Below are 72,089 nucleotides of genomic sequence, written 5' to 3'. Positions count from 1 at the left end.
AAAATCTGGGAAATATCCCTTTTTTTCAAACCTCAAAGTTGACAGGTATGCCCTGCAGAGAAAACTCATTTTGACTGCTTGTATCTGCAATCTCATTTGAATTACATCAGGCGCTATTGTCAGTGAAAAGATGTTTACTTGTAAATATTTCCAAAGACAGAGAAGAGATGGTAAACTGAACTGGTCAGTGCTCCAGCCCGCCGAGTGGCGGTAATGCACAAAAAGTTGTTTGCCAACTGCTGTTAAAACCCATGAGGAAGGAAACGAAGGATGACACCAAACTTCTGTTTTACACCACTGATCTTCATGTAAAATATCTGGAGAACTCATAGCCGCCACTTTTAAGTGCCTTGTTTGTTTGTACCTATATGTTCTAAATAAAGTTTTGGGGTAAAAAAAAAACAACCCCACAACCTCAGAGCCGCCATAGTAACACACCCATCGCGTGTACTTGGCATCCTATCCAATTAAATTTGCCCCAAGAAAAGTATTTCCTGACGTTTTAGTCCTTTCATTACCTCCTCTTATTTTCTCAACTTTAACCCATTCCTTACATATCTTTATTGTGCTCACCTTCATTGTTTTTGTTTTTTTCCTTTTCCAGTTCAGTCTCTGATCATTTTGTGAACAGCTCTTTTATGACTATAATTATTTTTACAGAGATTATTTCTTTTTTTCACTTATACAGTGTCTCTCTTTCGTATATTTCTTGTTCCTTTCTATTTTGGACAGTTGTTGAAACAGGATTATTTTCTCATGTTATTTGCCATTTTCACTTCATTCTCACAGTCGTGTCTTTACACTATTTATTGGTCACATAATTCACATCACACATGAATCGATCCTGATAGAGTCCAATAACTTATAGATTATTCCTCAGAGCTCACACTAATATCTCACATTGGCTTTTTATACTACTGAATTGTTTTATTGATCTTAATTTTGTTTAATATACGGTAGTTATAAATAGATGCTGGCTGATGTTATTTCAGTTTTCTTGAAATTTGCCTCAAAAATGTTAATGTTGTGGAAATATTAATTTGTATGGAAATATTTTCTAATAAATGGAGTATGAGAATTGATTTATACATCATTTGTAACTATAGCTATGGATTAGACATCAGTCTGTTTCTAAATAGTTCATCTGTAAGATCTCCATGTAACTCTCTGTTCCATCCATTATCTGTATGATTAGTTTCATTTCGTTTTTCATTCTGTGCAATAGACTGTATTTCTCATCTCATCTCATTATCTCTAGCTGCTTTATCCTGTTCTACAGGGTCACAGGCAAGCTGGAGCCTATCCCAGCTGACTACGGGCGAAAGGCGGGGTACACCCTGGACAAGTCGCCAGGTCATCACAGGGCTGACACATAGACACAGACAACCATTCACACTCACATTCACACCTACGGTCAATTTAGAGTCACCAGTTAACCTAACCTGCATGTCTTTGGATTGTGGGGGAAACCGGAGCACCCGGAGGAAACCCACGCGGACACGGGGAGAACATGCAAACTCCGCACAGAAAGGCCCTCGCCGGCCACGAGGCTCGAACCCAGACCTTCTTGCTGTGAGGTGACAGCGCTAACCACTACACCACCGTGCCGCCCACTAGACTGTATTTGTTTATTTTTATTTTTTATTTTTATTGCTGATCTAGAACAGCGTATGATGGGTCACATGCCTCAGAGTAACAGGAAATTACTTTACTTTTGTGGACTCTGACCCACATGCTCTCTCCATCTCTGTGTATGACAGAATTGTTCTGTCATGTTGTATTGTCCACTTTGTTTTATTCACTGTTCTGCATGTATTGTCCATGTATTTTCTATTTGGTTGAATACAAAAATAAATAAATACATAGAATAATAATAATAATAATATCTACAGGAAGTTATGCCACAGATTCTCAATTGGACTGAGGTCTGGGCTTTGATTAGGCCATTCCAAGACTGTGGCAGCGGGGGCGTGGTCAAGCACTGGTCTGTGACAGGAGGGCGGAGTCAGGGAAGATAAGTGGCAGAATCACTACACCTGATGTCAATTAACCTGTGTTTGTGTGTGTCTTCCCAGTGACCGCGCCCTACTTAAGGAGGGAGAGCGAAAGCAGAGGAGCTCATCCACGAACCAGACGCCGGTTGTGTGTGTGTGTGTGTCTGTTTAGTTTGTGAGTTGTTCACTGAAAAGTGTGGCAATAAAACCACGGGTTCCAAACCTGATCTCTGTCCTGCCGTCCTCTGTGCTCCACCCACTCATACAAACTGCTACAGTGGTACTGAAACCCAGGATCTGGAGCACAGCAGCCGAACAGCCCCATGGAGTCCTCCCCGTTCGCCGAACTGGTCCACGCCCTCGCCACGGCCCAGCAAAGCCAGCACCAGGCACTAGTCACCCTCTGAAAGGAGCAGGAGCAGTTGTTCGAGGCCCTGGTGCTGGCCCAGCAAGAAGATCGTCAGGCATTCCGGCACCTCCTCGCGTCGGCGGGGTCCACCAGCCCTCCCAACGCGGGCCCGTCCCCCCTCACCCTAACCAAGATGGGCCCGCAGGACGACCCCGAGGCATTCATCATGCTCTTCGAGCAAGTCACAGAGACCTCGGGGTGGCCGATGGAGCAGCGCGTGGCGCGCCTTCTCCCCTTGCTAAGGGGAGAGGCACAGCTGGCTCCGACCGCCGGCTGGCCTACGCAGACCTCCACCGGGCCGTCCTCCAGCGTGTGGGGCGCACCCCTGAGCAGCAGCGTCAGCGCTTCCATGCTTTGCGCTTGGAGGAAGTCAACCGGCTGTTCGCGTTTGGCCAGCAACTCCGGGATGCCTGCTGGCGGTGGTTGAGGGCCGACAATTGCGACGCCGAGGGGATCATCGACCAGGTGGTACTGGAGCAATTCGTCACACGCTTGCCAGCAGGAACTGCGGAGTGGGTCCAATGCCACCGCCCAGCGTCGCTGGATCAGGCAGTCGAGCTGGTGGAGGACCATATGGCGGCTGTCCCGGCGGCAGGACAGCAGACAGCCTCTTCTCTCCTCTCCTCTTCTCTCACTCCCTCTCCTCCTGTGTCTCGTCCTCGCCCCATTCCCCCACCGTGGAGGTGGGGGTTGGCACCACCGGTGCCGGCCTGCCGCACCCGCGGTGCCCTCCCGTTTCTCCCTTCTGTGTCTGTCTCTCCCCCCTCAGGTGAGTGAGCCCCAGAACACCGGTGCGGAGAGGAAGCCCGGGCCGGTTTGCTGGCGCTGCGGGGAGCCGGGCCACCTCCAACAACAGTGCACGGTAATGGAGGTGGGCGCGGTGGTTCGGATCCTTGACGCGCCAGGAGCTGCCCTCGATCGGGCCGGAGCTTATCGCATACCGATGAGTATACAAGGGGATACATATCAGGCGTTGGTGGATTCTGGTTGTAATCAGACCTCAATTCACCAAAGCCTGGTGCAAAACGAGGCATTGGGGGGAGCACAGGGGGTGAAGGTGTTGTGTGTGCATGGGGACGTTCACAGCTACCCTTTGGTGTCGGTCCACATTTTTTTCCGAGGGGAAAAATTTATAGTGAAGGCGGCGGTTAATCCTTGCCTTACCCACTCTCTAATTTTGGGGACTGATTGGCCGGGATTTCGGGATTTAATGACACACTTAGTGAAGAGTGGGTCCTGCCATTCAATGGGGGAGGTCCCAGTGTCGCTTTGGCGGGAGCAGCTGTCACAGAACCGTCTACGTCATCTCCGTGTCAGAGTGAGGAGCCGCTGGCCCCTCCTCTCTCTGTTGGGGAATCCCTCACGGATTTCCCATTAGAGCAGTTGTGAGACGAAACTCTGCGGCATGCGTTTGACCAAGTGAGAGTAATCGATGGTCAAACGCTCCAGCCGAACGCCACCCCATCCTTCCCCTACTTCACGATTATGAAGGATAGATTATACAGAGTGACGCAGGACACTCAGACTAAAGAGTGAGTCACGCAGCTTTTAATTCCGAAGAGCCGCCGGGAATTGGTATTTCAAGCAGCTCACTTTAATCCCATGGCTGGACACTTAGGGCAGGATAAGACACTAGCCCGAATAATGGCCCGATTCTATTTGCTGGGAATTCGCGGTGATGTCCGTAGGTGGTGTATGGCGTGCCGCGAATGCCAGTTAGTAAATCCAGCGGCCATTCCAAAAGCGCCTTTGCACCCTCTACCATTAATCGAGACCCCGTTTGAAAGAATTGGGATGGATCTCATCGGGCCATTAGATCGGTCAACACAAGGGTACCGCTTTATATTAGTTCTGGTGGACTATGCAATGCGATACCTGGAAGCTGTGCCTCTTCACAATATCTCAGCACGCAGTATTGCGGAGGCACTCTTCCGCGTCATCTCCCGAGTTGGAATCCCGAAAGAGATTCTGACTGATCAAGGCACCTCGTTTATGTCACGAACACTGAACGAACTGTATGGGTTATTAGGGATTAAGCCGATCCGCACCAGCGTGTATCACCCACAAACGGACGGTTTAGTTGAACGGTTTAATCGCACCCTCAAGAACATAATTAAAAAATTCGTAAGTGAGGACACACGTAACTGGGATAAATGGCTCGAACCCTTGTTATTTGCAGTGCGAGAAGTCCCCCAAGCCTCCACGGGGTTCTCCCCGTTTGAATTATTATATGGGCGTAAGCCGCGTGGCATTCTAGATGTGCTGCGAGAAAATTGGGAGGAGGGACCTTCACCAAGTAAAAACAAAATTCAATACGTTATTGACCTGCACGCAAAACTCCACACCCTCATGCACTTAACCCAGGAGAATTTGCGGCAGGCCCAAGAACGGCAAGCCCGCCTGTACGACAAGGGCACGCACCTTAGAGAGTTCGCACCGGGAGATAAAGTACTCATACTGTTGCCTACATCGAGCTCTAAATTAGTCGCCAAGTGGCAAGGACCCTTTGAGGTCACACAGCGAGTCGGGGACATCAACTATGAGGTGAGGCGAACAGGCAGGGGTGGGTTGCTACAGATTTACCACCTCAATCTACTCAAACTCTGGAATGAGGAGGTCCCCGTTGCGTTGGTGTCGGTGGTTCCGGAGAAGGCGGAGCTGGGACCAGAGGTTCAAAAAGGCGCATTGACATCGCATACCTCTCTGGTCCCCTGTGGAGACCCCCTCTCCCCGACCCAACTCGCGGAGGTTGCCAAGTTGCAGACCGAGTTTTCGGACGTGTTCTCGCCCCTGCCCGGCTGCACCAACCTCATAGAGCACCACATTGAGACGCCCCCAGGGGTGGTAGTGCGTAGCTGCCCTTACAGGCTACCCGAACACAAAAAAAAGGTGGTTCGGGAGGAACTCGAGGCCATGCTCGAAATGGGCATCGTCGAGGAGTCCCACAGTGACTGGAGCAGCCCGGTGGTCTTGGTACCCAAGGCCGACAGGTCGGTCCGGTTCTGTGTGGACTATAGAAAAGTCAACGCGGTGTCTAAATTCGACGCGTACCCAATGCCTCGTATTGATGAGCTGCTCGACTGACTAGACACTGCTCGCTTTTATTCGACACTGGATTTAATGAAGGGATATTGGCAGATCCCCTTGACTCCACTATCCCGAGAAAAAACGGCCTTTTCCACACCGTTTGATTTACACCAATTCGTCACACTTCCATTTGGGCTGTTTGGGGCGCCCGCTACATTTCAGCGGCTGATGGACAGGGTCCTCTGCCCCCACGCCACCTATGCGGCCGCCTACCTCGACGACATTATCGTTTATAGTAATGACTGGCCGAGGCATCTCGAACATCTGAGGGCCATCCTTAGGTCGCTGAGGCAAGCGGGTCTCACAGCCAACCCGAAGAAGTGTGTGATTGGGCGGGTGGAAGTACGGTATCTGGGCTTCCACTTGGGCAACGGGGAGGTGCGTCCCCAAATTAACAAGACCGCAGCAGTTGCGGCCTGCCCGAGACCCAAGACCAAAAAGGGGGTGAGACAGTTCCTGGGGCTGGCTGGCTATTATCATAGATTTATACCTAATTATTCGGACGTCACCAGCCCGCTGACTGATCTCACTAAAAAGGGGGCACCAGATCCGGTCCAGTGGACGGAGCAATGCCAGCGGACTTTTTCTGAGATAAAGGCCGCACTGTGTGGGGGGCCACTTTTACACTCCCCTGACTTTTCTCTCCCCTTTATGTTACAGACGGATGCATCGGACAGAGGGCTGGGGGCTGTTTTGTCCCAGGAGGTGGAGGGAGAGGACCGCCCAGTCTTATACATCAGTAGGAAGCTGTCAATGCAGGAGGGGCGCTACAGCACTATCGAAAAAGAGTGTCTGGCAATCAAGTGGGTGGTCCTCGCCCTCCGTTACTACCTGCTGGGACACCCTTTCACCCTCTGTTCAGACCACGCGCCCCTCCAGTGGCTCCACCGCATGAAGGATGCCAACGTGCGGATCACCCGTTGGTATCTGGCGCTCCAACCCTTTAATTTCAAGGTGGTCCACAGGCCAGGGGCACAGATGGTCGTGGCAGACTTCCTCTCCCGTCAAGGGGGGGGAGTCGGCTGCAGAGTCAGGCAGTGGGGGTATGTGGCAGCGGGGGCGTGGTCAAGTGCCGGTCTGTGACAGGAGGGCGGAGTCAGGGAAGGTAAGTGGCAGAATCACTACACCTGATGTCAATTAACCTGTGTTTGTGTGTGTCTTCCCAGTGACCGCGCCCTACTTAAGGAGGGAGAGCGAAAGCAGAGTTGCTCATCCCCGAACCAGACACCGGTTGTGTGTGTGTGTCTGTTTAGTTTGTGAGTTGTTCACTGAAAAGTGTGGCAATAAAACCACGGGTTCCAAACCTGATCTCTGTCCTGCCGTCCTCTGTGCTCCACCCACTCATACAAACTGCTACAAAGACATTTAAATGTTTCCCTTTAAACCACTCCAGTGTCGCTTTCACAGTATGTTGAGGGTCATTGTCCTGCTGGAACGTGAACCTTCATCCCAGTCTCAAACCTCTGGCCGACTCAAACAGGTTTTCCTCCAGAATTGCCCTGTATTTAGTGCCATCCATGTTTCCTTCAGTCCTGACCAGCTTTCCTGTTCCTGCAGATGAAAAATGTCCCCACAGCATGATGCTGCCACCACCATGCTTCACTGTAGGAATGGTGTTCTCAGGGTGTTGGGTTTGTGCCACACACTCAGGAATAAAAACACTTACGCCTTCACTAAATAGGACTGTACTGATTATGCCTAAGACTTGAATAGTTGGATTATGGTCTTCAGTTACTCATAAGTGATTCTGTTCTGTGATCACATTTTACACTGGAAGGGGAATCTGGCTGTAAATCTCTGGGTCAGACAAATAAATTAGAAAATCATAGAAATACTGAGAATCCGTGAAGGGCTGTTAGGAGTGGAGCTTCTTTACAGATTGTGGTGGTAATGATGATGATGATGATGATATGTTATTGCTAGGACACGCTGGGGTCATGGCAGCACTGTGTGTCAGCATGTGAACTAGCTCTGAAGGAAGGCCGAAGTGTAGCTGCGGACAACATTTCTGCATTTAATTTATTAATTCATTTTATCCCAGAGGTCTGTTCCCACTTCAGTAGTGGTTCTGTGAGGAAAATGTGATTTCATTTGTTCATAGTGGTGTAGCTGAATTGCTACTGGTGAAAACAACTCATGTCCTTGGCGCAGGTTAGTGAGACGCATTGTGAGAGATGTACAGAGCGATAGCAGGAGGAAAGCAGAAACATGGGAATTGGAGTGAAAAACTCGTTAAAACACTTGATATTGTGCATACTGTTAAAAAAAAGAGGAAGGAACTGTTCGAGCTCATACGTGAGTGTCCAGTGAACCACAGAGAAGCGACCCTGGGAATCTTACCTTTGTTTATTCTTTTCTCGGTGAGGACTGTGAAGCATAAGTAGTTAGCCCCGCGAGTTAGCATAACCTCGTGGTGTGTTAGCCTCTGAGCTGGAGCATAAACTCACTTTTGGTGCTTTTCCACTACCAATGCGGCTGAGTTGGACTGAGCTGTGCGGTGCTGAGTTGGGCTGAGTCGAGCTGAGTGGGGCTGTTGGGGTTGCATTTCGACTACAACCGCGCTGAACCGTGCTGGCTGGAAGTGGGTGGACACATTGGGTGGAGTTAGCAAAAGTGGGTGGATGTCACGTGATGTCGTTAGGCGGTGCAAACAGTGACATCAGTGACCTTTTAAGTGGTAGTCTCATGACCCGGTTAGTAAACAATAAACATGGAGGACATGGAGTTGTTAGTGTTGCTGGTCTTGGTGCTGTGGCTTGTCACCGACAACGCCAACAGATACTGGCAAGAGCGTATAGATGAGGCGAGGCGCATAATTTGTCGTAATTCTTCTTCTTCTGGGTTTACGGTGTTTACAGATGGTGGTTCCCATCGTGCTCGCGGGGCATGTGTGGGCATGTGAGGACACTCCTCCTCACCAATCAGTGCATAGGGGAGTGTCTGCTCACGCCCCTAGCCCCACTCAGCTCAGTTTGGCTCAGTTCAGCCCCACTGCAAAATGGTGCAAGTTTTGGGTGCTGAGTAAGGCTGAAGTGAGCTGAGTCATGCTCCTCTGAGGTAGTCGAAACGCGAGCCGTGTTGTGCTGAAGTGAGCTGAAGTGAGCTGAAAAAGGGTAGTGGAAAAAGGCCAAGTGTTGTGTTAATTTTCTTGTGATAGAAGAAAAAAAAACGTGTGTGTGTGTGTGTGTGTGTGTGTGTGTGTGTGTTAAAAAAGAGTATGTGTGTATGTTATTTACATTGTGTGAATAGACAGCGACATCATTAAGATGAGTATCATGGGTGATGAGATTGCTTCATTCTTCTGTGTAGCACTGTGCTGTTGCACACAGGCACGAGATATCAGGGTTGTGAAACAAACTTACAACAAATTCATATTACATTATTTTACTTACCTTAATCCAGTGTGGTAATAACTGTTGAACTGAGTGGTTTTATAATCATTTACATATAGGTTTCTTGATTGTTTATCAGTCAATTAATGATTTTATTTTCATTATAAAAAACTGTGAGGCTGCTATTTCATATGCTGTCACTAATGCAGCAGTTATTTTTTTCTAAGTTAGCAGTTAAATGTTGTATTATACATTGATGTAGATCATAGTTCGAAACTGTACAGTGAAAAAAAAGAAGTGAGTGGATTTATTTAAGCCTGTTATATTGTACAGGCTGGGTTTTTTGGATACCCTGGATTTTGGATGGAACTGGATTCTCTCCCTGACGACGGGAATGGCAAGCCCACCATGTGAACATCTGGACTGAAGAGGACCCTCTCCTCTTTCATCTGTCATCCTGTCAGTGTGGTAGGACCGAGAAAGACTCACAGAAATTGAGAGGAACGATTCTTTTTTTATTATTTTCAGAAAAGAGACATTTTATTTTTTTAAAGGGTGCACCCAATTTAAAGGACACTTTAAAAGAAAAACTGAAAGCCGGCTGTATTTGTAAAAGTTCTTTTTTTTTTATGTGTGTGTTCCCAGAGGAAAATTTTGTTTCTCATTTGTATCCCTTCTGTTGCTCAGGAGACAAAATGGTGATTCTCTTTTAAGGATCATTTAAGTATTCCTTTTGTCACAGTTCTTTCTCCTAATTTTGCCTGAGGAGAAATAAAAGAAGCAAAAGATGAGACATAGCAATGAGACAAGTAGGAGTCACAAAAGAGGTATTAGTTTGAGAAGCAGGAGAAATAGGGGAGGTCTCTTGTACGTTTGAGTGTAGTCTCATTTACAACTTGTTTCTCCTTAGGAGAAATAATACAGCAAATGAGGAGACATTGCAATGAGAAACTGTTGAGAAGGAGGAGTTACACTTGAGATTACAGCCCTGCACTCCCGCGGGACCCGACGCAAAGCAGTGCGGCGCGGGACAAATTTTGAAAGCTCATTGCGGGCGGGCGCGGGCGGGCACGGGCGGGAGGGGGAGTGCACAATGCGGGAGCGGGCGGGAGAGGTGATAAGCTGCAGTCCCGCTAACTAAAAATGTGTTTAAAATAAAATTTATAAATTATTAATTTATGTGTATGTGGCAGCGGGGGCGTGGCCAAGCAGCAGTCTGTGAATGGAGGGCGGGGTCGGGGAAGGTAGTGGCTAGGTCATTACACCTGGGCCCTGTACTACGAACGGAGGTTAACCTACCCAGAAGTAACCCAGGGTTCCCCCGCTAAACCGGGGTTGACAAAACCTGGTTATCTTGTTTGGGGTTAAACGGTACTACGACGCCAGTTATGAAGTTGATTTGTTGAACCTGGTTTAACCTAATCAGGGTTAATGCGCGTTCACGTTAAAGGGGAAGTTATCAGCGCAAATCACCACTGTTCACAATGGCACGGTCGCCGTACTTCACGGAGGAAGAATGCACTGTCATAATGCAAAGCTACGAGGAATTCAAAACAACATTAAGAGCAAAATCTAACACAGCGGCTGCCAATAAGGAGCGGCAAGCATGTTGGCAACGAATTGCCGATCGGGTAAATGCGCAAGTACATTCTCCCTTCTACATGTTCCAGAACAGAAGTATAGGATGAGAGAAAGCTTCATGATCAATCACAAGTCACAGAAAATGGTCCTTCGACGTGGCCCCAGTCATATATAGCTTGTTTAATGTCCGAAAAATCCTGAATAAAATTTGGTATGGTAAATTCATGGAGTAGCCTACTTAAGCTGATATGTGCACAGAGTCACATGAATTAGGATGACTGACTGTTCAGTCCCTTTGACTAAGTTGGTGTATGTCCTGTGAACATTTCAGAGGCAACAGCAGTGCCAAACGCACCTGGCAACAGGTGAAAATGAAATATAAAAACATCATTCATAATGGTAAGTGTGTGTGAGTGTCGTTCTTTTTCTGTACTGTGTTTCAGATGAAAAAGCTTTTGCCCAAGGACAAGAAGTAGGCTAAACAGCATTTGCCTTTTATTTATTCAAGTTTTATCTGTTTGCCTAATAGTTCAAATTGTTTTGTATATAGTTTATAATGTAGTTGTGTGATATTAATGATAATATTGTGGGAAAACTACTTTGCACGGACGTTCATTTAATTTATTCTATCGTCATTTTGTTTGTTCTATTTTTGTGTATTTTATTTATTTATCTTTTTGTCTAGTTGTAGCTATTTTTCTAATATATTTTTGCATTAATTGTTTTTTTCCTATTAAAATAATCGTGTGTTCTTGTTATAACTTTATCTATTTATCTGACTGTTTAGTTGTATCTATTTTTGTTACAATTTCAATATTTTTAATATAAGTTTTTTTCTATTAAAATGTTCTTGTTATATTTATTGTAGTTGTATCTATTTTATATCTCAGACTTAAATATTTTTGTAAAACAAGTGTTTTTCTATAAAATATTCTTGCGTTCTTGATAACTATTTTCTTGAGTGGGTTCTTTTTTTTTTTTTACAGAAAAGCCGTTCTGCATGGACATTCATTGAAGCCCTCATTGTTTTTTAATGGTTATTTATGAGCGTTTAGGGGTTACAATAATGTAAGTCTAGGTTGCTTTATATAAAAGGTATGTCCAGAAATATTGATGTCACTGTCTAAGCAGAGGGATCTGGCTTCTTTAGACGCTGTCTTCTTAAAACTGAATAAATATTTAAAAAGAGCCGAATGAGCCAGTCTTTTGAACGGCTCTTTTCAAAGAACGGATCACAAAGATGCGGATCCCATCAAAGAGCCATAAATGCCATCTCTAATCTGCGCTCCGATATCGCACGGGTCATCCAGGTACGCTGGCATTGTCTCTAGAGGAAATGTCGGTGGAGAGGTGGTGTTTAAAAAGGGTGTGGTTAATCGGAAACCTCGGGTTAACCAAGAACATAACCTGAGACAAGCAGGTTTGAGATGCAGCGTAAGTTGCCATGGCAGCACACCTCGGTTTGAACATAGCCAACTTTCGTAGTATGGGTTAATCGGGAAGTTACGCTACACGTGATCAAGTTACTCTCGAAGTTACCCTGGTAAGCCAGAAAACCCGCTTCGTAGTACAGGGCCCTGATGTCAATTTGTGTGTGTGTTTGTTGCAGGGATGGAGTATAAAGGGAGGGGGAGAGGAGAGAAGAAGCTCTCCCCGACCACAACACTTGTGTGAGTGAGTGAGAGAGAAAGAAAGCTGAAAAGCCGAATAGAGTGCGTGTATGTAAACACAAACTCTCGCCTGCTGTGCTTCTGTGCTCCACCCACACCGGGGTTTACTACAGTCCCCGGTTTCAGCACCACTGTAGTAAACCCCGGTGTGGGTGGAGTACAGAAGCACAGCAGGCGAGAGTTTGTGTTTACGCACATTATTCGGCTTTTCAGCTTTCTTTCTTTCTTTCTTACTCACTCACTCACACAAGTGTTGTGGTCGGGGAGAGCTTCTTCTCTCCTCTCCCCCTCCCTTTATACTCCATCCCTGCAACAAACACACACACAAATTGACATCAGGTGTAATGACCTAGCCACTTACCTTCCCCGACCCCGCCCTCCATTCACAGACTGCTGCTCGGCCACACCCCCGCTGCCACAGTCTATCATATATAATTTGTGCTGGATATTTTATTTGGCATTAATAAAAACATTTTAAGATGCCTAAATTTGCGGATGTGGTCTAATCTCGCGTACGTTTCCGATTCCTTTCCGCTCTTCCGTGTTTGAGATCTCCGATCATGGCAGAAGAGCAGAGCTCCTCTAGTGAAGCTCACAGTGCTTCAGAAGTAAGTGCTGCTTTAAAAAGAAAGTAGGGGGCGGGGCACCATCACGCTATGTCTTTAAATTATATTAATTTCTTATAGGCCTACTTGTATTTCCTAGAATGTAAATGTGAGGAGTGACATATAAGCTATGTGCAATGTACAATATTCTTAATATCCACTGTAGATTTTGGTAGGTATGTTGGGTATCTCTGTAAAGCCTCAGCTGCGCATGCCGCCTGGCAACGCGCACCCTCGCTACGTGCGCTAGGTGAAGGATCGGTCAGTGGAGAGCTCAGCTAAGCTCAGCATGTTTAATTCCCCAAGCCAATGACAAGAACTTTCGTGAGAAATAACGCGAACGTCTGCATCATGCGGGATTTGCGGGCCGGAGCAGGACAAAATATGGCAGGCGCGGGCGGGACTGAAAATCATAATTCTTTGCGGGAGCGGGACTGCACAATGTGGGAGCGGGCGGGAGCGGGACTGAAAATTCTGTCCCGCGCAGACCTCTAATCTGAGTATTGTTTAAGCCTTTGTTGAGATCTCTTTGGTAAATCAAAAAAGGACTAAACTGAGATGACTAGAATGAGAATGGTTCAAGATTGTGTAGAGACCTCTTTTACAAAACTGACGGAGCCTAATCTGAGGCCCACTTTACACGGGGACGGTCTGAAACAAAAACGCAAAAGTCCGTTTTCGTTCTCACTTTTTTCCGCGTCTACACGACCGTCTTCAAGGAGGAAATCTGCGTCTATACGGTGACGCATAAATGTGTGGAATTCAATTGGATGTGCATGCCAGGCGGCTAGGTGGTGCTGTGAAAGACCTCCGCTATGTCTGCACGCATGCGCAACGTCTTCCATCTTGTCTGATCTGCACATCTGCGCCGCGAAAACTTTGACTACTCTGGCTATGGTAAGTAAGAAAGTAAGTAAAAAAGTAAGAGCATACTATACCCGCCTCTGTTCATTAACGGTATATGTGCAGATTCGGTATAGATGTTCGAAGGACTCCTGGACGTTTATTAAAGCTGCCAGAGCAGCTTGAAGGTCCGTTGGATCGATGTAATCAGACATGCTCTTACTTTTTTACTTACTTTCTTACTTCCCGGGCTGGCATGTACAGTATATGACATATATATGACGTAAACGCGTACCCGACGTGAGCAGATCTGAGCAGAGTTTCGCGTATTGGGTAGTTTAGACGGATATGCAACAGGGGCTGTTTTTAACTTATCCACTCTGGAAGGCGTTTTCAAATTTTTCCTTTTTTCAGCCTCAGAAACGCCATCCCCATGTAGACGAAAGGCACTTCCGATAAAATATTTAGTCGTTTTTACCCGACAGCGTCCTCGTGTAAACGGGCCCTGAGACTCACCAAATAGATCTGAAATGAGAATTGTGTGAGTTTACAGAGAGAGCTCTCTGGTGGATCAGCCTGAGTAAAGTATGAGATGTATAAATTGATCAACACTGAGCATTATTTAAAACATTGTTGAGAACTCATTTGTAGATTAAAGGGAGTCTACAATGAGATAACTTAACTCTTTTGCTCCAGAGACAAACCTGAGAAGCAGGAGACAAAAGCAATAATCTCATTTTAATATCACTATGATCTCATTATTGTCGAGGAGAAACAATTGAGAAAGAGAAGGGATCTCATTTTAAAATTTCCTTTCCTCTGGGTTAATACATTGATCTTGTTCAAATTTACCTCTGCGTGTTTCCTCTTACTCAATTGGTGTCAAATCCTATCCTCCATCATCACTTCTCCCTGTGAATCTAGAGAATTCTGGTCCAGTGGTCACTTACCTGCCAGGTGGGTTACAATGCAGCCATCAGCATTCTGATTTGGATTCTATGATGATCCATGAGAGGATAAATACTGGATACTCCCTATTAGTCAGACAGAACTGAGGATGCCTTTAGGATGAGAGACGAAACGTTTTCAAGAATCTTCAAGCAAGTCCAGTTGCTCTCTTCAACCAACCACAGATTACTATGTACCTGGATGACTGAGATTCGTCACAGACAGGTGGGTTACAATTAGATTTTGGAAATGATGCAGACAGGACTGATTAGACTTGTTGAGGCTGAGGCTTCCTCAGTGACATTGTCATCGAGTTCTGCTTGTTAAATGTCACTTTCACAAACATCTATCGAATTGTGATGAAGAGCTCACAGTTCAACCACAAAACTTGAGAACAATAATAAAAAGTTATGCTGGACAATACAATACAGGAAAGAAATGCTATAGTGATCAAAGATCAAATCTGCCCATACGAAAAAGAACAGTAAAGAACTTATAAGAATTTACCACTGTCTTAGTAGTAAATCCTTATAAATATAAGGATAAATCCTTATAAGGATTTATAAATAAATATATATATGCCATGTATGATTTACTCCTGAAAGTGGCCCATTTTGCATTTTCCTCATACAATTTTTTTATGAAAATCTAGTATGTATGAAGTGAACATTGTGCATGGTTTTTACAGATAATGTGTATGATGAATTACACTGTCTTTGTATGCTTCATGTAATGTTTGTAGTTTTAAATTATATTTTACAGTTTAAAATGTATATGCCTTTTATATGTAAATCCAACACAAACATATGTGGATTTACATATAAAAGGCATATACATTTTAAACTGTAAAATATAATTTAAAACTACAAACATTACATGAAGCATACAAAGACTGTCTAATTCATCATACACATTATCTGTAAAAACCATGCACAATGTTCACTTCATACATACTAGATTTTCATAAAAAATTTGTATGAGGAAAATGCAAAATGGGCCACTTTCAGGAGTAAATCATACATGGCATATATATTTATTTATAAATCCTTATAAGGATTTATCCTTATATTTATAAGGATTTACTACTAAGACAGTGGTAAACTCTTATAAGTTCTTTACTGTTCTTTTTCGTATGGGTGTGCAGCAGGAAATTACAGGAAGTAAAAAGGATCATGAATGAATCCAGATTCTTCGCCTCATTTGGCTGCATAATTAAGTCCAGGACCTTGACTGTGTGTAATATATGCACTCATTTCCCCCTTTCTCAGTTCCGAGAGATGGTTCCTTCAGCTCCCAAGCACGCTTCTATCAATGACATGGTCTTCCACAGCTACAAGTGAGTCAACACTTCTGCTCTCGTCTGTGTAGGAAATACAGTTCTTCCATGAACACGTTATCATTATGATACTACAATCTGGGATGTTTTGCTTCAGCCCAAAAAATTAATTTTGAATCTGTTTTGTTAATTAAAATTGTTTTGTTGGCTCTTATCAAACTGAAGAACTGGAAAAAAAAGAGAGAGAGAGAGCTGCTCACGTAGTTAGTCCGTGTTATTCCATTATGGAACAATGTAGAGGTATAAAATTCATGTCAGGCTAAAAATCCAAAATTTTGAAATGATTAACAGTGATAAGGGCCAATGCTTTTGCAATCACATGTAATGCAACTTAGATTTTTATTTGGGAATAATTTTACAAACTTCTTACCAGAGTCCCCGCTGGCGCTCATCACAATTGTCATTGATGATAATAATCCATCAGTGACAGAAAAAATTACTAGTGGTTGTCACAGTGACAAATGTATTTGTCATTTTTATCATGTCATTTTTTATAGAAATCCCTTTGTTTGCTGAAATCTGACCCCAGTGAAGAGACGGTGGGAAGTCAGAGTGTAACAATGAGCACGTGCTTGTGGCCAATAAAAATCAACAACACATAATGGCCAAATAAGTACCAAGCTTCTGACCACTCACAGTGCGTCTTAATTGGCCTGGTGTGGGGGTGTAATTAAGTCTGCGTGAAACAAACAGTGGTGCAGTGTAAACTGAGGAAGTTTTTGGGCGGGCTTCTTCAAGCACTGAAAATGATTTAAGGGCCGAAAGAGCCATGGGGAGGCACACTCAGAGCCCCGACTGTCCCCGAGCACATCAGACAGCGTCAGTAACACAGGGGTCAATTTAAAAAAAAAATGCCAACGTGAAAGTGCTGTCAGCCGGCAAGTGACTGAAGGGAGCAATGTTTTGGGCGGCATGGCATGTTGAGTTCTTGTGGCAAATGTTGTGGCGTTGTTGGGCCCCGTCACTCGGGGCTATAGCCCCCGGGTATTTTTGTAAGAGAAAGAGACTTATAGAAACAACTGACTGAGACATCATCTGGGATTTTGAATGTTGTAAAATAATAATGTAGCTTAGAAGCTGTGTCTTTGTGGTCCTAAAGGAGAGATATGTGAGTGAGAAATGGTATATTTTTATTAAACTGATGATAAATTTTACTAGTGATATTTAATAGGCAATTGACCATGCGTCAGTTTCCTGAGACATTCTGGGTTTTGATGATAATAATATGGAGACAGAAACTGAAGTAGATGACATAAATTTTAAAAGAGCAGTGCAGAAATCACCAATAAAGATGTCATAACCTTTGAATGTGTGTGGGTGATATTACCTTGTAAAGTTAGATAAAATCTCCCCAGCCTATCGATGCCAATCTCCCTTAAAAAAAAAAAAAAACAAGCCGCAGGAGCACCTGACTGAGCTCCTGGTCTGTTCAATAGCTAGAATAGAGACGGCCTTGGGTGAACTAACATATGATGAAAAACAGGGTGTCATTCTGTGTTCGGTTTGTAATTCAGTGGGAAAATTGAATTCCTTCACTGTTGGTTGTTCCAAGATCCTTTTCGACTCTGTTCAATTGTAAATGAAGTTTTGTGTTGAAGTAAAGGCTAAAGGGAGTCCTAATACCGCTTCTGAATAATTCCGTGTTAAAATAACCTGAAGTAAGATCAAACTAAAGAGGTTTATTTTAGCTTGATGGTGCACATGGCGTCCAAAATCAGGTCTTTCTTTCTTTGAGGCTGGACTGAAGCCCAAATTTTATATGTAATGGAGAGGCCTAGCTGTATCTGGACAAATATTTGAATTGTGCCCATTTGGTTGGTATAAATCTGTATTAAGTCCACTTTGATAAGTTGTTAACTAAGAAAAAATACAGACTCAGAAAAAGTGAAAAATACTTATTGAGCTTTTATTTTTCAAGGAAAAACGAGAATATTTTCAAAACCCAGTGAGAACCCTCTCCCAACATTTAAATAAATCTATAACATAATTCCAGCTCAAGAGGAGTGGAAAAGTTTGAAGAATTAACCCAAATTAGTGTTTTTGAACATCACATAACTTTTTCAGTCTTTTCTTGCCCCTGTCCCAACTTTTCTGAAACATGTTGCTGACTTCAAATTTAAAAATGAGCATATATTTTTCAAAAAACAATAAAATTTCTCTGTTTCAACATTTGATATGTTGTCTTTGTACTATTTTCAATGAAATATAGGGTTTCTATGATTTGCACATCTTCACGTTCTGTTTATGTTTTACACAGTGTCCCAAATTTTTGGAATGGGAGGTATCTCATCTCATCTCATCTCATTATCTCTAGCCGCTTTATCCTGTTCTACAGGGTTGCAGGCAAGCTGGAGCCTATCCCAGCTGACTATAGGCGAAAGGCGGGGTACACCCTGGACAAGTCGCCAGGTCATCACAGGGCTGACACATAGACACAGACAACCATTCACACTCACATTCACACCTACGGCCAATTTAGAGTCACCAGTTAACCTAACCTGCATGTCTTTGGACTGTGGGGGAAACCGGAGCACCCGGAGGAAACCCACGCAGACACAGGGAGAACATGCAAACTCCGCACAGAAAGGCCCTCGCCGGCCACGGGGCTCGAACCCGGACCTTCTTGCTGTGAGGCGACAGCGCTCACTACACCACCGTGCCGCCCGGAATGGAAGTTGTAATAAAAAATTAAATTCAAAGGAAAAAATAATAAATCGTATGTGAAGAACAAATCAGAATAGAATGTTTGAGCTTGTAGTCTTGGTGTAGACCTTGTTCTATTAAACTAAGGACTAACTAATATATATATTTTTTTCATTGTCCATGTGATGACCACAGCTCAAACACATGGTCGCCAGATGGTCACTACACAATCTGAGGCAATGATCGCAGTCACATTGAGACTTGGATTAAAGTTAGGGTTAGGAGTAGGGGCAGGGGTAGGACTAAGGTTAATGGTGGGGGTCTGGGACTTTGAGCATCATTTTTTGCTTGAGCAATATTTGATATCTCTGACCTTGCTGACTGGTGGTCCAGTGACTGAACAGCAATGAAAACCGTGGTGCCATTTTGAATTGTAATATTAGGCTTGAAAGAGTGATGTTCAGGTGATCCTGACACTTGAGGCACAAGTGCTGAAGTGTTCACCAGATTCGTGCTGTTGAAGTTATTCTGAAGCATCTTCAAATCTTCACTCCATCTGATTTCATAGGATTGGGCTAAAAAGAAAAAAAAAAAGCAATGAGAGTCTGAGAGATTTTATTTATACAAAGGAAGTTCTGAAGTTATGATTGATTGTGCATGGGATAACTCTCCTGTGTGTATAGGGTATGAATGAATATGAATGAATGAAATCACAATATAATAACTATACAAATCTGGTACCACAATTTTCAGTATATAATTGCATTTATTTACAACCACTTAGAAACCACAAAATTCCACTGTGCATTTGTGCAAAATATACAGTGTCTTGAAAAAGTATTCATCCCCCTGTGTGTTTGTCCTGTGTTGTCACATTACAAGTTGGAATTAAAATAGATTTTTGGAGAGTGAGCACCATGTAATTTACGCAACATGCCTACCATTTTAAAGGTGGAAATTGTTGTTTTATTGTGACACAAACAATAATTAAGAGGAAAAAACAGAAATCTGGGTTGTGCATAGATATTCATCCCCTTTCATATGAAACCCCTAAATAAGAGCTGGTCCAACCAATCCACTTCATAAGTCACCTAATTAGTTGATTTAAATCCACCTGTGTGCACTGAAAGTGTCATATGATCTGTCTCATGATGTCTGTATAAAATCAACCTGTTCTGGAAGGACCCTGACTCTGCAACACTACTAAGCAAGCAACATGAAAACCAAGGAGCCTCCAAACAGGTCAGAGACAAAGTTGTGGAGAAGTATAGATCAGGGTTGGGTTATAAAAAAAAAATATCCCAAACTTTGAATATCCCACAGAGCACCATTAAATGTATTGTAGCAAAATGGAAAGAATATGGCACCACTACAAACCTGACAAGATTAGGCTGCCCACCAAAACTCACAGACCAGGCAAGGAGGGCATTAATCAGAGATGCAACAAAGACAGCAAAGATAACACTGAAGGAGCTGCAAAGAGCCACAGCGGAGATGGGAGTATTTGTCCATAGGACCACTTTAAGCCATACACTCCGCAGAGTGGGGCTTTATGGGAGAGTGGCCAGAAAAAGCCATTGCTGAAGAAAACACGTTTGGAGTTTGCCCAACAGCATGTGGCAGACTCCCCAAACACATGGAAGAAGATTCTCTGGTCAAATGAGATTAAATTTATCTTTTTGACCATCATGGGAAATGCCATGTGTGGCGCAAACCCAACACCCTGAGAACACCATTCCTACAGTGAAGCATGGTGGTGGCAGCATCATGCTGTGGGGATATTTTTCATCTGCAGGGACAAGAAAGCTGGTCAGGACTGAACGAAAGATGGATGGCACTAAATACAAGGCAATTCTTGAGGAAAACCTGTTTGAGTTGGCCAGAGGTTTGAGACTGGGATGAAGTTTCATGTTCCAGCAGGACAATGACCCTAAACATACTGCTAAAGTTACACTGGAGTGGTTTAAAGGGAAACATTTAAATGTCTTTGAATGGCCTAATCAAAGCCCAGACCTCAATCCAATTGAGAATCTGTGGCATAACTTGAAAATTGCTGCACACCAACACAACCCATCTAACTGAAGGATTTCAAGTTCAAGCACTTTATTATCATTGTTAATGCACAAAGAAATTTCTTTTGTGCTGGTCCCAAAGGTGCAAAAAGTTAAGGTGCAAAATATTTAAACAAACAAAAAAAAAAGTTGGAGCAGTTTTGTCTTGAGGAATGGGCAAAAATCCCAGTGGCAAGATGTGCAAAGCTAATAGAGACATCCCCCAAGAGACTTGCAGCTGTAATTGCAGCAGAAGGTGGCTCTACAAAGTATTGACCTTGGGGGGAGTGACTATGACTATTGACTATGCACACTCCAGATTTCTGGTTTTTTTTTCCATCTTAGTTATTGTTTGTGTCACAATAAAACAAACATTTGCACCCTTAAAGTGGCAGGCATAATGTATAAATCAAATGGTGCTACCCCCCCCCCCCAAAAAAAAAAAAAAAATTCTGTAAATAAATAAATAAATTTTAATTCCAGCTTGTAATACGACAACACAGGACAAACACAAAGGGGGATGAATACTTTTGCAAGATATTGTACATCTGTAAACTGTCCTGATAGAAGTCATTCATCTTCAGTAAACACTATTCTGTCAGGGCCACAGTGAACACTGGGTGTGAGGCAGGAACACACCCTTGATGGGATTCCACACAAACATTTACACCTAGGGGGCAATTTAGCACAGCCAATCTACCACCACAAATGTTTTTGGAAGCACGAAATGATGTTCATTCATGAGCTTAAAACACTTTAATCATTGGCAATGTTCTGTGGTATAAGAAGAATAAAACACATTTGGGCATTATATGATCCTGCCCCCAGGTGCTTTACTCCTTACATCACATCTTGTAGCACTTTTTAAGAAATATGTCTCATCTGAAAATAACTGTGAGAGTGAGAAACTTTATTCCTTTTATTTTTTTAAAAAACTTATCGACAGTATTTTTACCAGAATGAAATAAGTTTAAGTTGTATGTTATGATATTGGTATAGTGTTAAGCATCTGTTCAATATTCAAGGTTCTAATCTCTAACAGTGTAAGTTTGCACAAGACTCACCTTTTCCCTCATCAAAATCCTCACCAGGAGCCGTCCAGTTGAGAAGGATGATGCCCTTCTGTATTTTCGCAGTCAGATCTGTGATCTTGTTTGGAGGAAAGTTTGAAGGTCCATCTGCTTCCACCACAAAACTCTCCCCAGTTTTTGTTCTGGTGAAGTTTCCCACATCTACTGGTGGCACATTTATTGTGGGCTTAGGAGGGTTTAATTTCACTTTACCTGGAAAGAGAATGTAAATGCTGATTATTTCTCTATTTGAGGAGTGTGGAGACACATACAAACTCAGACAGCTGAAAGTTAACCATGTCTTTGCTCGTCCCTGCAGAACCCCAAAACCACCTCCACACCATCTTCCATTTCTCCAATACTACCCCATCCTGTCCTCCATGTCTCCAACACCACCCCTATCCCGTCCTGCATTTCTCCAGCCCCACCCTGTCCTCCATTTCTCCAACCCCACCCCATCCTCCATTTTTCCAACACCACCCCATCCCCATCCTGTTCTCCATTTCTCCAACACCATTTCACCAGTTTACCTGTACAGTGTACTAAACAGGTGGGTTTTTTTTAGCATTTCATATCTTAACCAGTCTTTTGTTGCCCCTGTCCAACATTTTTTGGAACATGTTGCAGGCATCAAATTCAAAATGAGTGTATATTGATCAACCCCACCACCACCAAAAAAATAAAATAAAATAAAAAATAAAGTTTATCAGGTTGAACATCTTGTCTTTGTGTTGTCTTCAATTGAATATAGGTTGAAAAGAATTTGTAAATTATTGTATTCTGTTTTCATTTTGCCTCAAATTTAAAGTGAAACTAACCTGACTTTTTCCAGTAGTGAATTTTTACAATTGTGATGAGTCCAATTTATACTTGAATGTGTTCATTCTGCTTCCCATAGATTTTGAGGGGTAGGGGGGCTGAGACTCGGTAGGCCATTGGGTGGCCTCCGCCCCACTACCCACTCCAGAGCCAGCGCCAGAGGCCGACAGGGTGGAGTTTGCTCCACTGCCCGCTCCGGAGTCTGCACAAGAGGCCGACGGGGCAGCTTCCACTTCACTGCCCGCTCCAGAGTCTGCAGAAGAGACCAACGGGGTGGCGTCCACTCTACTGCTCGTTCCACCACCAGGCTTCAGTGGGGGCAAGCGCTTCACTCTGCTGCCGGGTTTCAGGGAGGATGAGCTCTTGGCTCTACTGCCTGGCTTCAGGGAGGACATCGTCACTTCACTGCCCATGCCAAGATTAATGCCCATGTCCCAGTCCATGCTCATGCTAATTCCACTGCCTATGCCAAGATCCAAGCCCATGTCCAAGTCCATGTCCATGCTAATGCTGGAACCCATGCCAAGATTCAAGCCCAGGTTCAGGTCCATGCCTTTGTTAATGCTGGTACCCATGCCAAGTCCATGTCCATGTCTAATCTGGAGCCCAAGCTCAGTCAGGGGCCCAGGTCCATGTCAAAGCCTGAGCTCAAGTCTATGTCTGAACTCATGTTCATGCCTGATTCCATGTCTGAGTCCACACCCAAGCCAGTGTCTATACCTGAGCCCCCATCCATCATCATACCCCAGTTCAAGGCCCGACCTGAGCCCAAACCCCCACCTAAGCCCAGGTTCTGGAGCCATGTCTGCCCAGAGCCAAAGTGGAGCTCTGAATGGACGTTTTCTTATGGCAGGCCCTGAGGCAGCCCAAAGACAACTTTAGTTCCTGAAAGGAGCTCTTTGGTGGGGGTTCTGTCATGCCTTCATGTGCTCAAGCCTGGTGCTGCTCGAGCAGCTGTGCTTGTCCATGTGTCCATGTGCACAGAGTGCATTGCACACACCCTTGGGACAATTGAATCATTGCACACACCTGTTGCTGATTTGGAACACTATCAGCACGTGCTTAAAAGGACACTGACCCCATTAGTATGATGCAAAGTATTGTAGCTGTTTCAATTGGCATGTTTGTTTCTCTGGTTTATATTCTATGTTACAACTCTGCTTTGTTTGCTTTCATTTTCATTTAGTTACTCTGACCTTCCTTTGTATTTGTGTACATATACAGGTAGCACACTTGTAACTAAAACACTTACCTGTGATTACATCCACATCAACGCTGCATTCCTGACACGAACTTTTTCAACTTCACTATTCCCATTTTACTACATGCACTTGAATAATTTATAGAACTACTCTACAAAGTAGAATGGACAGATGCAACCTTATCTATCTATCTATCTATCTATCTATATTTTGTAGTTGAGTTTTATTTGGGGCGGCACGGTGGTGTAGTGGTTAGCGCTGTCGCCTCACAGCAAGAAGGTCCTGGGTTCGAGCCCCGGGGCCGGTGAGGGCCTTTCTGTGCGGAGTTTGCATGTTCTCCCCGTGTCCGCGTGGGTTTCCTCCGGGTGCTCCGGTTTCCCCCACAGTCCAAAGACATGCAGGTTAGGTTAACTGGTGACTCTAAATTGACTGTAGGTGTGAATGTGAGTGTGAATGGTTCTCTGTGTCTATGTGTCAGCCCTGTGATGACCTGGCGACTTGTCCAGGGTGTACCCCGCCTTTCGCCCATAGTCAGCTGGGATAGGCTCCAGCTTGCCTGTGACCCTGTAGAAGGATAAAGTGGCTAGAGATAATGAGATGAGATGAGTTTGATTTGTGCTGGATGGTGCTGTTGTGACATTTGAAATTTCCTGTGGATTAATACAGTTTTTCAAATTTGTATTTCCATTTGGCTTAAAAGTGAATGATTTTTTACTTTTGTGAGGCCAAGAACAGCAGTAGTCATCAGCAGAAATACACAGCATGCTGAAAAGAAGCAGAGCTGGGGCTGATTTCTTTTTCTGGTTGGACTACAGAGTCACACATCCAACCACTGACAGGTGTGTCAGGTGGTTCCACTTGGTGAACTGTCCACTAAATTTTGGGTGAGACTTACTTAATCCTGAATGGCTGACACTTTTTTAACACGTCGTTTGCAATGATTAATAATGTGCACTTGAAATACAGTAATAAACATGAACCAGTGAATGAATGATTTTGATCACTGATGTTCCGAAATACCTTTGGAGGACAAACTCGAAGCAAAAAGACAAATTTAAAATGTTCTTCAATCAACATACAGATTACATGAAGGGACAAATGACAGAAGATGGGTTTCATCCTCCTTGTTTCCAAGAAAGAGCTGGCTATCAGCAAAGAGAACTTTTCTGTATCACAAATAAAATAAACATGATGATGAAATTCACTGAAAAAGAAACAGTCACAAATGGTGTTGCTTTTCTGTGAATGCATTGATGTGTACATGCAGAATAGTTGGATAAACCCTGTGCTACAGATCTCAAACCGAAGGGTTTCATAATAGTAACATGAAGCCCCGAAATTACCCTGTAAAACTTTTGGGTGTAAAAGAACCTTGCTCATGTGTGTGGTGGGTTATTTTTACCTTTTAAGTGATGGGTAACTCCATGTAAAAAAAAAAGTTTAGGGTGAAGTTTCAGGAGCTAAAGTTTATTTTTCTGTTCTGTTTGTGTATGTATGTATGTATGTATGTATGTATATTTGAGCTCAGTCCAAATTCTGATAAGAAAGTAATTGACTGTTTTGAAAGAATTCAGACATCAGGTCTTATTTTAAAATTTCATTTTATTGAGAAGGCGGCATGGTGGTGTAGTGGGTGAGCACTGTTGCCTCAAAGTCAGAAGGTTCTGGGTTTGAGCCCAGTGGCCAATGGGGGCCTTTCTGTGTGGAGTTTGTATATTCTCCCTGTGTCTGCATGGGGTTTCCTCTGGTTTCCCCCACAGTCCAAAGACATGCAGGTGAGGCTAATTGGTGGCTCTAAATTGACCTTAGGTGTGAATGGTTGTTTGTCTCAATGTGTCATTGTACCCTGCCTCTCACCCACAGTCAGCTGGGATAGGCTCCAGCTTGCCTGTGACTCTGCACAGGATAAGCGATTATGGATAAATGGATGTTATTGAGAGTTACCTTAATTATTTTGAGAGTACTGCTTTTTTTCTCCAACCAAGATAAACAATTTTTTTTTCCATTTTGTTCCCTTTCCAGTGATTCGACTGTCCCATTGTGTATTATTTGTCCCACTGCCAGGGGCAGCCATGGCCTGAATGTTTGAGAAGCAGCCTTGGGCTCAAAGGATCACCAGTTCAATTCCTGGGACTGGCAGGAAAACTGTGAGTTGAGTGAATGAACAGCACTTTCCTCTCACTTTGTGTCATGGCTGAAGTACCACCGAGCAAGGCATGTAACCCCCAACTGTTCCCTGGGCACTGTAGCATAACTGCCCACTAGAGTGTGTGTGTGGGGGGTTTCTCACTGCTTCAGATGGGTTAAATGCAGAGAAGGAATTTTGCTGTGCTTTAGTGTGCATGTGATGAAAAAAAAAAAAAAGGCTTCTTCTATTAAGCTCTTGAGGCTAGAGGGAAAATCTTGTGGAAAATCCTCAGTACACTAATTGTGAGTGAGTGAGTGAGTGAGTGAGTCAGTGAATGAGTGAGTGAGTGAGTGCATGTGTGTAAACCAATCAGTTCCATGAGGTGTTCTGTATAACAGTGGTTAATTCTGGCTGAGTGAACAGTACACAATATTTACCATCCACAATATATCCAGGGACATACAGAGCACCACTGTGTCTGCGTGAGGAAAGTTGGACTCCTCCATGTTGATTTTCCACTCTCACTTTCAGACTGTATTTTCCACGTTTTAATTTTGTAAAATATCTGGAATAGACACCATCGTCTTTGAAAGTATCAGCTCCTGTAAAAGTTATTTCCAGTCAGAAAAGTGTGGATAATGTAATAATTTCACCTGAACTTATGATTTGATGCAAGATGATGTTTTATAACTGTTACCTGCTCCGTTATCAAGTAGCTCCAGTTGTACTGAGTGCCCAGTATCTGATGCCAGGTTCGCCCAAACAGTGACCCCCACCACAGGATTATAATTCTGACTGACCTCAGCCAACACGACCATGGGTTTGGTGCCATCACTGGTCTGTTGGTTCATTCTGGCTGTAACTGTGACTGGGTGAACATCTTCACGGGCCGCTCGACTCATTACTATTAAACCTATTGCCTGAACAGGTGATTCATTATTGAGGAAGCTATATTTCCAGTCTCCAGGCTGCCAGGAAACACAGGGAAGGAAAGTGTTGTCTTTATTTATTAGTATTTTTTGTTTCCTGATGTGTTTTTTTTCCTTATTGTCTTTTGTCAAAATAACAGTAAAAAGCTTTACCTCTGCAGTTCCTGGAACAGTAAAAGTGATTGTACTAGCAATGCTAGAGGTGTTTCTCTGGTCGTAAACCAAACCACTTGGTGACTTTATGTACACAGTGGGTGCACTTCTTTCATGGGTGATTGTAAAGGCGGTGTTATTTCCTATAGTCCGGTCAATGGGAACTGTTCCATTAAACCAATCTGCAACATTCTTTGCAGTGCTTTCAAGCTGTTTGGAATAAAGTAAATATATTATGTGAAAATTGTGACCTGTGAGATTGAGATTTCTCACAGTGGAAGTTTATCACTAACCTGAATGGGCTGAGCGATTGGATTCCCATCAAACATTGTAATTGAGCAAAAGGCATCCAGAAGCTCGTTGGAAACAACAGACTCACTTGCTACTTTAAATTCTCCCCCTATATGAATGATAATCAAAATCCAATGTGTTAAAAATGTTGTAAATCTACAGTGATGTTCTGCTAATCAATCCATTGTTCTCTGAATATGAAATTGACTTCGAACTGAAACTAAAAACAGTGAAATGCAAAAACAGCCTCTATGTGATGATCAGAAAAACAACAACAAAAAACTCACCTGTTCTCTCTGCCATGGTTTTCAATACCGGGTCTGCAGTTGGGCCAAGTGCTATAGTGTGAATGATTGCACCACTGTCAACAGCTTCTTGTAAACAAGCTCCAACATTATCACCTGCTTCCCCATCTGTCAGAAAAATTATTTCATCTCCAATTGCTGTCTTATCATTTGATTGAAGAAGCTGAAATGAAAAAAGACGTCATTAATTCTCTTCCAATTCCTTCTTAATTCTTAAACAAAGAGAATTTTCATCATTTAATACTTTGACAGTGGAATTTAGTGAGAGAATATAGGAGGAGTTTTTACATGTGTTTCTCACCTCTAAGCCTTTTCTGAGGCCTTTACAGATTTGAGTACCTCCGTTTGCAACTGTTGGCAACTTGTTTATTAGATTGTCTCTTGAAGCCTGTCCATCTATTAAAGTCAACGGGCTTAGTACTTGAGCATCAGAACTAAATGTCACAAGCCCCACAGTCTCTTTTTCTTTTATACACTGGTTTAACAAAACTGTGGCAGATCGGCGTTGGTTTTTTATTTTTGAACCCTTTAAAGACAAAAACAATAAAATATTAGGCATTTTCTACAAACATACAAAGATAATTTGAGTATCTGCCATGTGCTGATGACTTTCACTTGATTTGTCAGTTGTAGTTTTTTTTTTTTTAATGGTAAAAACAACAAACAATTTTGACTGAAAGTGAGCTGTTAGTGTGTCAGATGAGTGCTTGATCAGCTTCCCTTTCAAGCCCTGGACATTTTTTCTTTACAGGAAAGTGCATTACATTACCAAAAATGACTGAATAATTTTACGAATTCAGTAGCACATCATGAAAAGTAAATAGTGAATTAATCTTGTGATGAGATGAGATACATTATGATTTCATGACAATGAATGAGTGTCTCATGCACATAATGTAAAATTCTTTTTGTTAAATTCAGCAACAGTTCTCGTGATTAATGTGGAAATTGCAACTAGGAATATTCATGCAGAATACACACACACACACACACACACACACACACACACACACACACACACACACACACAGTGTCTTGCAAAAGTATTCATCCCCCTTGGTGTTTGTCCTGTTTTGTTGCATTACAAGCTATAATTAAAATAGATTTTTTGGGGGGGTTAGCACCGTTTGATTTACACAACATGCCTACCACTTTAAAAGTGAAAACTGTTGTTTTATTGTGATGTAAGCAATAGTTCAGATGAAAAAACAGAAATCTAGAGCGTGCATAGGTATTCACCCCCAAAGTCAACACTTTGTAGATCCACCTTTTGCTGCAATTAAAGCTGCAAGTCTCTTGGGTTTTGTCTGTAGAGGAAAATGTCATTTTTAGACAATTCTTATGACTTTAGTGATCTTTAAAAAGGTAAGCTTCAGAGACGGCGGCACGGTGGTGTAGTGGTTAGCGCTGTCGCCTCACAGCAAGAAGTCCTGGGTTCGAGCCCCAGGGCTGGCGAGGGCCTTTCTGTGTGGAGTTTGCATGTTCTTCCCGTGTCCGCGTGGGTTTCCTCCGGGTGCTCTGGTTTCCCCCACAGTCCAAAGACATGCAGGTTAGGTTAACTGGTGACTCTAAATTGACCGTAGGTGTGAATGTGAGTGTGAATGGTTGTCTGTGTCTATGTGTCAGCCCTGTGATGACCTGGCGACTTGTCCAGGGTGTACCCCGCCTTTCGCCCGTAGTCAGCTGGGATAGGCTCCAGCTTGCCTGCGACCCTGTAGAAGGATAAAGCGGCTAGAGATAATGAGATGAGATGAGCTTCAGAGACACTGTGGAGATGAAAAATATAATTTTTAGCGAATTTCTGTGCCTCTCAGATTCTTAGGTCAGACACTGTCTCATGTTTATAAAAGATAAAGAATGTTGTTTTGTGTCACACTGTTTTATTTTGCAAGGTTATTGTAAACATGTGGACATGTGAAGATAACCAGGATAGTGAGGTAGTGATGGAGAGTATGCCAAGGCTGAACACCCTGAGATTCAGAAGATATCTGATATGCAAGTTATGCTATTGTTATTTTGGCAAGTATAAAACAGGATCTATGGAAATAGAGAATACTTCTCTGGGTTTGGAGAAGTCCTCTTGCAAGAAGTACTATAATAAACTTATATTCTGTCTGTTTCTTCATGACAGCCTTGGGTTTTATTGTTTTTCCACCACATTGTCTCTATTAGCTTAGCACATCTGGCCAATGGGATTTTTGCTCATTCCTCACGGCAAAACTGTTCCAACTCTTTCAAGTTAGATGGGTTGTGTTGGTTTCCAGCAATCTTCAAGTTATGCCACAGATTCTCAATTGGACTGAGGTCTGAGTTTTGATTAGGCCATTCCAAGACATTTAAATGTTTCCCTTTAAACCACTCCAGTGTAACTTTACCAGTATGTTTAGGGTCATTGTCCTGCTGGAATGTGAACCTTCATCCCAGTCTCAAACCTCTGGCTAACTCAAACAGGTTTTCCTCCAGAACTGCCCTGTATTTAGTGCCATCCACCTTTCCTTCAGTCCTGACCAGTTTTCCCGTCCTTGCAGATGAAAAATATTCCCACAGCATGATGCTGCTGCCACCATGCTTCACTGGAGGAATGGTGTTCTCAGGGTGTTGGGTTTGCACCACACATGGCATTTCCCATGATGGTCAAAAAGATAAATTTTAGTCTCATTTGACCAGAGAATCTTCTTCCATGTGTTTGGGGAGTCTGCCACATGCTGTTGGGCAAACTCCAAACGTGTTTTCTTCAGCAATGGCTTTTTCTGGTCACTTTTCCATCAAGCCCCCCTCTGTGGAGTGTACAGCTTAAAGTGGTCCTATGGACAGATACTCCCATCTCCACTGTGGATCTTTGCAGCTTCTTAAGTGTTATATTTGGTGTCTTTGTTGCATCTCTGATTAATGCCCTCCTTGCCCAGTCTGTGAGTTTTGGTGGGTCCCTTTCTCTTGTCAGATTTGTAGTGGTGCCATATTCTTTCCATTTTGCTATAATGGATTTAATGGTGCTGTCTGGGATATTCAAAGTTTGGGATATTTTTTATAACCCAACCCTGATCTACACTTCTCCACAACTTTGTCTCTGACCTGTTTGGAGGCTCCTTGGTTTTCATGTTGCTTGCTTAGTAGTGTTGCAGAGTCAAAGTCCTTCCAGAACAGTTTGATTTACACAGACATCATGTGACAGATCATATGACACTGATTGTACACAGGTGGCTCTTAATCAACTAATTATGTGACTTATGAAGTTAATTGTTTGGACGAGCTATTATTTAGGGGTTTCATGCAAAAAGGGGTGAATCTCGATGCACACTCCAGATTTCTGTTTTTTTTCATCTTAATTATTTTCTGTGTCACAATAAAACAATAATTTGCAACTTTAAATTTGTGGGCATGTTGTGTTAATCAAATGGTATAACCCCCCAAAAATCCATTTTAATTTCAGCTTGTAATGCAACAAAACAGGACAAACACCAAGGGGGATGAATACTTTTGCAAGACTCTGTGTGTGTGTGTATTTTATATATATATATATATATATATATATATATATATATATATATATATATATATACACACACACACACACACACACACAGTACCAGTCAAAAGTTTGGAAACACCTTCAAATTCGATGTTTTTATTTATTTTTTTTTCCTACAGTGTAAATTAATACTGAAGTCATCCAGACTATGCAGCAACATGTAAGGAATCATTTAGTAAACTTTAAAGTGTTAATCAAACCAAAATACAGGTAGTCGTCGACTTACGACCTATGCGACTTACGACCGATCGACTTTACTGGTTATGACTGGCAAGTGTTTCCCAGCTGAGCTAGCTGAGTGTACAACAGTTTCCGCCCCAGCTCCCAGCAGCGCCTCTCGCCGTGTACAACAGTTTCCGCCCCAGCTCCAGGCACATGCACAGTCTCTCTCACGCTCCCTCGCGCACTCCGTCATACAGTTTCCGCCCCAGCTCCAGGCACATGCGCAGTCTCTCTCACGCTCCCTGGCGCACTTCGTCATACAGTTTCCGCCCCAGCTCCTGGTTTATGAAATGAGCAAATCCTCCCGCCAGCCCGAACGCTGCAACAGCTGATGATGACGTAGACGACCCACAGCCAAGCACCAGTGATGCCAGCGGTCACTAAATTTTGTATTTTGCTATGTTTTACATTTGTATTTTGGTATGTTTCAAACTAAAGTGTTTTCTATTTTTCACACCTGTATTTCGTATTTTTTGTTTTGCACATATTAAACAAATTGTACTGTACGCAGTGTAGTATTCAGTGTTTGACTTAAACCAAATAATGAGCCAAGGTAATGAAATAAGAAAATGTTGATAAAATAAGACTTTAAGATGATTGCAATATCATTACACATCACAATATACTTACGTTCATTTAACATAGGCCGACTTACGACCAGATCGGTTTACGACTGGTCAGTCGTAACCAAACGCAGTCGTAAGTCGACGACTACCTGTATGTTTGAGCCGCTACTCCTCCTGGGGCATTCGAGTTAGGGACGCCGTCCCACTTCTCACTTGTCTGGCTTGTAGTGCAGATGTGTGCTTGTATACAGCTTTTTGATACGCCTTGTCGTTCTCCCGTAATTCATGTTTTTCTAAAAAAATTTTCCCCATTGAAGTGAATGGGCACGCGATGCAATAAACAGATTTTTCCATCTGTAGGCCAAACCGTAAGGTGTAAAGTCATGAAACTTGGTACACTGATGGAGGAGTGGACCCTGATTGATTTCATCAAGTTTCATGTTGGTAAGCCTCACGCTCTAGCGCCACCAACTGATCACAGTCTTACATGCATTCATGCATGTAACTTTTGATCCGTATGTCTGATTTTCATATGTCTGGTGCTGTTGGAATCCTTGGAGCTAGATGATTCCAACACACCCTATGACGTCATTCTCTGCCATTAGATTCTTCAAAGTAGGCACCTTTTGCTTTGATTACAGCTTTGCACACTCTTGACATTCTCTCAATCAGCTTCATGAGGTAATCACTCAAAATGGTTTTCCAACAGTCTTGAAGGAGTTCCCAGAGATGCTGAGCACTCGTTGGCTGCTTTGCCTTCACTCTGCGGTCCAATTCATCCCAAACTTTTTCGGACTGACTGACCTTCATTTCTTAAAGTAATGATGGACTGTCATTTTTCTTTACTTAGTTGAGTAGTTCTTGGCATAATATGGATTAGAACAGTACTCAAATAGGGCCATTCACTGGATACCAACTCTACCTCTTCACAACACAACTGATGGTCTCAAACACATTAAGAGGTCAAGAAATTCAAGAAATTAACTCTTGGCAAGGCACAGCTGTAAACTGAAAGCCATTCCAGGTGACTACCTCGTAAAGCTGACTGAGAAAATGCCAAGATGCGCAAAGCTGTCATCTAAGCAAAAGGTGCCTACTTTGAAGACTGTAAAATATAAAACATATTCTGGTTTGATTAACACTTTTTTGTTTACCAAATAATTCCATATATATTTCTTCATAATGTCGATGACTTTAGTATTCATCTACAATTCAGAAAATTTTAAAATAATGAAAAACCACTGAATTAGAGGCGTTTCCAAACTTTTGACTGGTACTGTATATACTGTGTGTGTGTGTATATATATATGTTTTTATAATAAAATCTCCCATTAGATGTTTACTTTAGTGTGTGATCAGTGGACAATACTATCAGGGTATGTCCTTGACAGGAATAACACTTCTTTCTTTATTCATTTATACATCATTCCTTAATTTCAGGAGACTATAAATAACTGGATGTGGCAGCAGGGGCGTGGTCTAGTGCCGGTCTGTGACAGGAGGGCGGAGTCAGGGAAGGTAAGTGGCAGAATCACTACACCTGAGAGCAATTAACCTGTTTGTGTGTGTCTTCCCAGTGACCACGCCCTATATAAGGAGGGAGAGCAGAGAGCAGAGGAGGTCCCTGAACGAGACACCCGTCATGTGTGTGTCTGTTTGAGTTATGGTTAGGCTGAAAAGTGTACCAATAAACGCTCATTTGAACCTGATCTCTGTCCTGCCGTCCTCTGTGCTCCACCTACCAGTACTGAACCGTTACAGTGGTGCTGAAACCCGGGAACCAGAGTGGAGCACCAACTGATCAGCCCCATGGAGTCCTCCCCGTTCGCCGACCTGGTCCATGCCCTCGCCACGGCCCAGCAAAGCCAGCACCAGGCGCTCGTCACACTCCGGAAGGAACAAGAGCGGCGCTTTGAAGCCCTGGTGCTGGCCCAGCAGGAAGACCGCGAGGTGTTCCAGCACCTCCTCGCATCGGTGGGGTCCACTAGCGCTCCAGCCGCGGGCCCGTCTCTCCTCACCGTCACCAAGATGGGCCTGCAGGATGACCCCGAGGCGTTCATCACGATATTTGAACAGGTCGCAGAAGCCTCGGGGTGGCCGATGGAGCAGCGCGTGGCGTGCCTCCTCCCCCTGCTAACGGGAGAGGCACAGCTGGCCACTCTACAGCTCCCCGCCGACCGCCGGCTGGCCTACGCGGACCTCCACCGGGCCGTCCTCCAGTGCGTGGGTTGCACGCCAGAGCAGCAGCGCCAGCGCTTCCGCGCTCTGTGCTTGGAGGAAGTCGGCCGGCTGTTCGAGTTTGGCCAGCAGCTCCGGGACGCCTGCTGGCGGTGGCTGAGGGCCGACGATCGTGACGCCGAGGGGATCATCGACCAGGTGGTGCTGGAACAGTTCATTGCTCGCTTACTAGCAGGAACCGCAGAGTGGGTCCAGTGCCACCGCCCGGTGTCGCTGGATCAGGCAGTCAAGCTGGCGGAGGATCATCTGGCGGCTGTTCCGGCGGCAGGATAGCAGACAGCGGCTACTCTTCTCTCCTCTTCTCTCTCTCTCTCTCTCTCTCCCCCTCCTTCTGTGTCCCATCCTCACCCCATTCCCCCACCGCGGAGACGGGGGCCGGCACCACCCCAGCCGACCCGCCGCACCCGCGGTGCCCTCCCGTTTCTCCCTTCTGTGTCTGTCTCTCCCCCCCACTCAGGTGAGTGAGCCCCAGAACACCGGTGCAGAGGGAAAGCCCGGGCCGGTTTGCTGGCGCTGCGGGGAGCCAGGCCACCTTCAACAACAGTGCATGGCAATGGAAGTGGGCGCGGTGGTTCGGATCCCTGATGCGCCAGAGGCCGCCCTCGATCAGGCCAGAGGGTATCGCATACCGGTGAGTATCCAAGGGGATACATATCAGGCATTGGTGGATTCGGGTTGTAATCAGACCTCAATTCGCCAAAGCCTGGTGCAAAATGAGGCACTGGGGGGAGCACAGGGGGTGAAGGTGTTGTGTGTGCATGGGGATGTTCACAGCTACCCTTTGGTGTCAGTCCACATTTTTTTCAGAGGGAAAAAATCTATAGTGAAGGCGGCGGTTAATCCTCGCCTTACCCACTCTTTGATTTTGGGGACTGATTGGCCGTGATTTCGGGGGTTAATGACACGCTTAGTAAAGAGTGGGTCCTGCCATTTGACAGGAGGAGGTCCTGGTGTCGCTTTGGTGGGAGCAGCTGTCACAGAGCCGTCAACATCATCTCCGCGTCAGAGTGAGGAGCCGCCGGCTCCTCCTCTCTCTATTGGGGAATCCCTCGCGGATTTCCCATTAGAACAGTCACAAGACGAGACTCTGCGACATGCGTTTGACCAAGTGAGAGTAATCGATGGTCAAACGCTCCAGCCGAACGCCACCCCGTCCTTCCCCTACTTCGCGATTATGAAGGATAGGTTATACCGAGTGACGCAGGACACTCAAACTAAACAGCAAGTCACGCAACTTTTAATTCCAAAGAGCCACCGGGAATTGGTATTCCAGGCGGCTCACTTTAATCCCATGGCTGGACACTTAGGGCAGGATAAAACACTAGCCCGAATAATGGCCCGATTCTATTGGCCGGGGATTCGCGGCGATGTTCATAGGTGGTGTACGGCATGCCACGAATGCCAGTTAGTGAATCCAGCGGCCATTCCAAAAGCGCCTTTGCGCCCTCTTCCATTGATCGAGACCCCATTTGAGAGAATTGGGATGGATCTCGTCGGGCCATTAGATCGGTCAGCACGAGGAGGGAGAGCAGAGAGCACAGGAGGTCCCTGAACGAGACACCCATCGTGTGTGTGTGTGTCTGTTTGAGTTATGGTTAGGCTGAAAAGTGTACCAATAAACGCTCATTTGAACCTGATCTCTGTCCTGCCGTCCTCTGTATTCCACCTACCAGTACTGAACCGTTACACTGGACAATTTGTTGTTGGTCAGCTGCTTGCCATGTATCATGTATTTAATGACAAACAAGTGCACAGAAGTTCAGGACTGAGTGAAATGCTGAATTTACAGTCCATCTTGAGCTGTCTGTCTGTGCAGCTATCTCCAAAAGTTTGTGTACAGCGGGGTGAAAGGCATTCAAACTCTGTTTTTCACAACTCCACATATTCATGTGAGCATACGTTTCCTGTATTATGTCAAGAAGGTTATCTCCTTTATTTTAAATTATTACACGGCTTTGTTGAATCCTCGATTCTGATTGGTCCATTATGGCATTCTATAGCAGACCACTGCTATAAACAACAGACTGTTGCTATGGATACCATTCTGATCACAGACTCTGGAAGACCACGTCCAATCATATTGATCCACAGAAAGAATTCTGGGAAATTTCGTTGCTTTAATAATCAAATTAATGTCAGTTCATTCACTGCATCCTACAACAAAAAAGTTACTCTCTCAGAAAACACAGTGGAAGATTAAGATTAGATTTATTGTTCAGTTTGGTGTGAATTATAATGCTAAGTAGCCTAATCTTAAGGAGGACACAGGATGGACTCTGTCACATCAGTCCCTCTCAAACAGAACTCCATGCATTTGCAGCTCGCATCAAGCTGCCGGACTTCTGAGGAGCCCCTTATTTGTTTCCATGACCACGTGTTTTACTTTGGTTTCTGTCTTGTCTCCTCCCTTCTTATGGGATTGGTTTACATTTCTGTGCATCTTAATAGTTTTCACGTGTTTCTGCTTTCCCCTTTTATTTGCATTTGACTTTTTTCCTTTGCAAAGTTTTGGTTCTTTTTTTTCTAAGCAAAAGCTTAGAAAAAGACAACAACCCAGCTGTTGTTTTTGTGTATGCTTTTCTGATTTTGTGACTTTGCCTCATCTCCTGGTTTTTGCATTTTGGATTTGGTCGTCATTGTTATTTTGTTTGCAGATCAACTGACCTTTTCCCGTTTCATGTTTACAAACCTTCTTCATGATGTCGAGTTGTATTTGCTCCAGTAAAAGTGTTTTACTGCATCTGCATCCTGCTCTCACCTATTCTTAAAGTAATACTTTGTCACATAATATGGATGCAGCAGGAAAACAGGAGCAGCCAAACAACAGGAGCAACATGCTGGCATCTCACCCAACATAGTTCTGTCAGTGCACATGGATTCATATCTTGAGTCCCTACAGTGGCATTGATTATGCTCCGAAAGGGTTCCTGGTCCAGTGTAATTTTTATGAGAGCCTGGTGGAATCCAAACCTGAAGAAAGCATATGGGTGGGGTGGATGTTCCACTGGCTCATGGGGCCAGCATGCCAGTGGGCTAAATACCTCCTCGAGCACCCATGCCTCAGAGATTCCACTAGGTTTGGTGACAAGCTTTAGTGGCTGTCATCATCGTCATCCTCCTCATCATCATTGTGCAGCCTTGGTTGAGAGACTACGTACAATGTCATGCCAGCAGACAGGGTCTTCCATGGCACTGCCCAATTCAGTGAAATTAATCTCAGTGTCCCTTGCAATGACCTGGGGACAGGTAAGGTGACCCCTACTAGCTAATTTCCAGAGGAAGAACTTGGAAATTAGCTCCTCCTTGACACAGAAGTAGTGGCCTGGGAACTGTGCATGTCATTGGCTCAGGCGGGTGCTTAGTCTCGGCAGGGTACCTTGATATACCCCAAGGTGGGGTGGGACTTGCCGGACAAACCCTGAACCCTGCAGAGCAAGTTGGTGAAGCAACTGTCAAAGCATTTATGGAGGTGTGCAGTGAGGGTCCAGGTCTCTGAGCCATATATTAGGATTGGTTCAGTGGTTGACTTGAAGAGAACCATTTTTTTCCTTCCTTCCCCAGTTGTAAAGCAACCTTGGTTGTGAGAAAGTTGTGATATAAATTGAACTTATTATTATTATTTGTAAAGGACCACTTTGAAATTTGTATTGCTTATGAAATTTGTATGGTATGGGTTATGGGGGAAATATTTGTGTATTTGCATGTTGTATGTCTTTTAATATAATGTGTGTGAATTTGTGATTGGAAATTCTTTGTTTTTGTGGTGTTCAAATTTGTCCTTTTGGGGGCACCGTAGTTTGCACAAAAGGACATGAGCTTTTAAAAGAGAAGCTGGCAGCTAGTGAAGATGTAGCCTACAGTACATGCTTGCTTGGGCCTACACAAGTTTTACCTCAGACTGTGAACTTAGTTTGGACTTGATGCCCATTTAATGAAGGAAGAAAGGATTATTGTATCGTATTGTTTGCATTCCTTGGTGAGTGCAGTGAAGTATGGTGTAGTTTATTAACTTATGATGATTTGTCATTTCTATGTATGTATGAGTTTTGTTTTGTGTGATTTTGTCTCGTGTAATTTAATGTGGCTCTGTAGTTTTTAACATAATGAAGCTTGTATCCATGAAAACAGATTGTAAAATGTTTGTTTGTATGTGCAGTTTTCACAGTGCTGTTAGGTGAATGGACTAGGTTGCTGCATCCTGCCTTTGTACATCCTGGCTTCAGTGGTGAATAAAAGATTTATTTTCTTTTCTATCACATCAGTCGAGACTCTCATTCGGATCCAAGGGGTGTTACATTATTATTAAGAGGTTTAATTTCAATGAGTTTGGCAGGTTGGAGCACCAAATGCTATCCATTTTTTTTTACACGCTTTCCAAGCTTGGGCATTCTTTGGTGGGGGTAAGGATCACTAGGGGAGTACTACCTTTCTAGTGGCCTCCGTGGTGTCCTAGACTGGTATCCCCATATGCAGCACCATGCGATGTGCAAAATATGGCTTCCCTCTAATAACATCACACAATATCAAGGTGCCACACCATCTATTGTGCCTCTCTGTGGCGCCCCTGGTTTTGCTAAACACAGCAGATCTAGGGGAGCAAACCCTGAATAAAAACTCCTCCCAGGCATGGCAATCTGAGCATGTACCCAGGTATTGAAAAGATGGCCAGCACATTAACTAAGTGACTGTTCTGAGCCCTCTTGAGGGAGGAGACCCCTGAAATTTTTCAGGGGGGCTGGAGCTGAAGTCTGCATGGACATACCAGAGGCCAACATGGCAGCCTTGACTGAGGAGCTCCCTCCAGAGGCTGACAGGGCAGCCTCCAGTGATTCACTCTGTCCAGAGGCAGACAAGATGGCCTCCACTCCAGAGCTCTTGCCAGAAGCCAACAAAACAGCCAACCTGGCTCAGCTCTTGCTGGAGGTCAACAAGGTGACCTCTGAGGTCTTGCTTCTGCCAGAGATTAACAAGGGGATCTCTGATGTCATGCCCCTGCCAATGCCTATGAGCACATCTGAGATTAACAGAGCAGTTTCCATTGCCAAGCCCATGCTTGACACCAAAGGGACAGCCTCTAATGTTCTGCTCAAGCCCATGTCCTTGCCAATGCCTGAGCCTATGTCCATGTCTGTGCTGGAAACTGATGAGGTGGTCTCCAGTGTCATTTATGTGCCCCTACCCATGCCTGAAGCTATGTCTATGCCCATGCCAGAGGCTGATGGGCCAATCTCACAAACCCTGCCACCTGTTTCCAGCAAGGACGTCAGCCTGCCTGTCTGCTCTGCTGAAGCAGTCCTTCCACTTCCCTCCTCAGCCAAGAACATCACTCTGCCAGCCAACTCTACAGAGAATGTCATCTTCCCACTTCTCTGCCCCACTGAGGGCATCACTTCATCAGACTCCAGCAAAAACCTCGGTCCAACCCCATTTTCCTGCAGATCAATCTTCTGTCTGCTCCTTTTGCCCTTCTGGGAAGAACAGGTACAACAGACACTGACAGCCTGTTGATTGGGGGAGCCTGTTAGATAGGAGAATCATCTTTTGGGGGGGATCTTTCCCATAAATCTCCCTTGCACCGAAACCCATGCAGATAAGTGAGACCATGTGAAGCGCCACTCAGACAGTAACCTGAGCTCAGGACTAAACCAGGGACCCTGGAGGTTTGAGACAGCTGCTTGTAGGTGGTTAGGATAGCTCCTAGGTGTGAATGTGTGTGGATAGTGCTCATAGTCCCATCCAGGGTGTATTGCTGCCTTGTGTCCTTGTTATTTTTTTGGTTTCAGATCCATTTTGACTTCAAATAGGATAAAGTGGTTTTTGAAGTAAAATTAACTATTTTTCCAATTCATTTACCGTCATAATATTTGAATTACAGTGTTTGCCTCTTTTTTTTTTTAGGATGGACTTATTTGGGGAACGATCTCTACTACATTACAGTCTACTGATTTTTAGAGTCCGGTTTTGCTTTGGAGGCTATTTTTATGTGATATTACTCACCTGCATGCTTCCTGAGACATCAAGGATGAGGCAGACAACCCGAGGTCCCCTCTGTATGACTTTGAACGTTGGAGTTGGTGGTGCAGATGGAAGAGACTTTAGATTTTGAAGGGTATCTTTGTCCACAGAATCCTGAAAGATGACGGTTTGTGTGGCTTTGTTTGAACACTTCGTGTTCTGCTCATTGGGAGCTTCAATGTTGTGTTCCCCTTCTTGACAAAATGCTTTTACCTAAAAAAAAAAAAAAAAACTGCTTATAATAAAGGCATCACAGCAAAAGTAAAGTCATTCCTCTCAAAGTTTTTTCAGAGATCATTCAGAATAAAGTGATGACTCCATACTACATACCTGCTTGTGTTTATTCTCATAACACTACTACTGTTTGAGCATTTGTTAAAATTGATTTAAAAATGCTTTAGCAACTATTATACTCACAGATTCTAAACTTTGTAGGTACATTATTGAAGCATTTGTCTCTTGCACTTTATATGGAAGGAATTCGCAGTGGGATGTTGGTTTTCCATTTGCATTAAATCGGCAAGGTCGAGTTTGTTGGTGAATAATTTCATGCCACTGGCCAGTAATCTTCTCAGTACACCTGAAAATAAAATTCATTCATCATTTGTAGTGGCTTTATTCAGACCAGGGCCATCATGTGAAATGGAGCACATTATTGATAAATATTGGTATAACGTCCATTTACATTCACTAATCATATATCGAAAAGTGATAATAAAACCTTGTTGGTAGAATTTCACCAAGCTTCTCATAGAAGGGTTCTTTCTTATTATATTCATCAAATACCCCCCATCTGAGGTGAGCCCATTCATGCACAAAAACCCGTCCTGAAAGTAAACAGAGAAAGGTAAATATAAATCAGCCTTATCAGTCTGTGTAATACCTGGTGTTGTTTGATCACAGTTAATGATTGCAATTACATTTAAAAGAGGAAATGCTTGGCCATGAAGGTGTGTGTGTGTGTTTTACACAAACTGACTCTTACCTCGAGGTCCATATACTTGGATGAGATCATTGTTTAACAAGAAGTTTGGTGTGAAATGAATGTATTCACCCTCCTCTCCACAGCCTTTGGTCTGACGAGTGTATGGATCATCACCAAATGAAGGATGTGGGTTGTCAATTATTATTCTGCCCTAAAAATAAAATGTAAATGACATTTTGTGCAGGTTTGTACCTTCAGCTTCTTTTTCACCACTATATATTCAAACAAAACTGAATAAATGGTGTACCTTTTCATAGGATTCATTTCTTGCTTTCTCATACTTTCCTGTCGTCCAGTTTGGTGGGACAAGTATTTTCACCTCCTTGAAGAACACCTTGTGGTCTAAAGCTTCAAATAGATAATTTGATCCACTGATGATCATTTCCTGTGGAGACAGCGGGGAAAGAAAATTTATGGATAAGGTATGATAAACTTCACTGATCCCCGGTAAGGGAAATTCACATTACATCTTACATATATAATTCAATATTAGTGAATATGAACGCATTTATTTAGGTTGAGCCGATAATGTGTCTTAAACAAATATAAATAGCAGAAACAATAACATGAACAATAAAATTTTTTATTGAGTAGAAAGAGCACCAAAAAGGTTCAGAATATGTGTGGCTCCTGCAGGTTTCAGCAAAATTTAAAAAAGACCACAAAGATAGGCCATAACATTTTCAGACCTAGGAAAAGGTGAATTTAGTTTTCTTCTTTTTCTCAGTTTTTTTAAGGGTACATACATATGTCTATATTTTCTATTTTGACTACACTCACAAAAAAACCAAAATGGAACCACACACTCCCAGTAACCCCTGAGTAGTATGGAAAAGCCTGAAGGAGATTACAAACTCCAATAAGGGGTCCGCTTCACAACCATTCGAGGACCAGGTCTCTCTGACAGGCTCAGTGACACTTATGCATGGTTTGAGGCTGCACACACCCCAGAACTCAGCCCCTCTTCCTTCTTCCCTCACTGCACCCTTTTTCCATTTAGGAGGCTGAAGTGAGGAGGCTTTTAGAGAAACAAAATAAAAGGAAAGCAACAGGGCCAGATCAGCTCTCCCCAGCTACTGTGTGGATCAATTGGCCCCAGTGTTCACTGACATTTTCAGCACCTCCTTATGACAGTGTTTTAAAAAATCTCCTATCATCTTAGTCCCTACGTCAGCTAAAACAACATATTCACTAACTTCACCCACTGACGTAAGTTGCCCTTACTTCAGTGGCTATTAAAGTGTTTAAGTGCTTAGTCCTTTCCTTGTCCTGTACATCACTACTGATGAACCAGTTTGCTTATCAGGCTAATAGATCTGTTGAGGATGCAACAAACCTGGCTCTTCACTTCACTCTGCAAAAACTGGAATCTACCAACACCTCGCATACATCCTTTTTTATAGACTTTAGCTCAGTATTCAATACCATTCACCCTTTCACACTTTTCACCAGCTTCAGACTTTATCAAAAGCTGACATCTCACCACCACTCAGTTAAAATGTTAAAGTATGTGGACAACACCACGATCATTGAAATTATCAACAACACTGATGAGACTCAAGGTGAATTTTGGGTGTACAGTACGTTGCTGCAGCAAAAAAAACCTCTTAATAAACACCTCAAAAACAGGGGGAGGACAAACATCAAAGCCCCGGTTCGTAACTCTGACCAAACCATAACCCTGACAGACCCCTTCAAATTCCTTGGCATCAACACCAACTACATCATCCAAAAGGCCCAGCAGACACTGTCGCTCCTCAGGCAACTGAAGAAGTATTACATCAGAAAACATCCTGAGCATCCTCAGATCATCTCTCACTGTCTGGGATGAGAGCTCAGACAGTCACACCAAGAGGAAACTGAAACGGATTGTCACTAAAGCCTCCAACATAATTGGTTGTGACCTCCTCCTGTTTATCTCATTATATATGAAGCACATCTTGAACCGGACACCTAAAATAGCTTCCACCTTATCCACCTCTGGAAGGTCTTTATGTCCACATGTCCATATAAAACAAAACAGCTTCTTTTCTACAGCAGTCAGAACATTTCACAGACCTTGCTACCCCTTCTTACCACAAGATCCCTGTGGCAGTGAGGATGTGGTCAAGCATCAGCTGTTAACAGCAAGGAGTCAGGTTGAACCAGCAGGTAACATGTAACGAGGTATACCTGTGTCCAATTACTGGCTGTCTATTAATGTGTGTCTGTGTATCTTTCAGACAGCCAGTACTGAGAGACAAAGCTGTATCTCCCCACATGTATATTTGTGTGCGTGAGCCTAGATAGCACTGAAAAGTGACAAAAAACACATGTTGAATTACAGTGTCTGTCTCCAGTTCCTCAGTGCCCACTCTGATAAAGTTGTTACACTGATGCTGAAACACAGGATTTGAGGAACAAATGCCACCATGGTGTCCACACCAGTCAGGGAGCTCCTCCAGGCTCTCACTATTAACCTCCAATGTCAGCACCAAGAGATTCTCGCACTGTCCAATGAGCAGGTGCAGCGCTTCCAGGCCTTGTGCAAGGCCAGGTGAAGGACCTGCCGGTGATGTGGCACTTGGTCCAATCAGTGGGTACTCCATTGGTCACTCCTGTGGCCAGCGTTCCTGTGCAGCTGGTCAAGATGTGGCCGCAGGACACTACAGCAGCCTTCCTTGAGCTGTTCGAGCTTGTTGCTAACCTCGCAGTGGGCGGCTCGCCTACTGATGATTCTGATGGGGAAGCACAGCTCGTGGCTTGGCAGCTCCTGGCTACCAGCATGCTAGAGTACCCGGACTTCAAGCAGACTATACTGCAACAAGTCAGCCACGGCTTGGAAGAGTATCACCTGTGGTTCCGTGCACTGGCCTACAGCAAAGTCGGCCACCCCTTTGCGTTTGTGCAGCAGCTCCGAGACACCTGCCGACAGTGGTTATGGGCAGGCAAATGCAACATGGAGGATGTCATTGACCATGTGACACTGGAGCACTTTGTCACCCAACTGCCGAATGAGATCTCAACATGGATCCAGTGTCACCATGTAGCCTCACTGGAGGAGGCAGTTCAGCTGGCGGAGGATCACCTGATGGTGTTTCCAGGAGCAGACGCTCCCACAGCTTCTCTTCCTCTTTCTCACTCACTTTCACTTTCTCCCCCTCCCTCTCTCCCTCTCTCTCCTTGCCCCTCCCCTACCCCAGCCCTGCGGAGACAGGGGCCAATTCCCCCGAAACCTGCTCCCCATACTCGTGTCTATCCTCATGTTTCTCCTCTCCCTTCTACTTCCATGTCTGTGCTGCTGTTAGCCTACTCTCTCTCTTCACAGCTAGACTCATCCATGCCCAGCAGAACTGGGAGCGAGCCTTGGCAGGTCTCTCGGTGCAGAGGGAAGGCTGGGACTTCCCAGAATCAGCACTTCCACAAGGAAGTAGGGCTACTGATTTGCTTTCCTGATGCACCGCAGGCTTCCCCTGATCAAGCAGGAGCATACAGTGTCTTTGTGAGTATTCAAAGGGGTACACATCAGGCTTTGGTAAATTCTGTTTGTAATCAGACCTCCATGCATCAAAGCCTGATTCAGTGCGGGGCACTGGGAAATGCATGATTGCTGAAGGTCAGGTGTGTGCACAGTGACATTCACCGATATCCACTGATGCCTGTCACTATTTAATTCCAGGGAGAAAAGCATAGTGTGGAGATGGCGGTTAGTTCCCAGCCTCACCCATCCACTTATCCATGGTTTAAAACATTTATAAAACAGTTAGTAGTGAGTGGGTCCTACAGTAGTATGTGACGGGGGAATCCCGCTGCAATGTTAGCTGGGGAGGCAGTCCCAGGGCCATCTGTGTCAGTTCCACATCATGATGATACAGGGAGTGGGGAGGGCCCTCCTCTCTCTCTGGGTAATCTCTTACAGGATTTCCCATTGGAACAGATTCGTGATGAGTCTCTGAGACACACTTTTGACCAACTGAAAGTAATTGATGGCCAAACCCTCCAACCTAACGTTGAACTTTCTTTTCCGTATTTTTGTTTTATTAAGGATAGGCTGTATCAAGTGATGCAGGACACTCAAACTGGTCCCAAAGAGCCGTAGGCAGTGGCGGTTCTAGACCAAAATTACTAGGGGGGCCGAGGTGGGGCCAGTGTTTTTTCAGGGGGGCACATATGGACAAAACATGGCAATATTTAAGCGTTCAAAATGTTTTGTTTTGTTTATTTAAAACCAAAACAAAATACATTGATCATAAATACAATGAGATAAACATTCTGTCTCAATAGCCTAAACATAAAATAAATTGTGCTCAATAAATCTTAAAACCATGCTTCTCTTTTTTGTAAAATAAGATTTCTATTTTTGCATACAATGAATCTTCTCTTCAGATGTGGCTGCACTGGAGTGTCGTCCAAGCACTTGCTGATATCTGGAGAAAGATGAATACAGTAAATATGAGAGTGCTACTGAGAACAACATTTATTTATCATTATTCATTTATTCATTTATTATTATATCTATTATTTTTATTTTATATTTATTAATTATTATTCAGACTTCACACTTTCAGGGTAGGCTATATGAATTGTAGGCCAACACTGCTCTCACACACGCATTTGTTCAACATCACAAACCTGATGGTGCTGTACTTGATATGCATGGTGAATCTGGTTATCCCAATGACTCGTTGGGTTGTCCCTCATTCTGTCCCTCAATCTGATCCTGAATGTCTTCATCCTCACTCTCAGATTGCCTTTCAGATGCCTCACTTTCCACCTCTTCAACCACCACTTCTGGCTCTCTCTCCACCTCTGGCTCTCTCTCCTCTTTCATAATCTTCATCTTCCTTACTCTCTCTATGTTGCTTTTTGCCAACAGGGACAAAAAAGGACATAATGTCCTTCTTGCTCCTTTTCATGATGATAGCCTACAGTAGGCCTATACTAAAAAGTAAACGGAGAGGAATGTAGCCTCTACATATCACAAGGCCATTCGAGTTTTACAAGAAAGTTAAACACTGTCGGTTATTTTACCCATTTCCCAAAAATATTAAGTTAGGCTACTTATTGCTGTGCAACGCACTTTTAAGAAAGCGCAATAAAACGGATTTATTATTGTAGTGAACAACAACAGTAAAACACGGATATGTGCAAACACTGATGTTACAAAATTGAATAATTTTCCTTACCTTCGCTTCTTTGCAGTAGCCTAGTTCTTGCAGGGCTGCAGCTGTTATCTCTCACGTCCAAAGTTTACAATTCGCGCTGCTGCTGATCTTTCTGCTGCAGGTAACAGTGTGCGTGTAGCGCTTTAAGGAGTCCGTGTAGAACACTCTGTCATGTCAGTCCCCCCCCCCGCCCCCGTTTAAAACTGCCTATGGCCGTAGGGAACTTTTTATTCCATGCGGCTCATCATAATCCTATGGCTGGGCACTTGGGTCAGGACAAAACATTAAATCGTCTCATGGCTTGTTTCTATTGAACAGAGACTCACACCGATGTCTGGAGGTGATGTGTGGCTTGTTGTGAATGCCAACTGGTAAATCCAGCAGCCATGCCAAAAGCATCATTGTGCTCATTACCATTAATTAAGATCCCTTTGAAAGAATTGGCATGGATCTTGTCGGGCCATTAGATCGATCTGCATGCAAGTATCGCTTTCTGTTAGTCATAGTGGATTATACAATGCAATATCCGGAAGCAGTGCCTCTCTGCAATATCTCAGCACGCAGTGTTGCAGACACTCTTCCACATTATCTCCTGAGTCAGGATTCTGAAAGAAATCCTCATTTAAGGCACTACTTTTATGTCATGCACACTGCGCGAATTGTATGAATTATTGGGGATTAAATCGAATCATACTGGTGTTTATCATCTGCAAATGGATAGGCTGGTTGAACAATTTAACTAAACACTTAAGAACATGATTTGTAAGTTCATTCATGTGGATGCTAGAAACTGGGATAGGTGGCTCGACACTCTGTTGTTTGCAGTGTGCGAGATCCCGCAAGCCTCCACCAATTGCTGTATGGGCGCAAGCCCTGTAGCATCTTAGACATCATTAACATAAATTGGGAGTTGGGCCCTTCTTAAAGCAAAAATGAAATTCAGTATGTTCTTGACCTGAGTGCAAAACTCCATACACTGACTCACATAACCCAGGAGAATTTGCTACAGGCCTAAGAACGTTAATCTTGCCTGTACAACAGAGGGACACAGCTAAGGGAATTTGCACCAGGAGATAAAGTCCTGGTTTTACTGCCCACCTCAAGCTCAAAATTACTCACCAAGTGGCAAGGGCCCTTTGAGATCACACGGCAAATTGGGGAAGTCAACCATGAGGTCAAATGTCCAGATAGAGGTGAAACATATCGAATTTACCACCTCACTCTCCTGAAACCGTGGAGAGAGGAGGTCCCTGTGGTTCTGGAGAGGGCAGAGCTGGGATTGTAGGTAAGTCCAAAAAGTGTTGCCCAATTCACCCTAGTCCGCTGTGGAGACCACCTCTCACCGTCTCAGAAAGCACAGGTTATCAGATTGCAGGAGGAGTTCTGTGATGTGTTCTCACACCTCCCTGGTCACACTGACCTCATAGAACACCACATCAAGACTCTCCTGGGGTGGTGGTGCGCAGCCGCCCATATCAGCTCCCCGAGCACAAGAAAAATGTGGTTTGGGATGAACTCCAGGCTATGCTTAAGATGGGAGTAATTGAGGAGTCGCACAACTGGAGCAGCCCGGTGATCTTGGTTCCCAAGACCAACAGGTCGGTCCAGTTCTGTGTGGACTGTAGGAAAATCAATGCAGTGTCTAAATTTGATGCATATGCGATGCCTCGCATTGATGAACTGCTCGATCGGTTAGGTGCAGCTCACTTTTATTTGACACTGGATTTAACAAAGGGATATTGGTAAATCCCCTTGACTCCATAATCCCATGAGAAAATGGCCTTTCCCACTCTATTTGATTTGTCACCCTTCCTTTTGGGTTGTTTGGGGCTCCAGTGACATCTTAGTGTCTCATGGACTGAATTCTCCATCCCCACAATGCGTATGCTGTGGCCTATTTAAACAACATAATTATTAATAGTAATGAATGACAGTAGCATTTACAATGTCTCAGGGCTGTCCTGAGGTCGCTGAAGCACACTGGGCTCACAGCAAACCCGAAAAAGTGTGCAATTGGACAGGTGGAAGTATAGTATCCGGGCTTCCACTTGGGTCATGCGCATGTGTGTTCCCAAAAATTGATAAGACTGCAGTGATTGCAGCCTGCCCATGACCTAAGACCAAAGAGGGCGCGAGGCAGTTTCTGGGGCTGGCTGGCTATTATAGGCAGTTTGTGCCTAACGATTCAGATGTCATCAGTCTGCTGACTGACCTCACTAAAAAGGGGGCACTGGATGTGGTCCAGTGGATGGAGCCATGTGAACGGGCTTTTGCTCAGGTAAAAGCGGTTGTGTGTGGGTGCCTGCTGTTGCATTCTCCTGACTTTTCTCTCTCTTTTGTTTTGCAGACTGACATGTCAGACAGAGGGCTGGAGGCTGATTTGTCCCAGGTGGTGGAGGGGGAGAAGTATCCAGTGCTGTACATCAGCCGCAAGCTCTCCATATAAGAGTCAAAGTACAGCACCGTACAAAAGGAGTGTCTGGCAATCAAGTGGGTGGTCCTTACTCTCCAGTACTACCTGCTTGGATGCCCATTCACCGTCTGTTCTGACCATGCCCCAGTCCAGTGGCTCCACCACATGAAGGATGTCAATGCATGGATCATTTGTTGGTATCAGGCCCTTCAGCTCTTTAAATTTGGGGTGATCCAAAGGCTAGGAGTACAGATGATGGTGGCAGGTTACCTCTCCCACTGGGGGGGAGGGGGGTCAGCTGCAGGCTGGGCGGTGTTGGTATGTGGCAGCAAGGGTGTGGTCGAGCATCAGCTGTGAACAGCGAGGAGTCAGGTTGACAGCAGGTAACATGTGACGAGGTACAGTACACCTGTGTTGAATTACCGGCTGTCTATTACAACCCCAATTCCAAAAAAGTTGGGATAAAGTAGAAATTGTAAATAAAAACGGAATTCAATAATTTACAAATCTCAAAAACTGATATTGTATTCACAATAGAACATAGACAACATATCAAATGTCGAAAGTGAGACATTTTGAAATTTCATGCCAAATATTGGCTCATTTGAAATTTCATGACAGCAACACATCTCAAAAAAGTTGGGACAGGGGCAATAAGAGGCTGGAAAAGTTAAAGGTACAAAAAAGGAACAGCTGGAGGACCAAATTGCAACTCATTAGGTCAATAGGTCATTAACATGACTGGGTATAAAAAGAGCATCTTGGAGTGGCAGTGGCTCTCAGAAGTAAAGATGGGAAGAGGATCACCAATCCCCCTAATTCTGTACCGACAAATAGTGGAGCAATATCAGAAAGGAGTTTGACTGTAAAATTGCAAAGAGTTTGAACATATCATCATCTACAGTGCATAATATCATCGAAAGATTCAGAGAATCTGGAAGAATCTCTGTGCGTAAGGGTCATGGCCAGAAAACCATACTGGGTGCCCGTGATCTTCGGGACCTTAGACGACACTGCATCACATACAGGCATGCTTCTGTATTGGAAATCACAAAATGGGCTCAGGAATATTTCCAGAGAACATTATCTGTGAACACAATTCATCGTGCCATCCGCTGTTGCCAGCTAAAACTCTATAGTTCAAAGAAGAAGCCGTATCTAAACATGATCCAGAAGCGCAGATGTCTTTTCTGGGCCAAGGCTCATTTAAAATGGACTGTGGCAAAGTGGAAAACTGTTCTGTGGTCAGACGAATCAAAATTTGAAGTTCTTTATGGAAATCAGGGACGCTGTGTCATTCGGACTAAAGAGGAGAAGGATGACCCAAGTTGTTATCAGCGCTCAGTTCAGAAGCCTGCATCTCTGATGGTATGGGGTTGCATTAGTGCATGTGGCATGGGCAGCTTAAACATCTGGAAAGACACCATCAATGCTGAAAGGTATATCCAGGTTCTAGAGCAACATATGCTCCCATCCAGATGACGTCTCTTTCAGGGAAGACCTTGCATTTTCCAACATGACAATGCCAAACCACATACTGCATCAATTACAGCATCATGGCTGCGTAGAAGAAGGGTCCGGGTACTGAACTGGCCAGCCTGCAGTCCAGATCTTTCACCCATAGAAAACATTTGGCGCATCATAAAACGGAAGATACGACAAAAAAGACCTAAGACAGTTGAGCAACTAGAATCCTACATTAGACAAGAATGGGTTAACATTCCTATCCCTAAACTTGAGCAACTTGTCTCCTCAGTCCCCAGACATTTACAGACTGTTGTAAAGAGAAAAGGGGATGTCTCACAGTGGTAAACATAGCCTTGTCCCAACTTTTTTGAGATGTGTTGTTGTCATGAAATTTAAAATCACCTCATTTTTCTCTTTAAATGATACATTTTCACATTTTAAACATTTGATATGTCATCTATGTTCTATTCTGAATAAAATATGGAATTTTGAAACTTCCACATCATTGCATTCCGTTTTTATTTACAATTTGTACTTTGTCCCAACTTTTTTGGAATCGGGGTTTTAATGTGTCTGAACTTTAAGCTCATGTTCAGTATACATACTTAAACTCCAGTAGACTCTGGTAAACAGCTAAAATTACAATAAATTTGATAAATGTTTATGTGCCTGACTGAAAATTTATTTCAGTGCAATTTCTACAGAAAACAAAGTCATAGTTACTTTGAATACAAACGTGTGCATTTACATTTTAAACACCTGTGTAGATATAGAATTGTCTCCAGAGTATGGCACTAAGACATACATTGGATAATGTTATCTAACTATTTACTATGTATTTAATTATATATGAGGATATGACAAACTAACTAATTCACTAACCCAATAACTAACTATCTATAAATGTTATGGTAACACAAGACTGTCGCTAATGTTACCTATTTCATATATCAGTTAGAATCCTAAAGGTATTAGAACATGTATGAATAAATACCTTGGTCTGATTGATCAGTTCTTCATTCTCTTGCACCCATGGGTTGATAACAATGAGAATATCAGTGTACCCATTTCCATCCAGTCGAATTGCTATAACAGGTCCCAGTGCACTGAGAAACACCAACACCGCAGTCAGTACCATGATTGCAGAACTGAACCGTAAACCCAGATTTGATTTTAATTAAACTTTTGAGTAATCACTTATTCTTTTGTTTTGTAAAAAAAAAAAAATGCTCCCATTACAAAATCAGATGAGCTGTTTGCAATCTTCAGCTGAAATACGCAGTGCAATAATCAAGTTAAGCAGAGAGAACGTATTTTATTCTGTTTCTATCAGGGTGTGGAGGGGCGTATTTGACGTTTCATCAAGCGACACGTTTGTGCACTCTGAGTGTTGAGTAACATCCTGGGTTTTTTTAGATGCTGCTCGTCCTACTGCTTATTGGCAAAGTTGTGGGGTTTCAAAGCAAAGTTTCACCAAGGATATGGTTCATGTGCAAACTTGTAGATATATTTCTGGGAAAAACTGATTAGTACCGAAAAGACCAGTCTGGCAATAACAAGTTTGCTAAACACTATAATTACCTTACTTTTGATGTAATGTGCTGAAGTTAGGGTTTTTTTCCCCTCTGTCAGTTCACAGTTTATAACATGAGCACTTGGTTTGCTTCTGAAAGAAAAAAAAGAAAACAAATGTCACAAGAAAAAGTAACAATCCTCATCATTGGGTACCTTAAACCCAGGGGTTAAATTGGGCCGGGGCTGTCCGGGGCTGAGCCCCGGCACATAAGCTCGGAGCGGATGGCATATGATCACGCACACATCAAAAGCAACAAACCCTTTTCACGATTTTCAGTTCTGAATAATTAAATATCGTTTTATTAATCAATAAACCCATGACTTTTATGAGATAGATAATAGTTTTCCTGATAACAAGACGACCTGTCAAAGCTATTTAGAACAGAACTTGCGATCAGAGATTCTGGTTTCTGGAACACTGCGTGGGTTGCCAATTCCGCTTTTTATAAGCGACTTTGGGGTTTCTTTTTTTGTGAGCTCGCTTTAAAAAAAAATCAGAAGTCGTGGTTTGCGGGTTTTTGGGCTTGTGTTTCAGCGTTGTGACTTGTTTATAATTTTCTCCGTACACCGTCTCCCCTTTTACCTGCATACGATCCAATCATTATCATATTTTTTATTATTAAAAACAAAATATCAAATAATACTGAAGAGGGGAAAAAATAATACTGATCTAAATATGTTGTGTTTTTATTCTTAGACAGTATGTGTTTAGCAAAACACATACTGTCTAAAAATAAAAACACAACATATTTAGATCAGTATTATTTTTCCCCTCTTCAGTATTATTTGATATTTTGTTTTTAATAATAAAAAATATGATAATGATTATGTTCACTGTATTGTTAATATTATTAGTGTTTTATTATTTATTGTTAATATTTAATTTAATGTTAATTTATTATTATTTATTGTTAATATTATTAGTGTATTATTAGTGTAATTATTATTGTTATTATTATGTATTCAATTATTTATTTGGCATGTGGTGCTTTTTGTATTGTCTAGAACATACATAAGATGAGCATATTATAGCAGCAAAATAGAAGCACAATCATTTGAATGCAGCAAAACTTTTGCTGCATTCAAATGATTGTGCTTCTATTTTGCTGCTATAATATGCTCATCTTATGTATGTTCTAGACAATACAAAAAGCACCACATGCCAAACTAGACAGGGACACTCTAACGAGTGCAAACCCCGCCTTTTCCCTATTAAAATACATTGGGCGAAAATTTCGAAGTTCTGCCATGACCTTGACCTTTGACCTTTGACCTCCAAAATTTAATGGTTTCCTTCCTGGGTGATTGGCAACACATGTACAAAATTTGGTCCAAATCAATCCATTGGTTCTTGAGATATCTTGCAGACACACAGACAGACAGACAGACAGACAGATACACACACACACAGACTGACGCAGGTGAAAATAATAACCCCTCCGACTACTGTCGGTGGGGTTAATAAATAATTGAATACATAATAATAACAATAATAATAAATGCTTCCAATGTTATAGTGTTGTTTGTATTTGGTTGCATTCACTGCATGAATATATTTGATTGACAATTTGACTGACAGTGTTTTGGCATATTTAACATTTATCCTCCAAAATAAATCAACTGTTTTGGTTTAAGATTGTGCAAGCCTTCAAATTTTCTCACTGAACATTTCTCCTTCACATTTTTCACCTGTAGGCATGTGACAAGATGATATTGCTCAACCTACCTCTGTAAAGTCAGCTAACAACTTATTAAAATGCACCAGAATTCAGCAAATAACATGTATGATAATAAAAAACTTCTGGGGGAGGACCCCCAGATCCCCCACTAATCATTTCCTTCAAACCAATGTACAACAACCTGTACAATCTGTTACATTGGCCAACCAATCTACATTCAAACTGCCATAATGTGTAGGGGGGCACTACAAGACACACATAGGCCTACAACACACAGATAAGGTGTATATCTCTGTGCAATATGATATGGTTATCAAATTAGAGGGTTATTTTCCAAAAAGTATATTGGGGCAGGGCGGCGAGGGCAGGGGCGGGTACGAGGCAGAGCCCCCCACCATAACCAATCCCAATTTAACCCCTGCTTAAACCTATGAACTTGAATAAATATTTTGAACAAATGCTGTCTTCCTTAGCAGGGGTGTCCTCTTGCAGAAGAATCCAAGGCTCACTTCCATACTTTTTCTGAATTGCATCTGAGAAAAATGCACATAACACTTGTGACGGCTGATTTTAGGAAAATGAAGTGTAAAGAAATCTCCAGTGTTCAATTTTTTTTTTGGTGTTCCTCAGAGAATGACTTCAGCAAAATAAAAGTATTTTACAATTCATGACATTATACACGGTCATGTTCAAACACACACACACACACACACACACACACACACACACACACACACATACATATTCAGTGCAAATTAACAGCTAACAAGGGTCTTGAGTTCAGGCCTGAGCTTGGGTTACTGTCCAGTTGGAATTTTGAAGTCTGATCACATGGCTTTCTTTCTGAAAGCATGAATGGAGGTAAATTTGGGACTCTCCTGCCTTCCTTTCTGTCTCCTTTCTATGAATATATGGACAGACAAACAATCATTCACACCTGTGGTCAATTTAGAGCCACAAGTTAACGGAACTTGCATGTCTTTGGACTGTGAGGGAAAACAGATCACCCGGAGGAAACCCACGTAGACACGGGAGAGCATGCAAACTCCACACAGAAAGGCCGCTGTCAGCCACTGGGCTCACACCCAGAACCTTCTTGCTGTGAGGCGACAGTGCTAACTACTACACCACCGTGCCGCCCTCAATTGAAATATGTAGTGCAATAATCAAGTTAAGCAATAACATATTTTGTTCTGTTTCTGTAAGGGTGTGGAACGGCGTATTTAAAATTTCACCAAGCAACACATTTGTGCATTCTGAGTGCTGAGGAGCAGCTTGTCCTGCTGCATGAAAACGCTATCGAGTTTCAAAGCAAATTTTCACCAAGGAAATGGTTCATGTGCAAACTTGTAGATATATTTCTGGGAAAAACTGATTAGTATCAAAAAGACCAGTCCGACAACAACAAGTTTGCTCACTGCTATAATTCCCTTACTTTTAATGTGCTGAATTTGGGGGGGGGGGGGGGGGGGGGGGGTTTCCTGTTGGTTCATGGTTTATAACATTTGCACTTGTGTTTGCATGTGCTTGTCATGGTTCTGTCCAGACTGTTTGGTGATAAAATTGCCATTCAAAATAGTATTTCTTTCAGTTCACAATTGATAAGGTTAGCACATATGTATGTTTGCTTGTCCTTCTGGCTAACAGTAGCTTATCCCTAGGCTGACACTTGCACGACTTTTGGCCATGATTTTGTCGTGGCAAGTCGTGCCATTTTGGGGCACGAACTAGGAGGCTCCCGCACTGTTCACGACTAGTTCACACATAGTTCACGACGAGTTCACGAATGCGTGCCCGTCCACATTCACGAACTGGCACGACGAGTTCACACATAGTTTGCACATAGTTTACGCACTTCCCACATTGGCACGACGAGTTTGCGCAATTCGGACGGTGTCGTGCCGACTTGCGCACGCCTGTGTCATGCACAACCTCATCCTCATCAGATACCCACACCCAATTTCAGAAGTGGACCGCGAAGATCCAGACACACATGATCTGATCCCTGGTGGATGGAGGACTGACCAACACCTGCAGGGACTGCTGCCTCTAACCGGCCATCATACCCAGAAGGATGCAAAGGATCAGCGAGACTACCTGTCACATTACTACATGTCCCCTGCTGGTGCTGTCCCTTGGCAAGAAAGAATGGTAGTAGCTTCATGAGCTGCATCCACAGTTGTTCCATTTTTGAAATAAAAGAAACGAAACTCCCCCCCCCAAAAAAAAAGTCATTAAAGAAAAAAGCAAGAAAAAAAATTGTGAATGGCGAGAAGTGTCCGGGAAGCCCTATATATACCCCCGCACCGACGCGAGCGCCACTGTCACGCAGTAGTCGTGAACTGCTCGTGAACTCGTCGTGAACTGCTCGTGCCATGCGCAAACTGTTCGTGAAGTGCGTAAACTAGTCGTGAACTGCTCGTGCCATCAATGCGTGACCGTGTCAGTGGGAAGGCATGGCCACGCTGCGACGCGCACCATTTCGTGAACATGTCGTGAACTACTCGTGAACTCGATGTGAGCTGTTCGTGAACTATTCGTGGCAGTTCGTGACAGTCGTGGCATGGCGCGCACTTCCACGCACTGGCACGCATCCTCCCGCATCGTCCCGACGAGTTCACGATGAGATCATGAACAGTTTGCGCATAGTTCACGACCCAGTCGCGAAATTTTGTCGTGACCAAAATTTTGAACATTTCAAAATTCTCGTCCCGACATAGCACGCAGTCACGACGGGTTTACGCACACTTCACGCCAGTTTACGACTAGTCTGCGCACTGGCACGACTCGAGTCGTGCCAATGCGTGCCACGGAATCGTGCAAGTGTCAGCCTAGCCGAAGTCTGTTGGATATAGTAATGTACTGATTCCAAATGGGGTTTGTTGAGGTTACATATGAGTTATTTATTGCATTTATAGCAGTAACTTTTTTAAACTTTTTTCCCAGACTTTTCAAAAGAATACAGTGGTGCTTGAAAGTTTGTGAACTCTTTAGAATTGTCTATATTTCTGCATAAATATGACCTAAAACATCATCAGATTTTCACACAAGTTCTAAAAGTAGATAAAGAGAACCCAGTTAAACAAATGAGACAAAAAATATTATACTTGGTCATTTAGTTATTGAGGAAAATGATCCAATATTACATATCTGTGAGTGGCAAAAGTATGTGAACCTTTGCTTTCAGTATCTGGTGTGACCCCCTTGTGCAACAATAACTGCAACTAAACATTTCCGGTAACTGTTGATCAGTCCTGCACACCGGCTTGGAGGAATTTTAGCCCATTCCTCCATACAGAACAGCTTCAACTCTGGGATGTTGGTGGGTTTCCTCACATGAACTGCTCGCTTCAGGTCCTTCCACAACATTTCCATTGGATTAAGGTCAGGACTTTGACTTGGCCATTCCAAAACATTAACTTTATTCTTCTTTAACCATTCTTTGGTAGAACGACTTGTGTGCTTAAGGTCGTTGTCTTGCTGCATGACCCACCTTCTCTTGAGATTCAGTTCATGGACAGATGTCCTGACATTTTCCTTTAGAATTCACTGGTATAATTCAGAATTTATTGTTCCATCAATGTTGGCAAGCCGTCCTGGCCCAGATGCAGCAAAAGAGGCCTAAACCATGATACTACCACCACCATGTTTCACAGATGGGATAAGGTTCTTATGCTGGAATGCAGTGTTTTCCTTTCTCCAAACATAACGCTTCACATTTAATCCAAAAAGTTCTATTTTGGTCTCACCCATCCCAAAACATTTTTCCAATAGCCTTCTGGCTTGTCTACGTGATCTTTAGCAAACTGCAGATGAGCAGCAATGCTCTTTTTGGAGAGCAGTGGCTTTCTCCTTGCAACCCTGCCATGCACACCATTTGTTGTTCAGTGTTCTTCTGATGGTGGACTCATGAACATTAACATTAGCCAATGTGAGAGAGGCCTTCAGTTGCTTAGAAGTTACCCTGGGGTCCTTTGTGACTTCGCCGACTATTACATGCCTTGCTCTTGGAGTGATCTTTGTTGGTTGACCACTCCTGGGGAGGGTAACAATGGTCTTGAATTTCCTCCATTTGTACACAATCTGTCTGACTGTGGATTGGTGGAGTCCAAACTCTTTAGAGGTGGTCTTGTAACCTTTTCCACCCTGAAGAGCATCAACAATGCTTTTTCTAAGGTCCTCAGAAATCTCCTTTGTTCGTGCCATGATACACTTCCACAAACATGTGTTGTGAAGATCAGACTTTGATAGATCCCTGTTCTTTAAATAAAACAGGGTGTCCACTCACACCAGATTGTCATCCCATTGATTGAAAACACCTGACACTAATTTCACCTTCAAATCAACTGCTAATCCTAGAGGTTCACATACTTTTGCCACTCACAGATATGTAATATTGGATGATTTTCCTCAATAAATAAATCACCAAGTATAATATTTTTGTCTCATTTGTTTAACTGGGTTCTCTTTATCTACTTTTAGGACTTGTGTGAAAATCTGATGACGTTTTAGGTCATATTTATGCAGAAATATAGAAAATTCTAAAGGGTTCACAAACTTTCAAGCACCGCTGTAGGTCCTCGCGTCGGTGGGGTCCACCACCTCCACCGCCGCGGGCCCTCCCCACCTCACCCTAACGAAGATGGCCCTGCATGACGACCCCTAGGCCTTCCTCACGCTCTTTGAGCAAGCAGCAGAGGCCTGGGCCTGGCTGGTGGAACAGCGCGCGGCGCGCCTCTTCCCCCTGCTAACGGGCGAGGCACAGCTGGCCGCACTACAGCTCCCCGCTGACAGCCGGCTGGTCTACGCAGACCTCCGCCGGGCTGTCCTCCAGCGTGTGGGGTGCACCCCAGAACAACAACACCAGCGCTTCCGCACTCTGTGCCTAGAGGAGGTCGGCCGGCCGTTCGCATTTGGCCAGCAACTCCGGGACGCCTGCCGGCAGTGGCTGAGGGCTGACAACCGCGACGCTGAGGGAATTATTGATCTGGTGGCACTGGAACAGTTCATCGCTCGACTTCCCGAAGGAACCGCAGAGTGGGTCCAGTGCCACTTGCAGCACCAAGGCCTAACATTGCTGGGCCCCAGAGCAAAGAAGTTTGAGAAACCCTGGTGTAGAACAAAAGATTACACCTTTATGAACATGATTGACAAATAGATTGCCAGGATACAGTTTATCCCTGTTGTACACACTGTACAATACTGTACATGCCTACTGTCTTATAGCTGATTTGTGTATTATTGTATTTTGGAATTTTGCACTTGGAAAATGTATTTCCATGTTTAGATGCAAATAAACGTTTACCTGTTCTACTGACTCAACTTAATTAAGCTGTGGTACCAAAAATACATGATTTTGTGTCGAATAAATTTTGGCAACAAAGTGATATGCAATATTATTGAATAGGTACAGATATAAAAGAATAGTAATGTAAATGTAGTGAATTAAGCAACAATGTGCTAAGATATGAGTTGATTTAGTTAGTGAATCCAAATTATTTTTATCCAGATAATTAGTAAGCTTATGCTAATTTCACCCTGATAATTGGTAAATATAAAGATCACCCAGATATTTAGTAAATACAAATGACCTTTGCTCAGATATTTAGTAAATATAAGTCAGTTCTCCTTGTGAAATTGATTTGGATTTACTCAATATTTTTGGGCTATATACTGTAGCTCACCATTTGGCATGCTATTAATAAATCCAACACATTTTTAACTGTTTATTGCCATGTACTTATTTTTCTGTTTAAATTTAGTTAATTTATTAAATACTTTTTAATCAAAATTCTTGTAGTAAAATCTATTCAATTATATTACGTGTCACTTTATTGCCACAAATTTTTAAAGTAACCGTAGGTCAAACTTTTTACAGTGTAACTGGGTCCTGAACTTCATATTCAACAGGAAAATCCAAGTAAGAGTAGGTGCTGAATATTCTAGGATGTACACGGTTGGAAATGGAACCCTGCAAGGCAGTGTATGTGTCCCTTGATTATGAGTAATGACATTTTCTCCCAAGTTGAACCAAACATAAGGAACTCTTTATATGCGGATGATGGGGCTCTGTGGATAAGAGGCCATAATGTGCAATAAATCAACAATAAAATACAACCTGAAGTTGACAGAGTGGAAATATGGGCAAACAAATGGGGATTGAAGCTATCAAAAGCCAAAACACAACTAGTCTGTTTCTCAAGGTGTAATAAAATCACACCCATTTCTCTTCAATTGTATGAACAACCACCTTAGCAAGTAAAATCTAAGATTTCTCAGGGTCTAGTTTGATGAAAGGTTCACCTGGAGTACTCATCTGAATAAAATGCAAAATAAAGGTAAAAAGGTCAGTAATGTTCTCTGCTGTCCAGAGATGGGACCAAGTCACACATGTGCAAGTCTCAAGTAAGTCTCAAGTCTTAACCTTCAAGTCCCAAGTAAGTCCCAAGTCGTTTTTGTCTTGGGCAAGTCAAGTCAAGTCAAGTCAAGTCAAGTCAAGTCACAGGCTATGTCAAGTCAAGTCAAGTCCTATAATAAGTCAAGTCAAGTCCAAGTCAAGTCACCTTAGGCGTATTGGCGTAATTTTAGCAGCAGAATATGAATTTAATACTTTGAAAAGGCAATACATAAGTAAATGTCAGTAAACATCCCTGGCACATGTGCCCAACCTGTTAAATATTTGCATTTTAAATACTCATGTTCTGTAAAATACATAAAACAAAACAGTAATAATGTCACAAAGTTATTTATTGATGGCAAAATTGATTGCAAGATTGAAAGCCAACTAAGTTTCTCACATTGTCATCAGCCAACAAGAAAAATAAACAGAGAATTGGCATTCTGTTATGAGCGTAGTTAAAAGAGGGTAGGACGACACCTTGGGTTAACAGGGGCATGAGCTCCTCCAATCTCTAATCACATCAGATGAGATGATTATTATTAATAAGATACACGTGGAGAAACCTGAAGTGACTTTGATTTATGTTTTGCGCCAGTAAAAAAAAAAACCCAAAGGATAGAGAAATGTGTCAGACATAATTTAGGTCTCAAAAAGAAGACCTGTTCGCCCGTGCAAAAGTGACATCATCTTACCCCATATGACAAGCTACAGAGGTGTGTGCAAAAGCGCTCTCTCGCTCTCTCCCTCTCCGAGGCTGCCTCAGCCTGTGCGGAGCGGGGACATACGACTTTGGCGCGGGAGTCTTGGTTCCCGCTATAATAGATTGTTACGAAAATAAATGTTAAATGAAATATGCATCCCGCGCATTCCTTTCCACAGGAACTTTGCTCACAACGTTTCGGTCGTGGCTAATGCACTGTCCTCCTTACCACAAGTGCAACGTTTCGGGAACAATACGGAAAGGACAGTGCGCGGGATTCATCTTTCCTTGAACAATTACCCAGAGACTTTTTAAATTACCTCACTGGGAAATATCCAATGCACCTGTTCAGTTACAGAGTTGTGCTCTCTAAATTGTAGTCATTCAAACCATTGTTTTGGCGGCCTGGTAGCCTGATATACTAAATGTAAATTCATGGTTTGGATGACTGCACAATTTATTTTCGTAACACTGTGTTACAGTGGGAAACAAGACTCCCGCGCACAGTCAGCCTATTTTGCAGAGTTTAGTATTGCTGCTAGCCTGTATTCAAACAGCGAGTGGCATGCCGGTGAATCCAAATCGTGGTGCTTTTTTCAGTAGTGCATGATAGGCAGTGGGGCGGAGTTTTCTTTTCTTTTTTGATCGGGTAATGTGACGAAAAAAATGTGCAGGTTGCTGCACTGCTATTTCAAACGGCTATGATAAACTCCCCTGCCTCTATGCCCTATGGACAGTCTGGCTAATGTACACGAACACACTTACATGAATTTGTACTGCTCATGAACGTGTACATGTTCACAAGCTGACCATTAGCTTAACCCTGAAACAGAACAACAGGGTAGGAAGCTGCTTATGTTATTCAGCATCACGACTGCAAAGTGCACAATCAACTTACTACTACTGATATACAATATCATTAAACTTGACTTAACTACATTGCTTACCAGCATTCACATAAGAATTTCACAATAATAAGCTGAATCCCTAGCTACATCTGCAACGGCTAAAATCCTCCTACCGCTCACTCTCGTGGCTAACATTGGCTAACGAGGAGTTTAGCTGCTATCACCAAATAACAACACATTAATAAACTTACTGGGCAGAATGGATCTTCAAATGCCGGACGAAATTGGAGGTCGTGGTCTGGCTGTAAGAAATTGTCATGTTGCAAATCTTGCACTGCGCCGTTCGTCGTTTACCTACTAGGCAGTAGCCCTTGAAGCCGAAAGTGATTACTCTTGGGATGGCTGACATGATGATATGATGTGAAATCTGTGAACACATCGTATATAGCCCACGCAGAGAGCGTGCCTGATGGACAGGGCGGTGACAACGCAATGGCAGTGCAATCAAAATTACTGAAGTATGTGCATATTACATTTTATTTTCACAATAAAAACATGATGGAAATAACACTCAAGTCACTCAAGTCATCGTGTGTCAAGTCAAGTCAAGTCCCGAGTCTTAAACTTCCAAGTCCGAGTCAAGTCTCAAGTATTTTCATGTTTTGTCAAGTCAAGTCACAAGTCATGAAAACAGTGACTTGAGTCGACTCGAGTCCAAGTCCCCAAGTCTCAAGTCCCCACCTCTGCTGCTGTCTATCAGGTCAGGAATGGGGCAAGCAGAGCTTTGTCAAGTTTATTTGTATAGCACTTTGAACAATAGATATTGTCGCAAAGCAGCTTCACAGAATTTTAATGGCTTTAAACATGAGCTAATTTTATCCCTAGTCTATCCCCAATGAGCAAGCCTGTGGCAACAGTGGCAAGGAAAAACTCCCTCAGACAACATGAAGAAACCTCGAGAGGAACCAGACTCAAAAGGGAACCCATCAAATACTTTTAATCCATTATTTGTTTCTTTTTTTTCATATTTTTTGGAGTTTTCTTCTTCAGGAAAGAGAGAGAGCGAGAGAGAGAGAGAGAGAGAGAGAGAGAGAGAGAAAACACAGGTTGTTAGGTATGCCCAATCTCACCCAATGAGTAAGAAGAGTATATATCTTTTGCACTGAGTGCAAACAGGGACTCCGGCAGGACTAAATATGACAGCAAAACTAAAAAGGAGAGCCAGAAGGTGTAACAGGCATGAGGTAGCCCCAGGACATAAAGCAGCCAGCCACTACACTGTCAACAAACCTGAATGAACAAGTGAGAGTGGGGCGGGGGGCTGACAGCATCCATACATCCCAGTTTACCAGAACACACTATGCCTGAGGACCCTGCAGATCTACTCCTTTACCTAATAAGCACCATTAACAAAAGGCTTGACTAAACAGATATGTTTTCAGCCTAGACTTAAATGCTGAGACTGTGTCTGATTCCCGAACACTACTTGGAAGGCTGTTCCATAACTGTGGGGCTTTGTAAGAGCCTCCTGATGTAGCCTTCACTATATGAGGTACCAGCAGATAGCCTGCACCTTTTCATCTAAGTAGGCGTGGTGAGTCATAAAGAATCAGAAGTTCACTCAGGTACTGTGGTGCAAGACCATTCCGTGCTTTAAAGGTCAATAGTAATATTTTAGTGGAGCTTTTGCGCGGGCCTTGGAGCTCCATACTTAAGAAAATCTGGTAAGCCATCGAGTTGATTTTTCATGGACACACAGGGATCCCAGCCGTGTATGTCCGTCCGTCCCTGCCCCTTGCAATTCTGATTGGCTGACAAGAAAGACCACCAAAACATCAGAGATCAGTGAAAATAATTTATTTGTGTATCAAGTATGAACGTAAATCCCATATCATATTGGGCTGGTAAATTCTGACTAGGCCCAATTACAGGAGTCATACCAGGTTGGTAAATTTGACAGAATAACTATATTATAATCATGACAAGTCTCACTCAAACAAATCAATATTCATCAAGATAAAGTGAAAATTTATTTGTGGATCAAGTATGATCATAAATTTCCTATCATATTGGGCTGGTAAATTCTGACTAGGCCCAATGACAGCAGTCTAATTATACCAAGTTGGTAAATTTGAGAGAGTAACTAAATTATTATAATCATGAAGAGTCTTACTTAAACAAATCAATATTCATCAAGATAAAGTGTAAATAATTCAAGTATGAACATACATCTCTGTGGCAGCGGGGGCGTGGTCAAGCACCGGTCTGTGACAGGAGGGCGGAGTTGGGGAAGGTAAGTGGCAGAATCGCTTCACCTGAGTGTCATTAACCTGTGTTTTGTGTGTTCTCCCCAGTAAACCGCCCTATTTAAGGAGGGAGAGCGAGAGCAGAGGAGTTCAGCCCCGGAGGAGACGCTGTGTGTGTGTGTGTCTCTCTCGCTATTTTGAAACATTATTGTAACCCTGAAAAGTGTGGCAATAAAGCCGATAGACAAACCTGATCTCTGTCCTGCCGTCCTCTGTGCTCCACCCACACGCGATTCTCGCTACAATCTCATATTAGGCTGGTAAATTCAGACTAGGCCCAGTTATACCAAGTTGGTAAATTTATACTGTGGTAAGGTTAGACTGTAAACAAATCAGTATTCATCAAGATAAAGTGTAAATAATTCAAGTATGAACATAAATTTCATATTAGGCTGGTAAATTCAGACTAGGCCCAATTATACCAAGTTGGTAAATTTATACTGTGGTAAGGTTAGACCGTGGCTGCTACAGTTTAAATTTACCTGGTAAATTCAGACTGGTGGTAAATTCAGACCGTGACACTGGTGAGTAAAGTGAATACGGAAAGGGTTCTAATTTGGTAACTCCGGGCACCTTAAACAAAGCATATTCAAAATTTATTAAATGGCCTATTTTGCCTAAAGTTAAAGAAACGCATTTCAAAATCATGAATAAGATTTATCCTGTGGCAAACCTTTAAAAAAAAAAAAGATTTAATTTTGAGGTGGATCAGTGTTCCTTCTGCAATAATGATGATGAAACACTGGAGCATTTGTTTTATTTAGAATAGAATAGAATGCCTTTATTGTCACTATATCCATGTACAATGAGATTAAAAGCAACTCCAATAACAGTGCAAGCAGTATGTAGAGAAGAAGAAGAAAAAAAAAGGTGAGGGTGCAAGGGGGGGTAAGGTGCACAGTTTATGACCTGTTTCAAGTTCAACTTTATTGTCAATAATGCCATATGTGCAGGACATACAGAGAATTGAAATTGCGTTTCCCGCTTATCCGCAGTGCAAACAGTAATAAACATGAAATATAAAATATAGGTACAAAGTATAAACTATAAAAAGGAAAAAGGAAAAAAGGGGGGAGGGAAAAAAAACCCCGGGGGGGTTACACACACAAGCTAAAGCTATCTAATGCCGCTTTTCCACTACAAACGCGGCTGAGTCGGGCTGAGCCGTGCCGTGCTGAGTCGGGCTGAGTGGGGCTGTTGGAGTTGCATTTCGACTACAACCGCGCTGAACCGTGCTGGCTGGAAGTGGGTGGACACATTGGGTGGAGTTAGCGAAAGTGGGTGGACGTCAGGTGATGTCATTAAGCAGCGCAAACAGTGACATCAGTGAGCTTTTAAGCGGTAAGGCCTCTGCATACTCGTGCGACAAGGCTTTCGCAGATAGCTTTTCGCAGACAGTTGTAATTTATTGTTGAGCGGGGATAATAGGCGTGCGCGATGTTATTCACCGGCACAACGCAAGGGGGCGCGAAGTCGCTAGGAGTAGTTGGTGGGTGTGGTTAGTGGAGTGTTTATCCTCCGGTTACTTATAATGACTAGAACTTTTTTTTTTTATAATGACTAGAACTGGAGTCGTATAGATGTACGTACTTCCTCAATCAACCGCTCTTCATGCTGCTCCATCTTCACTCGTGTTTTTAAAAATGCCGGTTGTGAAAACAAACCAAACCGGGAAAGTAGAGAAGCGGAAGTGCGTGTACAGCGGACCAATCAGAGCCCTCTTGTCTGCGGCGCTGTCTGCGAGGCTTCTGCGGTGGTCACAATTTTTGGGAGGTGCACGCAGAGCATCTGCGAAGGTGGGGGGGCTACGCAGACACTGTCTGCGACACCGTCTGCGAGGACTGGGTTGTCAGCATAAATTGGCCTTTAGTCTCACGACCCGAATAGTAAACAATAAACATGGAGGACATGGAGTCGTTAGTGTTGCTGGTCTTGGTGCTGTGGCTTGTTGTCACCGACAACGCCAACAGATACTGGCAAGAGCGTATAGATGAGGCGAGGCGCATAAGGCTTCAGAAATTCTCGTAATTCGTAATTATTCTTCTTCCGGGTTTGCGGTGTTTACAGATCCCAGCGCACTCGCGGGGCATGTGTGAGCATGTGAGGACACTCCTCCTCACCAATCAGTGCACAGGGGAGTGTCCGCTCACGCCCCCAGCCTCACTCGGCACGGTTTGGCTCGCTTCAGCCCCACTCCAAAACGGTGCGAGTTTTAGGGGCTAAGCAGGGCTGAAGCGAGCTGAGTCGTGCTGGTTTTTGGTAGTCGAAACGCGAGCCGTGTCGGGCTGAAGTGAGCTGAAGCGAGCTGAAGTGAGCTGAAAAAGGGTAGTGGAAAAGGGCCATAAGAAAAGACAAGACAGTGGCTATCCAGAAAGTGCAAATGTAGCAGTGTGAACAGAATTAATGGTATAAATTTAAATGTGACGAATGACAATATAAACAGAATGAACAATGTAAACGGGAACAGCAGTCTGACATTATAGTAATTATCAGTATAAATAAAAATAAATAAATGGCAGTATGAGTAGAATTTTCAGTGTAAGTATAAATATGGCAGATATGACAGTATAAACAGTGTAACAGTGAAGTCTATCAAAGATTAAAGATGTATAAAGTGTAAACAGTGTTGTAAACAGTTTTTATATAGTGCAATTAACTATTAAAAAAAGGCAGCATGAGCATAATTTTCAGTGTAAGTATAAATATGGCAGATATGTGAAAAGTGTAAACAGTGTTCTAAACAGTTTCTATATAGTGCAGTTAACAAAAAAAAAAAACAGTGTAGATAGTATTGTAAACAGTTTTAACATAGTGCAATTGAATTCCATTACAGTTCGTTAAAGTGGCTGGTGACATTTGGTTTGTGTATTAAGGGAAGGGGGTACTGGCCTGGGAGGGAGTTCAGCATCCTGACGGCTTGGTGGATGAAGCTGTCTCTCAGTCTGCTGGTTCTTGCCCGGAGGTTTCTCATTCTCCTCCCAGAAGGCAGGAGGCTGAAGAAGTGGTGGTTGGGATGGGTGGAGTCGCCCGCAATGCTGAGTGCTCTGCGGGCCAGGAGTCTTACTTAAACAAATCAATATTCATCAAGATAAAGTGTAAATAATTCAAGTATGAACATAAATCTCATGTTAGGCTGGTAAATTCAGACTATGCCCAATTATACCAAGTTGGTAAATTTATACTGTGGTAAGGTTAGACCGTGGCTGCTACAGTATAAATTTACCTGGTAAATTCAGACTGGTGGTAAATTCAGACCGTGACACCGGTGAGTAAAGTGAATATGAAAAAGGTTCTAATTTGGTAACTCCAGGCACCTTAAACAAAGCATATTCAAAATTTATTAAATGGCCTATTTTGCCTAAAGTTAAAGAAGCGCATTTCAAAATCATGAATAAGATTTATCCTGTGGCAGAGCTTCAAAAAGATTTAATTTTGAGGTGGATCAGTGTTCCTTCTGCAATAATGATGATGAAACACTGGAGCATTTGTTTTATTTAGAATAGAATAGAATGCCTTTATTGTCACTATATCCATGTACAATGAGATTAAAAGCAACTCCAATAACAGTGCAAACAGTGTGTAGAGAAGAAGAAGAAGAAAAAAAAGGTGAGGGTGTAAGGGGGGGGGGGGGTAAGGTGCACAGTTTATGTCCTGTTTCAAGTTCAAGTCAACTTTATTGTCAATAATGCCATATGTGCAGGTCATACAGAAAATTGAAGTTGCGTTTCCCTCTTATCCGCAGTGCAAACAGTAATAAACATGAAATATAAAATATAGGTACAAGGTATAAACTATAAAAAGGAAAAAAGGGGGGAGGGGCAAAAAAACCGGGGGGGGGGGGGGGGGGGGGGGGGGTTACACACACACAAGCTAAAGCTATCTAAGAAAAGACAAGACAGTGGTGTGGGTGCAATTGATCTTAAGTGATCAGTCTCATTAAATCAGTCTCATTAATAATACCATTAATTTTGGTGTTTAATAATAAATTACCAAACAGCCAAATTATGGTATATTCCAAATTATTATGATCACTACCAATGCAGCAATAATGTATTACTTACCGTATTACATAGACACTACAGCCAATAGTATTCATATACACTTGGGTGAAGGCAATTTGGAGTTCTTTGAGATTGTGTGACTTCAAGGATACAGCAGCAACAGACAGACAAGCACAGTTTAACAGAATAATTGAATTTATTATAACAATGATACTAAATGGGCAATAGCAGTTGAATACATTCAATATGGTCAGCAGCAATATATAAACAAGGCACAAACAGTGAGGTAGTACACTCGATGAGCGTGTGTGTATGTGTGTGTGAGCAGGGGTTAAATTGGGATTGGTTATGTGGGGGGGCTCTGCCTCGTACCCGCCCCTGCCCCCGCCGCCCTGCCCCAATATACTTTTTGGAAAATAACCCTCTAATTTGATAACCATATCATATTGCACAGAGATATACACCTTATCTGTGTGTTGTAGGCCTATGTGTGTCTTGTAGTGCCCCCCTACACATTATGGCAGTTTGAATGTAGATTGGTTGGCCAATGTAACAGATTGTACAGGTTGTTGTACATTGGTTTGAAGGAAATGATTAGTGGGGGGTCTGGGGGTCCTCCCCCAGAAGTTTTTTATTATCATACATGTTATTTGCTGAATTCTGGTGCATTTTAATAAGTTGTTAGCTGACTTTACAGAGGTAGGTTGAGCAATATCATGTTAAATCTTGTCACATGCCTACAGGTGAAAAATGTGAAGGAGAAATGTTCAGTGAGAAAATTTGAAGGCTTGCACAATCTTAAACCAAAACAGTTGATTTATTTTGGAGGATAAATGTTAAATATGCCAAAACACTGTCAGTCAAATTGTCAATCAAATATATTCATGCAGTGAATGCAACCAAATACAAACAACACTATAACATTGGAAGCATTTATTATTATTGTTATTATTATGTATTCAATTATTTATTTGGCATGTGGTGCTTTTTGTATTGTCTAGAACATACATAAGATGAGCATATTATAGCAGCAAAATAGAAGCACAATCATTTGAATGCAGCAAAAGTTTTGCTGCATTCAAATGATTGTGCTTCTATTTTGCTGCTATAATATGCTCATCTTATGTATGTTCTAGACAATACAAAAAGCACCACATGCCAAATAAATAATTGAATACATAATAATAACAATAATAATTACACTAATAATACACTAATAATATTAACAATAAATAATAATAAATTAACATTAAATTAAATATTAACAATAAATAATAAAACACTAATAATATTAACAATACAGTGAACATAATCATTATCATATTTTTTATTATTAAAAACAAAATATCAAATAATACTGAAGAGGGGAAAAAATAATACTGATCTAAATATGTTGTGTTTTTATTTTTAGACAGTATGTGTTTTGCTAAACACATACTGTCTAAAAATAAAAACACAACATATTTAGATCAGTATTATTTTTTCCCCTGGAAATTGAACTCGCCAAATGCACAGACAGTTCGTTCAAGGACCTCTGATGGATTAGGATTGTATGCAGGTAAAAGGGGAGACGGTGTACGGAGAAAATTATAAACAAGTCACAACGCTGAAACACAAGCCCAAAAATCCGCAAACCATGACTTCTGATTTTTTTTTAAAGCGAGCTCACAAAAAAAGAAACCCCAAAGTCGCTTATAAAAAGCGGAATTGGCAACCCATGCAGTGTTCCAGAAACCAGAATCTCTGATCGCAAGTTCTGTTCTAAATAGCTTTGACAGGTCGTCTTGTTATCAGGAAAACTATGATCTATCTCATAAAAGTCATGGGTTTATTGATTAATAAAACGATATTTAATTATTCAGAACTGAAAATCGTGAAAAGGGTTTGTTGCTTTTGATATGTGCGTGATCATATGCCATCCGCTCCGAGCTTATGTGCCGGGGCTCAGCCCCAGACAGCCCCGGCCCAATTTAACCCCTGTGTGTGAGCGTGTGTGTGTATGAGAGGGAGAGCGAGAGGAGAGAGAGAGAGAGAGAGAGAGGTGTTGTCTCCTTGCTGCCAAGCGAGCGACTGAGCTCTTAGGGCGTCCCGTGCGCGGCTGCGCAGTATGAGAAGGGAGGAGTGCGAGGCAGAGAGGATGAGAGAGAGAGTTTGAATATGCACGCGGGAGGTGCGCGGACAGAATGTGTAAATAAATCAGAGATTGGAATGTTATCTAAGGTGTTGGGGTCTTCAACCCCATGGTTTTCTTGAGACAAAGGAATTCCACCTCGTGGTTTCTTGAGACAAAGGAATTTGTCGTAGTTGCTAACCCACTAACTTATGACATTACCAAATCCCCTGAAATCTTGATGAGGTCAAAGTGTGTGTAATAAAGAAATTAAGGGGTGTTAGAAAGGATAGAGAAAGAACATGCAACAACCTATCTATTAAAACAATGGAGAGAACAATGTAGAACCACAATGATCAACTCGACACTCTAAGTGTCTACAGTGTGCACAAGTAAACAGTTTCTGAGTTTAACGTTACACTACTTCATAAAGCTAATTCCTAAGACTAGTTTGCCCAAATGCCAGCCTTACTTCCAGTATCTTGCTCCTATGTAGGAATGCAAAGATGTCCCGAAGTTTCGCGGAGTTTCGGGTAGTCTGCGGAGGCTCACAGAAAGCTCGTGGGTCGCTCCTGTGAAAGCGCAGAGGTTTCCTTGGCCCGAAGCTTCGTCATTCGTGAGGAAAAGTCTCTGATCAAATAATGTGCACAGCGATTAAGTCAGAAGGAATCCGGTCGCTTCTAACTTTTAATTAACTGCTTGGGCTGCAGTCGTAACGTTACTTATAATAAACAAATAAACCGGTTGTAACTCGATTGAGTGAGACGACGCAACTTAGGTACTTTTTACCGTGGCCAGTGGTATATACGAAAGCGCGTTGAGTCTTCTTTCTTGCAAGGCAGACGTCGTGATTTCGGACGGTCCGATGAGCGGGGGGTATCTCTATATGTCTGCATGATGCAAAGTCCACAGCGAGAGAGAGAAAGAGTTGGGGGTGTTCGGGTCACTTATAGGATCATGGAGGAAGTGACGTAGGTGATCGTGGGAGTTAGTTGATGGGATTTGTAGTTCTAGACGGGGACTGTGGCTGTCCCTACAGTGGCAATCCAGAAAGTGGCTGGTGACATTTGGTTTGTGTATTAAGGGAAGGGGGTACTGGCCTGGGAGGGAGTTCAGCATCCTGACAGCTTGGTGGATGAAGCTGTCTCTCAGTCTGCTGGTTCTCTCCTGGAGGCTTCTCCTCCCAGAAGGCAGGAGGCTGAAGAAATGGTGGTTGGGATGGGTGGAGTCGCCCGCAATGCTGAGTGCTCTGCGGGCCAGGCGTGTGTTGTAAATATCCTGAAGGGAGGGTAGGGGGACACCGATGATCTTCTCAGCTGCTCTCACTATGCGCTGCAGGGTCTTCTGGCAGGATGCAGTACAGCCGCCGTACCACACAGTGATGCAGCTGGTCAGGATGCTCTCAATGGTTCTGCGGTAGAAGGTCTGCATGATAGGGGCTGGTGCTCTAGCTCTTTTCAGTCTGCGGAGGAAGTAGAGGCACTGCTGAGCTTTCCTGGCCAGTGATGCGGTGTTGCTGCTCCAGGAGACATCCTCGGTGAGGTACACACCCAGGAACTTGGTGCTGCTCACTCTCTCCACAGCGGCACCATTGATGGTCAGTGGAGGATGCTGGGTGGAGGCTCTCCGGAAGTCGACAACCATCTCCTTTGTCTTCTCCACATTAAGAGAGAGATTGTTGTCTCTGCATCACGCGGCCAGTTGGCTCACCTCGTCCCTGTAGTATGACTCATCATTGTTGTTAATGAGTCCCACCACAGTCATGTCGTCCGCAAACTTGATGAAGAGGTTGCTGTTGTGTGTTGGTGTGCAGTCGTGGGTCAACAGGGTGAAGAGAAGGGGGCTGAGCACACATCCTTGGGGGGCCCCTGTGTTCAGAATGATGGTGCTGGATGTGTTGCTGCCGACCCGGACTGCCTGCAGTCTTCCAGTCAGGAAGTCTAGCAACCAGTTGCAGAGGAAGGTGTTTAGTCCTAGACAGTCCAGTTTCTGTATCAGCTGCTGGGGGATGATTGTGTTAAATGCTGAACTAAAGTCGAAGAACAGCATCCGCATGTAAGAGTCCTTAGTGTCCAGGTGAGTGAGTGCTGAGTGGAGAGCGGTGGAGATTGCATCATCAGTGGACCGATTGGCCTGATATGCAAATTGGTACTGGTCCATGGAGGGCGGGAGGATGGATTTGATGTGCTGCATGACTAACTGCTCGAAGCACTTCATAATGATGGGGGTCAGTGCCACAGGGTGGTAGTCGTTGAAGCAGGATGGAGAGGCCTTCTTTGGAACAGGGATAATGGTGGTGCTCTTGAAGCAGGTGGGAACAACAGCTTGGCTCAGGGAGGTGTTGAAGATGTCTGTGAGCACTTCTGTGAGCTCCTTTGCACAGTCCTTTAGCACACGACCTGGAATGTCATCAGGTCCTACAGCTTTGCGGGTGTTGATCCTGGAGAGGGATCTTCTCACACTGGCTGGAGACAGGGACAGCACCTGGTCATCCG

The 72,089-nt window shown here is 43.3% G+C and overlaps 1 protein-coding gene across 2 annotated transcripts; it reads right to left on the bottom strand.

Moving 5' to 3' along the window:
- Window positions 1-17,690: 17,690 nt before the first annotated feature.
- On the bottom strand, window positions 17,691-51,328 carry LOC132900892 (calcium-activated chloride channel regulator 1-like). Of its 2 annotated transcripts, XM_060943235.1 has the most exons (15): window positions 46,117-46,256; window positions 45,299-45,357; window positions 41,199-41,336; window positions 40,952-41,102; window positions 40,688-40,793; window positions 40,384-40,546; window positions 39,949-40,179; window positions 27,698-27,922; window positions 27,379-27,559; window positions 27,094-27,200; window positions 26,801-27,010; window positions 26,416-26,686; window positions 26,156-26,320; window positions 21,564-21,782; window positions 17,691-19,023 (listed from the first exon to the last, which is right to left on the bottom strand). In XM_060943235.1, exons 3-15 carry the CDS (start codon window positions 41,331-41,333, stop codon window positions 18,698-18,700), a joined length of 2,490 nt encoding a protein of 829 aa, XP_060799218.1. In that variant the 5' UTR covers window positions 41,334-41,336; window positions 45,299-45,357; window positions 46,117-46,256; the 3' UTR covers window positions 17,691-18,697. The 2 variants fall into 2 exon arrangements, with proteins under 2 accessions (XP_060799218.1, XP_060799217.1); XM_060943234.1 differs by lacking the exons at window positions 45,299-45,357; window positions 46,117-46,256 and adding an exon at window positions 50,970-51,328.
- Between the last annotated feature and the right edge of the window lie 20,761 nt (window positions 51,329-72,089).

The sequence above is a fragment of the Neoarius graeffei genome, chromosome 16, assembly GCF_027579695.1.
Source record: "Neoarius graeffei isolate fNeoGra1 chromosome 16, fNeoGra1.pri, whole genome shotgun sequence".
Classification (NCBI taxonomy): Eukaryota; Metazoa; Chordata; class Actinopteri; order Siluriformes; family Ariidae; genus Neoarius; species Neoarius graeffei.
Note: the sequence above shows the minus strand (reverse complement) of the source record. Positions and strands in the feature narration are given on the sequence as shown.

Coding starts and splice junctions, on each gene's coding strand:
- LOC132900892 (XM_060943234.1), bottom strand. CDS start 51,113: ATGGTACTGACTGCGGTGTTGGTGTTTCTCAGTGCACTGGGACCTGTT. Junction 27,560..27,697: donor GCCTCAGAAAAGGCTTAGAG/GTGAGAAACACA, acceptor TTTTCATTTCAG/CTTCTTCAATCAAATGATAA. Junction 26,687..26,800: donor CTGTTCCAGGAACTGCAGAG/GTAAAGCTTTTT, acceptor GTTTCCTGGCAG/CCTGGAGACTGGAAATATAG.